Source organism: Ixodes scapularis, unplaced genomic scaffold (assembly GCF_016920785.2).
Source record: "Ixodes scapularis isolate PalLabHiFi unplaced genomic scaffold, ASM1692078v2 PGA_scaffold13__105_contigs__length_92229423, whole genome shotgun sequence".
NCBI lineage: Eukaryota > Metazoa > Arthropoda > Arachnida > Ixodida > Ixodidae > Ixodes > Ixodes scapularis.
In genome coordinates this window covers 7,838,762-7,910,850 of record NW_024609839.1, presented here as the reverse complement: position 1 = coordinate 7,910,850, position 72,089 = coordinate 7,838,762, and the positions used below count along the sequence as shown (strand labels likewise).

The 72,089-nt window shown below is 45.5% G+C and overlaps 2 protein-coding genes and 1 pseudogene across 2 annotated transcripts; 2 read left to right on the top strand and 1 right to left on the bottom strand.

The window, feature by feature from the left end:
- Nucleotides 1-41,390: 41,390 nt before the first annotated feature.
- LOC115308825 (juvenile hormone acid O-methyltransferase-like) lies at nt 41,391-45,625 on the top strand. Its single transcript, XM_040211860.3, has 4 exons — nt 41,391-41,924; nt 44,391-44,550; nt 45,316-45,461; nt 45,593-45,625. The coding sequence occupies exons 1-4, from the start codon at nt 41,391-41,393 to the stop codon at nt 45,623-45,625; spliced, it is 873 nt and encodes a 290-aa protein (XP_040067794.3).
- Nucleotides 45,626-47,057: 1,432 nt separating this feature from the next.
- LOC120841029 lies at nt 47,058-47,891 on the top strand. The gene has a single exon (XM_040211861.1). The coding sequence runs from the start codon at nt 47,058-47,060 to the stop codon at nt 47,889-47,891; it is 834 nt and encodes a 277-aa protein (XP_040067795.1).
- Nucleotides 47,892-68,824: 20,933 nt separating this feature from the next.
- LOC115308828 lies at nt 68,825-70,516 on the bottom strand (annotated as a pseudogene).
- Between the last annotated feature and the right edge of the window lie 1,573 nt (nt 70,517-72,089).

The following is a 72,089-nucleotide window of genomic DNA, read 5'->3' as shown; positions in this document are numbered from 1 at the left end:
TCGGGCAGGTTCTACAACTTGCGGACTAGTCCGGGCCGGGTACACAGATGTTGCTAGGGCTCCAGGCGGGCCTGAGACTCGGCTTCGAACCCCCGGGTTGGGCTCGGGTGCGTAACTTACCAAGATGCCGGGCCCGGGCCGGGCCGGGCCTGGGTTCAGAAGAGCGGCCCGTCCAGTACCCTAACGCGTCCAACCAACCCACATAGGGCGAAGATCATGTTTGGCATTCATGCCGTCGTTATCTGGAGCGCTGATACGACGTCGCGAGATTGTGGCTGGCCCACCAAAGACTAAGCTCTGTAACAACGCCTTTTCCATCACACATCAAACAGCAAACCAAAGAAACAGGGGCACGGAGCAAAGTGGAATTGGTTGGGCGATTACAACGCTACACAACTAGACGACGCCGCGGGGGCCGCGGGATGTGCGAGTTGCCAGCGCGTCTATAACACCGCTGTATTTGGTTACACTGAGATTGCTGACAAAGTGGGCGAAGTTCTAAAAGAGCGGAATAACGTGTTTTTTTTTAATATTACGTGATTTCCTATATTTTAAGTTTAGTGGTAATTATTTCGTGCTGAAGCAGATATGTGTCTTCTCCCCAAACAAATACGTACCGTCGTGTCGTCGTACGTCTTGTCACAGGGATCGGGGTGTAATAAATTGTTGTGGTACGAGCGGGGGAACAGTCCTGACGATCCCCCGGGACCCTCAGGACCCGTTCAATGCTTTGAAGAGAAGGACCCGAATAGTCCATGAAGAAGGCTTCCGTAGAAGCAACATCCCAGTGTATGAAGTGAAATATACCGGTGCTTTTAGCAAAGGGTGGTTTTTTGCGGATATATCTTCATGTGTGAATCGTGAAACGTGGTAGTGTGCTCTTTCAGAGGTGTAGAAAGGTAGTTCGCGGGTGTGCCAGCTAGTTATTCTGAATGGTTTGGCGGTTGTCTAGCATTTCAAGCGCGCGAAGCTGCGTGTACTGTGTCCCGTACCAACGGCCGTACACACTTGCACTTTCGATCAATGTTAATGTGTTCGCAACGCAGAACGTTTGTGTTCCCTGTGTATTCACCTCCTTTATCTTCTCTCTCGTATTGCCGTATGGTAACTCCTGCTGTTTTACGATATAATTTGCGCGATGTCGTATATGTGGGCATACCGATATCCACATGTTGCTTCACGAACGCTCAATATCGTGCTACGTTTCCTATTAGTCCGCGGTATAATGCCGAAGTAATTCATATTGGTAACTTTGCATCCGTTCGGAGATATATGCACGCGATATCATATTGTATTTTCCTTGGGGCCCGTGATTGACAACCCATATTTATATATCGTGTGGCCGTGCAGCATGTCCGTGTCGGTCACCAATATGCACGCGATGTCGTATTCTGTTCCAATAACCACGTATTATATCGGGGAATTGTGCTTCGATATCGTGTTTTATACCAATAACCGCATGTTCTATCGGGATATTGTGCTCCAATATCCTGTTCTATAGCAATAACCCCCTACTATATCGGGATATTGTGCTCCAATATGAACTCCCGTCGTGTGTATTGGGTTAATCGGGTAGCAATAAGTTTTATTGGTTTCCTTCAACTTCATTGGAAAACAGTATTTCCAATAAGCCGAGTTCATATTGGCCTTTTCCAATAGGGCCTGTATATAAACCAAGAAACAAAACAATCCTGGAGTTGAGGCAATATTACAGATATGACAAACCAATCCCACTTGCCACGAGCATCCTACTGCAGTCACTTTTTAAAACTATACAAAAAGGTTTATGGAAGACCACGGACATTCCTTTTCTGTTTAAGGTTTTATTTATCTAGAAATTTAGTCTATATCGCCCATAGTTAGTCCTTGTGGTCGGCATCTTTCGCGTTGGATTTCGAATAGTGCACGTGCTCAGATCATCTGTTGGTGTAGTGTAGAGTTTGCCTCTGTGTATCAATTGTAAGAGTCTGAAATAAAATACTCGGTCTGTCTTGAGTGTATTATATTTATTTAAAAGAGGCTGCGTGCTTAAATATATTTTGTCTCATTTATAATTTTCATACGTACGCAAGATTTCCTTCTGCAGGAAAAATATTTTATTGTAGTTAGTTGCTATCGTTCTTCTCCTAACCAAGATGCCACAGCTCATTTTAGAACAAAAAAGGGGGCAGTATAGTATTCGTTTAAGCTAGGTAGGTATTAAAGTTCGGATTTTATAAATGCTTCCAGTAGCTCGGGATATATCAGCTTTTAGCATATTAACATGAGTGGACCATGAAAGGTCCTCAGTAAACCAAGCCCCCAACAATACTTACTCTTTCCCTTGCTCCAGGAATGTGCCTTCGAATGATATGTTGAAGATGCTATGATCGCGTTCATTTAACGGCTTAAAACTAACATACTTAGTTTTACTCGTGTTTTGAGTTAAACGATTCGTTTCTAACAACCCTGAGAGTTCTAAAAGGTAATCATTGGCTACTTTTTTCCCAACTGTTTTATCTCACAAGCAAAAAAGGCATTTGTATCGTCGGCGCACATTATTATCTGAGGAGAGTCTGGTATTTTCGTTATATCGTTTAAGTACAGAAGGAATAGCAGAGGCCCTAATGTAGAACCTCGGGGGAACGTCATGTTTTATTTTCATTTCTATTAGATGACTAATCATTTAAGCATACATATTGGTAGCGTTCAGCTAGATAGCTTTTAATTAACTTTAGCCCCATTCCACGTAAACCGTATGTATTAAGACTTTTAAGTAAACTATTATGTTCTACAGTGTCAAATGATTTTTTTAATAAAAAAAAAAACCAAGTGTGAAAAATAAACTAAGTGTTTTGCTAGTATATTCTACTAGCAAATCGAGCTGTGTAGTTTTGGGTGTGCAGAAGTTGGTTGCAGGTGTGCATATAATAAATGCTTTGCTAAAGTACGAACATTTCGCCTAATACCTTTGCTAATGATACACAATGCGAATTGAGGGGACAGCGTTCCTCTCTAGATTCGCGTGAGGACATTACGCGAACTACGCACATTCTAGTCCACCGTATACAAACTAAAATAAATATGTTTCTAAAATAGATAATGTTAGTCTTGTTTTTACAGGCGAGTAAGAAGGTCCTAACCAATTATTTTCATTTTCAGCGAAAGTTCCCCTTCGAACATTGTCCAATATTGGCGAAGCTTTATTTCAACCCGGCTCGTAACTGCGCCACCCCAAGAATGCAAACCTTTATTATTCTTTTTTTTTTTTATCATTCGCGCTTTCTCTCTCTTTTCTTTCTCTCTTCCTTTTTTTATCCCTCTTTATTTTTCGTGTTGCCGGAATACGGCATACAGGAGTCTCTATTTACACCAAATAATCTCTCGGCTATGCAGCGCGCAGACCCCTGTGGGCTCTGGAATTCATTCAATACGCCTGACAGATGCATTTTCTCCAGATGCCTTGTTGCAAAACGCAAACGCTCGCGCGCTCTTTCCTCTCTCCATACTTCCCTAGCCAGTTATCAATTTCCCTAATACTTTTCGTTTCCCCATTTTTTGTCCCTCTTTCATTTTCTGTCCCGTTCGCGACGCTCGAGTGGAGGCTTGGGGTGTTGCAATGTGTGAAGGTTTCGAAGCGCTACTTATTCATCGAGATGCTCGCTCGGTCGGATCAATGTATGTACCTGGAATTTTAATGAAAACATTCGTGATTTTTTTCGTTATGCAACCAACTATTTCAACGAGTTTCGATGTTACGTAAACAGCTCCTTGCAAACTTGTGTTTCGACACTCTTCTAAGTTTTTGGGGTTGTTCTTAGCGCATATCTAGAACGTGCGTCAAGGTATCCTTCAGCTTCCGTCACTCATACGAGTACGAGAAAGTGGTTGAACGAGAAAGTGGTTGCGGAATAAAAACATGTCACAATGAAACAATATTTTTTGTATGCAATTCGCGAACCTCTTTAAGCTAGACCGTAACCTTCCCTCCGGATTCGGAGGGCAAAATGGAAGGGAAAAACAACAAAAAAGATAAAAAATGTGAATAAGAAAACCAATCTTCTGGAGACAGGCACTCTCTTGAGGCCGTTTTCCGAAACACACTTTTCTTGTTTTGTTTCCAGCGAAGAAACAAACTTCAAGTACGCTTAAGAGTGGAGCGCGTTATCAAAACATATGAACATAAAAACTCGAGCTCGTACCCAGGGCCGTGCAAGCATGCCTTGCGTGGCCTAGATCTCTGTTAGAGCCGCATCAGACGTGCGGCATAAAGGGTGGTACTATATGCACACACATTCATAGCGCTCGAAGCATTTTAGAATGTTGCGACGCCTTCGAGGGTCGTGTTGCAATCCTGCAACTAGACCTAGAGAAGGCGCTTAATCGTGGTCTTATGATGCCCTTTTTTGCATTATGAAACACGCAAACGTCGGTTGTCTTAATTTAGATGGGTTAAGGATGGCTTACGCAGATTGTAAGACACCAATTATTGTAATAAGAAAGCCAGGAAAATATCAAAGTCCACTTTTCTGTGAGGCAAGGTTGCCCTCTATGCCCTATGCTGTTCGCCATTTATTTAGAACCCCTTTGGTTAAAGCTTCTTCATAACGAATCCATGCGTGGTTCTACAGGGTGCAACCGTAAAAGCTTTCACGTTTGACACGGAAAGCAAAAATCGAATTTCGAACATACATACCTGAAATCTGACACACGACCGTCGTTTATTGCAAAGTATTTTGCCTATTTTATTCAGACGTCAAGACGGGAGTAGCGAATTATTAGAAAGATAACAAAAATGGCATACGTGCATTTCCTATGGCCTATACCCGCCCGTTAGCCATTCTACAATCTGTTTCGCGACGCCGCCCCCAGGTGGCGCAATGAACGCAAAAACGCGGGAAACGCCACACGAAAGGCTTACGTCGGGCAAAGATAATCTTGATAAAAAGTGATTTTAACGAAATATATCAACGATTATGCCCTTTTACTTGAAATTTAGAAACTGGCAGACGCCCTCGTTTAATAAAAATATATTCTAAAGCAGACGAACGGGTGTCTTCCTTTGTCGTCTGCTTATCTGTTGAGAAGTCCGTTCCCGGTGAAAGCTCAACTTCGGAATCAAGAGTGCCGCTGCTGAGGTATCGTGATTTCTTCGACTTATTGTGTTTTTTTTTCCCCGCTATCTGCTACAGTTATTACCAAATATATTCCGCGCCACCCTGCGATGACGCAATACTTGGCAAATGAGTGTGCCCAGGCAGTGAAGTGGTACGTGGAGCGGAACTCGGTGGCCTCAGCAAAACGAACATTTCGCGCTGCATTTCATAAACGCCCGCCTTCACGCCCGACATATTTTTACTTGCGCGGATCATTTTGCGAGCAGAGAAGACTTTAAAAAGAAGAATTTATTCAATGAACGTGAGAGCCTGCTGAAAAATGAGGAGCTCATTGAAGCGGTGCTTGCAGTCTTTGAGAGCGACCCGCATTCGTCAACACGACGAGCAGGCAGGTTGTTTGGAATTTCGAAAAAAAAAAAAAACACGTATGACGGATTCTGCGGGAAAATAATTTGCGCCCGTCCAGGATGCAAGTTGTCCAAGCCCTGCATGACGTCGACAACATCCAACGTTTAGAATTTTGCAAGGCGGAGTTGTTGCGAATTAAGAGCAACCCGGGGCACCTGCAATTTCTTTTATTTAGTGACGAAGCAAACGTTCACCCTCATGGACGTGTGAACCGCCAGAACAGCGGGATATGGGCTCGCGATAACCCTCGTGCCGTGGACGAACGGCATCTCCATTCACCGAAGGTGATAGTGTGAAGTTGGCCCCTTTTTTTTTTCGATAGCACCGTTAACGCAGATGCCTACTTGGACCTGCTGAAAAAGGAAATGCTCCCTGAGCTTGAAAGGTACCACATGACAAAAGAAAACTGTACATTCATGCAGGATGGGGTGGCTCCCCATTACGCAAAGAGTGTGAGGGCATGGCTCAATAGCACGTTCCCTCGGCTGTAGATAGGTCGGCGGTCAGTCTATACAGACTGGCCTCCACGATCCCCCGGCTTAAATATGTGCGACTTTTTCGTATGGGGATTTATAAAAAGACTCGTCTACAAGAAGAGAATCCCCAGCATGGAAGAGTTGAAAGAAAAAATTGAGGGCGCGTTCCTCGAATGATGAAAAATGATCCCTGGAGAAGGGGAACAAGAGGGACAAAGGACAAACAGCTTTGTGTTTGTCCTTTGTCCCTCTTGTTCCCCTTCTCCAGGGATTATTTTTCATCATTCTTGTCCAGCTCGCTTGCCCCTTTGCATTTCATTGCGTTCCTCGAGATCGGCGATGGGATGCGCGAAAAGGCTTTCCTGGCAAACGAGACTCGACTTCGGCATTGCGTGTCTGTGAACGGCAGGCCCATCGAATCGGCCGAATCCTAGTTGTTTCAAGGGCCGCTGCAGCATCAAAATTATTTAAAATCACAACCGTGACAAAAGAGGCGTATTAGAAGATGTATTTTTCAAGAATAAACAATTGAATGAACGCACACCTTCCACTTCTTGACGGAATTTAAGCTATTAGTTTTCCTCTTACTTTTGTCTCTCGTGCAGCTTGTGGCACGCGGAGATAGAGGTACCATTCAGAAACCAGCAAAAAGACGACTATCTCTTCTCAAATACCAGTCATTTTATTACCGGCCCGCCGAAATGACTCTAGCGCCGTAAATATTTCTCTTATTAATATTATTTCTTTCTTTTTTTACAAATACGTCTTGCGACATGTGTGTTAATAATACACAAGCTTTATGAAAAAGAATATTACTTTATGAGTTACAGCAGCCCAGTAAAAATAAGAATGAAATAATAACTCAAAACGAACGTGTCTGCAACGGTAGCAGCACCACTTGCTATCCCAGGTTTTTAATATATGATCTCGTCACATCATGGTATCTTCTTGCTTACATGACGATCTGTCAAAACTTGAAGCAAGTGATTTCAACAATCGCTCATATATTTCGTTAAAATCACTTTTCATCGCGATTATCTTGCCCGACGCCACCTTTCGTGCGGCGCGTTTCCCGCGTTTTTGCGTTGAGTGTGCCACCTGGCAGCGGCGTCGCGAACCAGATTGGAGACGACGAACGGGCGGGTATAGGCAATAAGCGCACATGAAGGCACCCTAGGCAATACCACCTAGAATACAAGGCCTGCGCGTTTCCTCCTCTAAACGTCATTACTAGTAGATCCCCTCAGCGCCCCCTAGCTAGCCCGGATGAGCAACATCGTCTGCTACATCGTCTGCAACATCGTCTGCTCCATTGACTGCTTCAGTGGTTTGTGTAGCAGATAATGAAACAGATGCTCATTTCGAGTGTCTTTTGCTATAGCATACGATGAAGTTAGACGTTCACGTGGAGCGTCAAATGCATGAGTGAAAGTGCCTTACCGCTGTGCGAAGGGCCGCGAAGCCCTCCGCTGGGCGCTGGACGCTGGCACTGGACGCCATTTTTGAGGGCGCTGTTCATACTCCGTTCATTCCTAAGCAGAGAACGCAGCCAATGCCAGAAGCACGAGAGCTCGAGGTGGCTGCTTTGAAGCGTTCTTCGGCAGAACGAGCGCGCGCTCGAGAACTGCTCGTCCCAAAGCCAGGAGCGCGTGCTAGCCGGCGCTTCTGGCCGAGGGAGTGTTCGCATGCACGTTACAAATGATCTGCAAGCTCGCTATCAGCTCGCGCTCAGCAGACGCCCACGCAGCTGTGGCCACAAGTGAATGCGACGTGGTTGGCCGTGTTCCAAAATTTACTCGATATTACTCCAGGATGAGGTGTTTATACCTTGGCGTTCTAAAACCTACCCGCGTCCAGCGTTTTTCAATATCTGTCTTACCACGTGACACGACCCGTCGGAGTAACTCGGATCCGTTTGGGTAAGATTTGGAACGCAGCCGTAGTTGTGAAGCGGCCCATGTATACTCTCGTCAAGCTTCGGGGTGTTTGCCGCTTGGGGCCGGTCGGGGATCTACTAACCATGACGTCATGCGCAGGCCTTGTCTTCTAGGTGGTATTGGTATAGGCCATAGGAAATGTACGCCTGCCATTTTTGTTATCTTTCTAATAATTCTCTACACCCGAGTTAACGCCTGAAAAAAAAAATGGGCAAGAAAACTTTGGAATAAACGACGTTCGTGTGCCCAAGTTCAGCTATGTACGTTTGAAATTCAATTTTTGTTAGGCGTGCCAAATGTGAAGGTTTTTACGGCCGCACCCTCCAGGTTACACTCATCTGAAGTTAAAGGTGCGATGCAACGATTTTTTTTTAATTTGCGCAAATACCGCTTAGAACGAATCCCTGACGTTAATGACCTGTGAAATACCCGTTCGTTTTTCAAGACACGCAATTGAAATCGCAGAAAAAAATAAAGAAAAACGAGCAGAGTTCACCCCCTCAACTCGCAGCCAGAACAAGCGGCCACGTGATCTGGAGCCGATTATATGCCGCCAATGTTGATCATAGTCATGCGCTGGGATTGGCAAGGCACAGGACACGCGCTGCGTTCCAGACATTGTTATGGTTCGGCCGTTGTCGTCATTGCAGCGATTGGACACAGGACACCACCCGAATGATTCTCGAGCTATAGATTATCACGAGCCCAAATCGAATGTCCACGCCATGCTCGGGTCCAATCTATGAGCCGCGTTCAAATATCGTCACTGGGCGGTACTGCTACCGCCCAGCTACGTCATCAGGTTTTGCGAAGGAGAGATTGAATGAAAACGCTCGGTTTTGTCCTCAAAATTGCAGCGCAACAAAGGAGTTTCTTGGTCAGTGGCGTTGCGGGCGAGTATCCTTGAGTCCCGCTAGTGCCAGTAAGCTCGTGTAAAGTGAAAAACATTCCAATTGAATATCGTTGCACCGCCCCTTTAAGGTCCTTTTTACGCGGATAATATAGCAGTTTTTTTTGTACTGACCATGACAGTTTGCGCGAAATTTTCAGAGTCGCGACTTCTTTGGCAGGCAAACTGGTAGTGTCGTAAACTGGGGAAAATGTGCAGGTTTCTGGCACAGCAACCGGGCCACCGCAGAACGTGTGCGTGTTTATCGGTAAATTTTGAAATGGCAGAAACACCAGGAAGCGCCTTGACCAGGAATCCCACGGACGAACGCTCATTCTGTACAACGAGTTTTTATCAGTATGATCAAGCTTGTATAAATTTTTCTGTTTCCCATTCCAAGTTTTTATATAACCAGATCTACCCATCCATGTCGTTGACTATTGTCATCTAGCTCAAAACCTTGGAAGGTTGGAAGCAATGGTGTGCTTTCCGGCCGAAAGTGCAGGGCTCCTTGGCGTGCCGGTGTTCCATTAGTGTTAGGCCCTGGTTATCGATAATGACGTTGGAGGGAAGAGGTGATGACAGGGTCTGAGGTTACACCAATTTCCAGTCTTGTGAGCCCCACACGGCCCAAGTCTGGGCTTATCACGATTGCCCGGGTTTTTGTCGAATCCCTCAGTTGGCCGACGTTTCCCAAGTGTCGTGACGAAAATGATGGTTCAAGAGACGAGCGAGGTGATAATAATAATAATTATAATAGTATTATTATTATATTATAATAAAAACGTAAAAATATGAGGAGAAGACAGATAGTGGTCAGTAAAGCAGTGGTTTAAAAAGCGATGAACTGCTTCCAGAGGAGGAGCAGGATTCAGAACACATGGCAAAGGTTGCAACATTTTTGCCTTCCATTTCATGTTTATTCTGAACGAGCAATTTCGTACAGCAACACTTTCCAAAATCCTGACAGTATGTTTTTTTGTTTTTTTTTTCAATCAAGCAAATGATTATGTGGTCAAAACACCATGCACTCAGTTATATGTTTCACTTTAGAATTTCTTATGGCTGGCACCACACACCGAACCCAGCTTTTCTGAGGTCATGTTTCGTCACATCCACACGGGGTTTCGGTGCGACCATTATTTTCATAAAAACAGCTACACCACTTTCCTGTGAAAAGTTAATTGGTAATTATCTTGAAACCAACATTCAATCGCCTCGTACAAAAAAAAAAAAACTATCAATATTTGGTCTACGAGATGTTCCAACGACTGTTCTCGCGAGGCAATATTTGCCTCAATGACGCAAACGTTTTGTTTTTATTGCCTCCCTAAACACAAAAACGCGACTCTAGAATAAGAGCAAGCTGGCCTGCCACGTGTTGGGCGAACAATGTATTCGCACGACAGCGTTTCTATCCGAAAACAGGAATAATCGTCATCAAGTCTTCAGGTCACGTGCTCCGAGTCACGGATGTTCCACAATGTTCCGCGGGGAGCCGAGGAGAATTCGAAACCGGCCTACAAAATATCCGTGGTCCCGTCGGCGCGAGCGGGCCCCTTCCTTTGTTCCCCAACATTTGGGGAACTGTGACAACAGCTTTGAAGTGTGGGGTGCCTTTTTAACAACAACAGGGCAAAGCAACAACAAACACACAAGACCTAAAAGTGGGGTATTGCCGGCTCGTAAAAATCAGCATGAAACTAAAAGCGTAAGAGATAAGACGTGCAAAAGGAAGGGGAGAGGAAAATAAGAAACGGTTCGGGGGCAGACGCCTGAAACGTCGGAACACACCCAAGAGACGCAGCGCTGTGTTTCCCTAGGCATGTATCTAGTGAGTGTATTGTCTTGCACTGTTGTTGTTGTGACGATTTACCAACTGACCCAAGCTGCCATCCTCACAAGGTGCCTTGTTTTTGCCTTTGCTCGGTGACTCCCTGAAGGTGGCCAGCAGGCTCGCAAAGTCTACGGTGACTTAACAACATGCGACCCCGTCGTGCGAACGCTCGCTTGGACTTTCTGCACCGCCTCCTCCTTCTCGTGACTTTTCCTTCTCACAGCTTAATGACGTGGCAGATTTCTCCGGCGATAAAATCTCTCGTGCGAGTACACCAGCCTCACCATTGCGCAGCTCGGCAATGACAGCGGATCAGACCCCGAAAGAAACCACGGGCAAGCATGCAAATGAATCAGTGCCACGATGGGGTCTTCGAATTGCGAGGGGAAAAAAGGCAAGCGGCCATCCGTACCGCCATGTTTCTCTTTTCTTCGTTAGAGCGCAGCTCTTAGGCGCCCATTCTCGGGTTGAGCGGTGTCGCTATCGGCATCGGCGTAACCGCGCTCGTTGCCATTATGGGACGTTTCCCCACTAAATTTACTTTTCATCAAAAATTTTCTTGCGAAGTATGTAAGGGGGGATGCCAAGGTATCCGGTTCCTCGAAGTCGTCTGGCATCTTGGTAAAGTTGTCGAGGTGCTATTCCTTCCATTGGAACAGTGAAGCTTTCTCTTCTTCGCACTTCAGCGGGGCGTCAGTCGCGCGCTCACATCGTCAGTTTCCTAGCTACAGGAATCGCCGTCTTCAGGAATTGAAGTAAAGGTGTTGAGTATACTCGCCTTCCCAACAACTGGTGGAATGTAGTCTGGGTCATTATCAGCGTACGAAATGCTGTCGTCTGATGAACCGATGTCGGACAAGTTCCCACTTGCAGGAAACAAAGTACTATTTTCCTTCGGCCTTCTTCCGTAGAACCGTGATGCATTGAACTGCATGCCAGTAGACTTCGCAGCCTTCAGGAGCAAAAGACATACGTAAATATTATTGACTGCGTTAGAAAACTGAACGTAAATATTATTGATCGCGTAAGAAAAGTGAATGTTTCCCTTAACAAGCACACCCAGTATGGCGGCCACTCACGCGTCCCCAAACAGACGCTGTATCCCACGAGATACGTAGAGAAACGCTTGCACGTCAGACCCATCCACGGGTGGCTATTCACGTCCGAAATAGTACAAATCAGTTCTATGCCGCATTGCCAGTACAAAAAGTGCATTAAGCGGGAAGAAATAAACTTGTACAGCACTTTCAGAGACAAATTCCTACTGACCTGACAAACGCCGGCATTCAGGTCAGCCATCATGGAACTCGTGCTCTCTCAGAGCCCCCTGGTGAATGAGATACGCTAGCAAGGGAATTGGTTACGGTTTCGGTTGGCTGCTTTGCTTTTGTATCTATGGGAATACATTGTCAAGTAGTGGGAAATTGTATTGTCAGGGTGCTACAGTTCGCCCAAATATTTTGTATCCCGCTAGATACACAGTCCGTTAAAGTTTATTAAGAAGGGCAATTCGACACTGCTTAATAATTACCGTCCAGTGTTATTGTCATGTAGTTTCACAAAATTTCTTGAAAAAGTAATACATAAGCTTGTTTACTTTTACTTCAGCACAACGATATCTGCATCTCAACACTGTTTTTTGAAGGGTAGTTCAGTTGAGTCAAATTTACGCTCGTTTTTACGTTGCACAGCAGCAGTGGTGTCATGGTGTCAGGTACAACTTGGAACAGTCTCGATAGATGTTCGTGAAATGCGGCAAAAGAGCAACGGTGTCTTCATGATAGCATACGCGAGTGGTTCATTTTATGCCCCCGTAAAGCAGTATCAATTATCCTTTCGAATGTAGCTGGTACATAAGAGAGACCAAAAGGCACGGCGTTAAATTTATACAAACCATCTGATGTAGAGAGTGCAGTTTTTTTGAAGCGAAAGCCGTATTATTAGCAAGTTCACTCCGGTACCACACCTATAAAAAAGTGGCTTGACTCTGGAAGTATAGGAATGTACGAAGTAATAATTGTACAGTTTGCTAAGTATCCGAAACATGCACCAATACTTTTGTTCTCTGTATTGACGCTGTATTTTTTTGGGATATTTTTTAGAAGGCAATGAAAACGAAATTTTAGTGAAACAGGAAAGAAAACCAACTTTATCCAGCGTTTTAGCAACGACTGCAGTGCTGCGCCGCCTTGAATATTCAAAGCGGACGTTTATGGCGCCTCGTGTACTGAGGCACCGGATGCTGCCTGCCCTTGCGTGGGAGTCAACAACACTCCGGCGCATGCGCAGTGAATGAACGCATACGTCCTTGGCACGGCGCTCGGCTACACGTTTCAAGCTCGGCTGTTAATCGTGCACTGCAGCTGGTTCCAGCAGACATCACTGACGCTGATAGCTCTTATGATTCTGTTAATTTTGGTTGTTGTATCACGTTCGCAATGATGATTGCTAGTAGATGGCAACAACTATTGTGACACGGAGGCAACTAATGTTTGCCATACAAAAGTAGCACTTAGGCTATATTCTGTACATGTAGATTCCTTTCCAAAACAAATAGGGTTGTGTTTATGTTTATAGAGCCTGAACATAGCCTGCCTCAACGAGCGACTTGTCTCTCAGCTGTACATGATCAATTTAGCCAGCGCAATGCTACCGCTAGCCTGTGGTCTTTAACGTGCACCGCGCAGTAGTGATACACGACCGCACGCCGGTACGATGCTCATCCAGACCGAAACAGGCAGGGGTGGGGACTGAACACGGGATCCCTGGTTTCTGCACCGCGAACTTTCGCTCCACGTGCTCCAAACTGTTTAGGGGTAGCCCACTCGGCCACTGATCCCCCAATTCCTTTCACTTTACAGCAAGAATGTCTAACGAATAGTAATATGTAAATACAGTTTGGTTGAAACAAACAGCGAACTTAGCAGCCACTTAAAGAGCGTTTCTTGTATTTTATAACTTTATTTTTACTTTTACTTACGTTATGGGGGAGGCAGATCCCATCACTGGCACTGCATGAAAAGAAGGAGCTATGGAAAGTGACATTCCTTGATATCGGGCATCTCAGCTATAGCCCTCATGCATGATGATGGCGGCGTTCTGTAAGCACGCTGTATAATAACCGAAGGTATGCGCTGGAGAATTCGTTGGTGAAACAGATATATCATGGGATGTTTTCGACGCTCTAAGAGGAGGGGGTGGGATACGAAGAAATCTGACGCTAGTGAAAGAACAATAATCTGCGTAAAATAAAGGTAACGTTGACTGCTGAACTGATTTAATATTATTAATGAGATCGGCTTCATGTGGGCCCCAGGCGGCATATGTGTATTTAAGCTTTGGAAAATAATAGATCAGCAGTTATGCCGTTTTAATCGAGAAGGTGTCAATTTCAAGTTCAGCTTTAAAAACTCTAATGTGCGATTAGCAGAGGATAGTGTCTGACTGATGTCAGTGACCCAAGAAAGATCAGATAAAACGTAGACTCCAAGAGATTTTTAAGAATTATTTTTCCAAATAAACACAGTTAAGCGAGTAAAAAAACAATATAAGATATAAAACGACAAGTTAACGAGGCGAGCTAGCACATTAAATGTTGCGGGAAATCTGACTTTTTTACATGGGGACGATGTTACGTTCGACCGCCCATACAAAAATTGGTGTATGGTCGGCTTCAGAGAATCCTTTGTATAGAAAATTGTCCCAATTAGCTATAGTTGCTTTTATGGCTGTCCATAGCTTTTCCAATGGTCTCCCCTATGGCTGTCTATAGCTTATTTAATTGAACGCTATATAAGTTTGTATGGTTTACTCTCGGGGTCTCTTTAGAAAGGATGCTATAGCCTCTAATGGCTCTTCTTTTGGTTCCTTTGGCTGTCTATAGCTTTTTGTATTTTGTGCTATAGAAATCTCTATGGCTTACTTCACAAATCTTTTTAGACACCGTGTTATAGCTGCCTATAACATTCCTTATGGTTTCTTTTGCCCCCTATTGCTCTCAGTATGATTTGCTAGAGCTTTTTCTATAGCTCGTCCTATGGGTCCCTTTACCATTGTGCTATAGCTGCCTGCAGTTTTTATTTTTATTGCAATTGTATAAAATTTGAAACAAATTTTTTGTTTTCACTGTACATCGTAACAAACAACCTTGTATTTAGATATAAAAGAAGGTTGCCCATCTCAAACTCATTTAAGTTGTTTCAAACTTTATAAATCCCTTTAAAACACAGAGCAAGACCTTAGAAAGAAATCACTCACCCAGGTGTTTGTAAAAAGTCCGGTGAACAGACCCAAGGAATTGTTTTCAAATCTCCTAGAGGTTTTTTACACAACCCATTCTTAAGACAAGCACAAGCGAAGCAATCTGTAATATGCGAAGATGTATCATTAAGCTTCTGAGAACACAACACAACTGAGAAGATTGAAAAGCAAACAAGAAAGGTAATTCCTGGGTAGTGTCTAGTCTGCTGGCGCGTGGACGAATTTTTTTCCCAAAGTTTTTCTGGCAGTCGCCACTTTTTGGCGCTGCAATCAATTTATCGAACGACGTTTCATCGACAGATCGTTTCATCAACACGTGATGTTTATAAACAACTCAAAAAAGGTTGCTTTTTTTTTGTAATGGGTTGCTGCAGACTTGCCAAGAAGTGCGTGAACGGGTGGGCTGGGTCGGTAAGCACGCGCCTCAGGAATACAAGCACGACGAAGGTCCCTGCAGCATGCAATTCGCGTAACGAGTGTCGATGAAACGTTAGTGTCGACTAAACGTGTGTCCAGTAAACGTGTAGCCACGAAAAGGTGTTCATGAAACGTGTTTTCACAAAACGCAGGACGATAAGAAAGTCAGTATTCTGCCTCCAGTTTTCACATGGTTTCAGATAGCCAATGGCAGGCGACTGTGGTAGAATTTCGGGTAAATTATTCTCCCAGCTGTCAGAAGATGGACGCTGCCAGAAGGTAGACTCTACAGAACAGTCAATTGTCGCCGAGTAGGTTGCAGCGCACTTACGTTAAAAATACTGGACTTGTACGATGTAATCCGAGATACATTGCCACGCACGCTAGCGAGCAAGCGCGTGCGTGGCCGAGCGGTTACCGCGCTTTACTGTTGCGCGAAAGGTGTAAGTTGGATTCCAGTCAGCGGATTTTCGTTTTATTTATTTTTTCAACTTGGCCTTCTCGTGACTTCGAGAACATTCTCGCCTGATCGTGTTTCAATTATTCTACGCACCGAAAGTTCTATGCCGAATGATCCAGAAACCAACGAGGGTACATAAGGGACTAAGCAAGGCGAGCGGAGTCAGTCTCGCCCCAACGCTTGGTCCTGTGGTTTCGCCGACATCGACGCCCGCGACGCTCTCCTGCTTTGTTTTGTTTCCTTTTTTTTTATTAATTTGGGCACAAGTTCGCCCCATTAAACGTTTAGTTTACTTCAGTTTTCGTCGCCTCATCACTTGTCATTCGTGAAATTTTGGTGGAGGTACTAGGTTGTGCATTCTATGCTCGTTGAGCGTACACCTACGAAGACACCCCGCCCGAGTGAGGTGCTCAGCCCCGGAAGGCTACTCTTCGCCGAAGACGCCGAAGCCCGAAAAAGCCGTCGGACCAGAGGTCAGTCCCCCGAATCGGGTCTCTTGCCCGACAGCCGGAGGAAGCAAATACCGACCATGGCCACCGCATCCGTTGTCATCCTGCCCGTCACTCACCGCACTCCGACGTCCTTTTACGGCGAAGCCCACGAGGATGTCGAAGACTGGCTGCAGCATTACGAACGTGTAGCTCGCCACAACGGATAGACGGCTGAGACGACTGAGCCAGAACCTGTACTTCTCGCTGGAGGGCACCTCGAGGCGCTGGTTTGAAAACCACAAAGCTTCCTTCACTACATGGGAGTCCTGCGTCGCCGAACTGAAGCGGACGTTCCTTAACCACCACTGTCGTCAGCGAGCAGAGGACCTACTTCAAAGAAGGGCGCCGGGCCCCAACGAAAGCGTGACCAGCTTTGTTGAGGATGTGCTGCGGCTAAGTGCCCGTGCCGATCCGGAGGCCGCCAAGGAAAAGAAACTTCGAGTCCTCATGCGTGGTGTCAAGACAGAAATTTTCGGAGGCCTGGTCCGCAACCCCCCGACGACCGTCGGTGCTTTTGTGAGTGAAGCCACCAACATCGAGCGCGCACTGACGGCCCGAGCAAGCCAATACCGAAAAACGAAAGACCCTGGGTACGGTTCATGGTGTTTCTTTTGCCTTTTTACTGTTTTATCATTTGGGAGCTATCTTAGGGTTCAGCTATCATTGAAAATAAGACAGCAAGCACTAAAGTTTAAAAAAAAAAAACAGCGCTATATTACGTTTTGTTTTTTCGGTTCGCGTCGGCAAATTTGAAAACAGAAACCTATCCGAGATTAGACATGTGAAAGCCGCATATCTATACATGGCTTGCACAGCACGTCTTCTATGCTGGTGAAGCCTGCATGGAACGCAGTGAAAGGTGCGGTGTCGCGCGTCAACGAGTGTCCCCACTTCCTCTCCGTTTAGGATGGAGCAACTGGAAAGGCTCTGCAAGTGTGAGCGGATAGCCTTGACTGCCTTGACAGCACTCGCTGCACGAGTACTCGTGCAGCCGCCGAGGCTTCATTCAAAGCGAATAGCTTGCGCTTTTAGTATGCTGTGCTAACAATAGTCCATGCTAAGGTGAGACGAAGTATGGTGACTTATAATAATACACTAAAGGTTACGCTTTCACGCGCCCAGGCCACATTTTTACACAAAACGTAGTATTTTGATTGTAGTGTGGAATGTAATACACATTCCACACTAACAGTGCTGAAAGGGTCTTAATCATACGTTTGTTTTATTATTATTTTAAGGTCGTTCTATGCGTTGGAAATCTGACAGATGTTCCTTTAAGCAGCTTTGATATACAACTTAAAGCATTAAAATTATTCTCAACGTTGCGCTTGTCGCATAAAAAAGGTAATTTTCTCCTAGCACTGAGCACACCTCGTTTCATATTCTTAAAAGACGCAAAACGGTCGATGCAGTTTAAATATTTTAGTTATGCTGGGCCTTTCTGAATGATTGCAGTCATATTTCTTAAACCAAGACAAAGCTATCAAATGTTTATGCGCAAGCATTGTTTCATATTTTTGCAGCTGCGGTGCATTGTTCATTAAGGTCTCCAGAAGATTTCTGGCGGTACCATTTTCTTCTGGTAAAAGAGAAAGCTACAGTTAATTTTTTTTATAAAGAATATACGCCACTTCACGATGTTTTGGTCTTCCTCGCATAAATAGCCATGTTCATAAAAATGTCTTCTCCCCGGTTATGCCTAATTTCTTTCTCAAGAAGTCCAGTCGGCTTTTACGTGCTTGGTTTTCGCCGTTATTGTACCTCAGACGGTAGAACAGATCTAATGGCGCCTCGTGCAGTCAACCCGAAGGCATAGAGCATGCCTTCTGGGCGTCACCGACCTATGAGGACCACAGAAAAGCACTAATGGATACCATCGGCAAGGTTGACATCAATGGCAACGCAATGCAAACACTCACGTTCCAGAGAACTCTATGAACCAATCGGTCCGTGAGACTCTAACCGGGTCTGGACCTGATGAATGCGGCGGAACTATCTTCTAAACTTAAAAAAACAAACAAAGTTAAAACCTAATCAGTGCACATAGCAACATAGAGAACGTTTGCCCTAATTACTCTATGTGTCCCGCATGAGAAGCTATGCACAGTTTTCAATCTTTTTTTTGTCTTTTTCTGCAGCTCTTAATTAAAGCGCAGCACTTAGGCTCCCGTTTCCTGCTTGAGCGGCGTTGCCGTTGGCGTAAGCGCGCTATGCATTATGGGAACTTTCCCAAACTGCAACGCGCGAACGCGCGGGACTCGCGACGTCACTTGTGACGTCAAGAGGGTCGCATGACGTCACGAATGTCACGTGACATGTCGTCACGCGGCGCAACGCGGTATGTTATAGGAAATGTCCCATAATGCAACGCAAGGGGAAAAGTGACATCACAAGTGACGTCACGAGGGTCAGTGAAGTGACGTCACGGGACGCCGCTTGGCGCATTATGGGAATTAAATAGAAAAGGTGAACATTTCTGCCGAAATGTACACCTTCAACTTCCATCATGGGAAATGTCCCGTAATGCAAAGCGCGGGATACGTGACGTCACGAGCAACGTCACAAAGGTGACGTTACGTCACGAGGGTCACGAGACGTCGCGAGGGTCACCTAACGTCACGTCACGCGTTTCATTGCGGCAAACGTCCAATGATGCAACGCGCGGGGAGAAGGAGGGAAGGAGGAAGGGAAGGGGAGGAGGAGAGGCGGGAGGAGGAGATGTGGAGGGAGGAGGAAAGGAGAAAGAGAGGGTATGGATGAGAAGGAGGGGCGTCCTTCCCCTCATCCTCCTCAATAGCTGCGCTCTAATTTGGCGTTACAGGAAGTTTTAAACGTCTTATTGTTTTTTTATACGTGCTACCTGTCTAATTGACCTTCCTGTGGTGAGCAATATGCACTGATCTCCACAAATATCACATAACTGCAAGAAATGATTTCCGATTAAATATCTGGCACCCAATGAAGCCGGCACGTATTCTTGGAAGGAGGAGGGGGGCAGGGGCCCATGGTGCCCCCCCCCCCCCCACCCCTCCGAATTTTTCCATTTTGCTGGGGCCTCCTCTCCGCCTCCCCCTCATACAGCATTTTCTCATGTGCTGCCCACCTCCCCCCAAATCAAAATCCCGGCTACGTGCCTGCCATGAAGAGTGTGCACACTTCATAAGAGAAATTTGTATGCATTAAAAGTAGTTACATGCTGCATTAGTCCACAAAAATCAGCTGCAATACTGGAAACTTTGTGTTACATGCTCTTGTTAATATTAGTTACATATGCCTACTATACGTGATCCTCAAAATTTGTCTGTTTGTTATGTCCAGCTTTGTCAATCCACAGGCTTTCAGAATTTAAAATATAATAATTAAAACGTCTATTATTTTGGAATTGATACCTCTTTTGCAATACCGTATTCAGATGTTAAATAAGATATGTTCAGTACCTGCGAAATATGAACAATAAAAAAACCGGCGAAGATTAGGCAGACAATGCGGAGACCTGTGATTTTTCTACCCACTCCCTTTGGGGAGTGGGGGTATTACATCCCCCCCCCCTTTTCTTTTTTTTTTTTGTTTGAGGGCCTTACTATAAAAAATCTTCCAACTGAATACAAAAAAAAAGAAAATAATATTTATTTCGTGCGAAATAGTCATTACGAACGTGCTGGCTCAAAAGCAGCTCCTATGTGGAGCTAACGTCATCGTGACCTCGAAACACGAGCCGATTGATCGCTTCTCCTACGCACTGCTTAGCTCCTTGGCTCCTCGTCCGAATGACGCGAAGAACAGGGGAGAGGTTTGCATGTTCTCGCATACCGCATTGGTACAACTAGAAAAAAGCTTCCGTGCGTGCACTAGAAAAAAACGCCCCATGGATCGATCGCCGTACAGAGTCTCCGTAAAAGAAAGGCAGGTCATCCAGGAGAAAGTGTAAGAAATGCTGAACGGCGACATAATCCAGCCTTCAACCAATACTTGGGCCTCTCCAGACGTACTGGTTAAGAAGAAGGACGGAACGTTTAGGTTCTGCGTGGACTACCGGCAGTTGGACGCGGTGACGAAGAAAGACGTCTACACGCTTCCCCTCATAGACGACACGCTTGACCGGCTGCGCCACTCTCGATACGTTCCATCGATGGACCTGAAGAGCGGCTGCTGGCAGATCGAAGTCGACTAACGGGACCGAAAGATAACAGCTTTTTATCACGCCGGATGGACTGTACGAGCTCAAGGTGATCCCCTTTGGACTATGCACGGCGCCAGCAACTTTCCAGCGTGTCATGGACACCGTACTGGAAGGACTGAAGTGGCAGAGCTGTCTTGTTTACCTCCACGACATCGTATAGTGTTTTCCGGCGACTTCGACGAGCACTTGCAACGAGTCCGAGCTATTCTCCAAGCCATACAGACCGCCGGACTCACCCACAAGCCTTCAATGTGTCGGTTCGCCTATCACGAACTGAAGTTCTTCGGTCATGCGGTTAGTAACGAAGGCCTTCACCCGGACGGAGAGAAAACTCGCGCCGTCGCAGCATTTCCTGCGCTGACAGACAAGAAGGCTGCGCGAAGGTTCTTTGGACTATATGCCTACTATCGGCGCTTCGTTCGGGATTTCGCAAGCATTTCCGCACCGGTCACACACCTCACGAAGAACTCCGAGAAGTTCAAATTGGCTGAGGAGTAGCAGCAGGCATTCGACGAGCTGAAGCGAAGACTCCAGATTCCTCCTGTTCTTGGATATTTCAATCAGGATTCAGAAACCCAGATACAGACGGACACAAGTAACGCAGGACTTGGTGCGGTACTGGTCCAAGTGCAAGGAGGCACAGAGAGAATCATTGCCTACGCAAGTCGGATTCTGTCCAAGGCGAAGAAAATTTACTCCACAACTGAGAAAGAATGTCTTGCGATCGTCTGGACAGTCACTAAGTTTCGCCCGGATATTTACAGAAACCCGTTCCGCGTAGTCAGAGACCACCACTCGCTCTACTGGCTTGCGAACCTCAAGGACCCGCCAGGACGTCTCGCTCAATGCAGTTTCCAACTACAAGAGTTTAACATGAGTGTGCTTTACAAGTCAGTCCGCAAGCACAGCGACGTCGACTGACTGTCCAAAGCCCCCGTTGTAACACCTTCCAGCAGGAGCGACGACAATGACGAGGAGTGCTCCCTAGGCGCAGTGAACGCCGACGACACGGCACGACGTCGACGAGACGATGCTGAGCTGCGCGCAATAAGAGAGCACCTGGAAGGGCGCAGGAGTACGATGCCGTGTGTCTTCTTACGAGCCCTGCCGACCTTCGCCATTTGACAAGGTGTACTCTGCAAAGAGAACTTCGGGGACAACAACTCCCTGTGGCTGCTGGTAATCCCAAGCGACCTTCCAGACGAGATCTTTCAAGCCTGCAACGACACCCCTATATCCGGACACCTTGGTTAAAGCCGGACACTGGTCCTTATTCGTGAAAAGTACTACTGGCTCAAACTCCCCGAAACTGTCCGCCTATACACAATATCATGCCATGAGTGCCAGCCACGTTAGAAACCTCCGACGAGGGCAGCCTGTCTCCTGCAGTCGATTATTCCGCCAATTGCACCATTCCAGCAGATCTGAATAAATCTACTTTACGCTTTTCCTTCGTCAACGTCGAAAACCACTGGATAATCGTCGCCACAGATTATCTCACTGGGTTCGCCAAAACGAAAGCTCTTTCTTCAGGGACTGCTCGGGTGTCGCCAAGTTTTTCATCGAGTCAATCGTCCTCCGGCACGGCACTGCCGAAGTTCTGATCTCAGATCGTAGATCATCTTTCATGGCTCAGCTATCGTGAAACATCCTTGGTCTCAGCCACACCAGGCATCGTCACCCCACGGCGTACACCCCGCAGACCAACTGGCTGACGGAGAGACTCAACAAGACCATCGCCGACTTGATCTCCATATTTTTAATGAGCATGGTGCAAATAAATGCGAAGGTGAAAGCGAGCTAGACAAGAATCCCGAAAATAATCCCTGGAGAGGAGAACGAAGGACAAACACAGATCTCCAACACAGCTAGGTGCCGGGCCGAAAAAATCCTCCTGGTTCGGGTATCGAACCCGGGAGCTCCCCATATCCAGTGGAGCGGTATACCAACGGAGCAACTGTTTGTCCTTTGTTCCTCTTGTCCTCCTTCTCCAGGGATTATTTTCGTCATGATCTCGTCATGAGATGGGCTCGGCAACAATCGTGTAGTGATGACCACTAAACTGTTACTCTCTGTTATACAAATACTGTGCTTCTCGGAACATGGCCCCTCCCAACCGGTTCAACTGCCCGAGCCAGCTCCCGCAACTATCTTCAGGAAGAATACGCCCTTTCGTGACAATGAAGATTTCGACTCATCACGCAAGGCTGATTTCCGTGGTCTCCCCCTGGTGGATCCTCGGCACTCCAGCACGGTGGCACTTCCGTCGACAACAGCCTCAGCAATCACTACAAAAGACCGCACGTTTTGGCAGTTCGCCCATGGGCTCGGCAACAATTGTGGAGCGATGACCACTAAACTGTTACTCTTCGTTATACTGGTTGGTGAACCGAAATCGTTTCCCTCTCTGAAGTGTACCTATATCTACGTTCTGCCGAGCCGACGGTCATGCCTAGTTGCTATTTTGAAATGGCTGCTCTTGTGTACATGTGGTGACATTGAATCCAATCCGGGACCCCTCACTAAGGCACAAAGCGAAGAACTTTTGTTAAGTATTCCCATGATTGTACAGAAACTTGACACCGGACAGACTGCTCTGGTAGACCAAGTAAAAGTACTCGGAGAAAAGCAGACGCAAACTGACATACTCGTAGCTAGTCTATCCTCCCGAGTCACGAACCTCGAAGCGGAGCTGGCTTCATTGACGTTAAATCCTGCGCCGGTTCGTGCTGAGGATACTAGAACCAGTGTCACAGAATCTCAACTGAGGCAGCTAGAAGCAAGCTGTGACGACGCAGAAAGTCGCTCGCGCAGGTGTAACTTGCTGTTTTACGGTCTTCTGACAAGGCAATAGAAACCTGGGCCGATTCAGAGCATCTCGTCCGCTCAGTGTGCGCCGAAAAACTTGGTATTGAGTTGGATGATCTTGCCATGGACAGAGCACATCGCCTTGGCTCCTTCAGCCCCGAGAAACAAAGACCAATCATTGTAAAGTTTGTTTCTTCAAAAACATACAAACCATTATTTCGGCCGGTTTCAAAATGAAGGGCACTACTACATGTATTGACGAAGACTTTCCGGCAAACGCGCGTGTTGCCAGAGTGGAACTGCTTGCATTTGTGAAACCAAAAAAGTGTCGTTTTAGGCTGCGATTTGATAAGCTATACACGGATGAAAATTGCTTTGTTCATGATTATACTAACCAATGTGTCATTCCCCAGAGCGAATAGCAACCCAAGGAAAAAAAGCACGTCTCTTCTGCTCCTTCTTCTTCGTCAATAAAGCGAGCTGACGAACCATTCTGCTGTTACTCGGTTTTGTTTACTAACATAAGGAACTTGCTTCCTAAACGTGACAATTTGTATTTTCTTATCGATTCATTGCAAGCCGATTTCGTTCTTCTAACCGAAACGTGGCTGACCCCCGAGGTTCATGACTTTTAAATATTTCCTTCCAATATGAATTATGCAATATACAGATGCAATAGGATTAACAGAAAGGGCGGGGGAGTACTGATAGTGATAAACAACCGCTTGTCATCATCCTTAGTGGTTACAGCTAAAGTCCCTAGATAAGACCTTCCTACAAGTAGCGACATTCTTTGAAGCGCCGACTGCGTGACGGTGCAGGTTTTAGGAAGCGAATGGCGGCGCACAGCAGAGGTTTGAACTGAATGCCGCCATTCGCTTCCAGTGGAATCTGCTTTGTCATTTGTATGGGTTGTCGTTACTTGTATAAGAAGTATCAAGGGACTTTAGTTACAGCGACTGACTTGGAGATGGTTTGATTTATATTTCATCACCTTCATTCAACGCAGATACTGCTTGGCCTTTGCTACAGACCACCTGACATGAGTAGAGATTTTGGTCCTTTATTACACTAGTGTCTTAGCAACTTATGCTAAAAATTTCCCAAAGCAAATCCTGTACTTCTCGGTGATTTTAACTATCCCGCCATTAATTGGGATACCTTATCTACCAGCAATAATGAATCAAAACGATTTATGGATATGTGTTTAGATTTCAACCTCCAACACCTTAATAATCAACCAACAAGAATAGCTGCTCAGAGCAGCAACATACTGGACCTTTGTCTTTCTACAGATCCTAGTTTTATTAATAACCTTTGATCACTTCCTGGGATCAATAATCACCTCATAGCTCATTTTTTTGTTTTTCCTTTCCTATTAAACGCAAATGCCCTCACCAGGAACAAATTAGAGATTATAATAAAGCTGACTACACTTCAATGAACACAGAATTAGAAATATTTTATGAACAATTTCGTGAAACATTTTGCTTGCGCACAGTTGAACAAAATTGGATTCAATTTAAAAATAAGTTATCCTTTTTAGCCCGGAAATACGTACCCCTGGTTAATATTAAAACCGACGGACACAATTCATGGTTTACTAAAGCAACTAGGAGAATAGGCATCAATATGAAGAGGTTATTTAAAAGAGTTAAGCTATCACCCGCCAATAAGGAGGCACGGAATAAATATGAAGAATGTGAAAAATTATACAGGCAAGAAATAGAAAAAGCTAAATCAAAACTTTATGAAAACGACCTATTAAAAATATTGTCTGATAATCCCAAACAATTCTGGAATATGATCAATCCTAAACCTCTAACCCCTCTCGCTTTCACTAACATCGAAGGACTGGCTTTAACTGACAAGCAGTGTGCGCTGATTGCCTAAATAAATATTTTTTTCAGTATTTATCAACAAAACCTTAACACTGTTCCGAAGCTTATTATTCCTAATCATCCACAAATGGAAGCGATTACTATCAACCCGTTCGGTGTCTTAAAAACCATCGAAAATCAGAAACTTAGCTCAAGTACAGGTGATGACCTCATCAATTCCAAGATTCTACTCAACACCAAACACATATCATCTCTCTTCCTGTCTGACATTTTCCGTGAATCCCTTGCTCCTGGTTACATTCCCTTTGACTGGAAAATATCCCGTGTCATCACTATTCACAAGTCCGGAGACCGAAATTCACCTCTTAATTGTCGCCCCATATCGCTCATTAGTATCCCATCCAAAATAATTGATAACAAAAATAAACAGCGCGCAAAAAAAAAATTCGCAAGGACGAAAGGAAGGTGCGAACGACACAACCACGTTCGCACGCACAACCACCTTCGCACCTTCCTTTTGTCCTTGTGTATTTTTTTTTGCGCGCTGTTTATTTCTGTTACCATGAACCAACTCACCTACATCACGACACTAAAATTATTGAACACATCACATTTTCAAACGTCATAAAATATATTGGGTCCAATATTCTTCTCAACGTTAATCAACATGGATTTAGGACAGGACTATCATGTGAAACGCAACTCCAAGGATTCGTACATAACATTCGCTCTAACCTTGAACATAAAAAAACAAGTCGATGCCATCTTTCTTGACTTTGCAAAAGCCTACGATAGGGTACCTCATAATCGTCTTTTGACCAAACTTCATTATTTTAAAATTGATCCCCTTATCATCGCCTAGATATCACAATTTCTTTCTGGTCGCTCTCAATACACCGTCGCAAATACCTCCGAGTCATCTCGAACTAACGTAACATCAGGCGTCCCTCAAGGAAGTGTACTCGGACCACTTATTTTTTTAATCTCCATTAATGAACTCCCTCTCTGTGTCTCTTCCACCATCCGCCTTTTTGCAGATGACTGCGTAATGGGCCTTTCCCGGGGTTTCCACGGCGCATGCGCGGCAGCAGCAGACAGGAGTCCGCCATTTTTGGTGGCGTGGTACGTCCGGCTCGGGGCTGCCGGAGGCAGCGGTGGTCGCGCGTTTCAAAGCTCTCCGACAGGCCCTAGTGCTGTTTTGTTGTTGGCTGCAGCAACGACAGCAAGAGTTGTCACGGTTTAAGCTTCTTTGGGTTTCCTTCTACTAGCCTGCACTGGACGAAGAGGCAGCTCTAGATTCGGGTGATCCAGCGAAGCAATGCGGAGGGCTCGTAAAGGCAGCCTTAAAGCACTCTCGCGTTTGCAGTTGCCACTTCAAGGAAGGTTCATGTTTTTGTTCCTTCATTTTTTTATTTGTGTGTGATACAAGTCAGCAGCTTGGTTAGGTATGCTGTCGTGTCGCTTATGTGCCACTCAGAGCGAGCGCCTCGGAGTTGGCGTTTCTAGGATAGTGCGTTTCATTGGCACACTTTTTTGTTTACCGATGTGACGGTCTCGCGTTGCTACGCAAACTGCCTGTCTGCTTTTTGGATGGTTTAAACATTGGAATAATCCACAGTTTTCAAATATTTATAAATCATTGAGGTAAAGTGGCTATGCTGCACAGTTTGTTGCTACGTGCACACACAGAAAGTGAAATGGGACCAGACAGCAGATGCGGTCGCTACCACGACCGCATCTGCTGGTCTTGTGGTTAAATAAGAGGAAACTATCATCCTGATGTGTTTTCCTCGTGTATGTATCGAGTAAACAAAAAAAAAGGGGGTTTGAAACATTGACTACAAGCGCTAAACTAAAAATAAAGAAAAAAAGCAGACATGTGTGGCCGATTTTTTTTTTTTTTTATAGCACCGACAGTCACACACAGCTGTAGACTGAAATGGGGTGACATCAATAATGAGGCTCGCTCAGAAATCGGTGGCTGCACGTATTAATCTTAGATATTTATTAAACATGTATTTTATTGGTGAATTTAATCTTGTGAAATTTCAAAGTGGTGCTTTTCTTCAGTAAAAAACGAGATCAACAGACTCGCCAGGGCCAGCGGCGCTCGCAAACGGCATTTAGTATAGTCGCTGAACAAGTCCGCCGTTGACCCGGCCAAGTTTGTTAGTCTCATTTAATAATAGAAATGGAGCTAAGCGTTGAAATTTCACAAGGTGAAATCCACCACTAAAAATACACCTTTGATGAGAATTACATTGGTGCGTTCAGGCGCCGGTGTTTTTCGGACGCTTTAGAGTCAGCTTCCACATTTATGAGAATACATCTTGTCAATTACAATTTTCAATCAAATTAAACAAATAGCCTGCAATTAAAAAAAAAGGCTTTCCTTAGCTGTAACTTGGTCTCGAATATTTTCTGAATTTATTGCCGGTACTGCATATGACATGAATCCTAGTTTAATGTAACCGTTTGTAACTTCTCGTAGGTCGAAGAGAGCTTCAACGGTGTCGTCAGTCACAACGGGCGCCACGGCGAAGTCAGTCGTTCATTCATTCAGGAAAAAAAAAATGTACAAACGGAGGAGTCGTCCGTAGTTAACGCATTAATTGGAAACAAATCTGCTCGTCGATTGTGTTGGATAGACGAAAAACAAACGCTGAGCAGTGACCGAATTTCCCGACCGCATTCAGACAGCGAACATAGCTTGGAGAGGGCATAACCGGAAGCAAGGCAGGCCATCAAAAACGCCTCTCCTGCTTGCCGATAGATGGCGCCCAACATTTGCGGAAAAGGCCCATTTATCGCACAATCACGAATACGGACGATCATTCATCCCTGCAAACCGACTTATCATCTGTTGCTCATTGGTGTGACATGTGGCAGATGTCGTTGAACTTGGGTAAATGCAAAGTGCTAACCTTTTCTCGTATTTTGTCACTATCTTCTTATACCTACAATATTAACGACACTGTACTCAGTAGTGCTTCAACCTACAAATATCTTGGTCTTCATATCACAAGCGATTTAACATGGGCCACTCATATTAATCCCATGATCGCTAAGGCAAATAGCACACTGGGTTTTCTACGAAGGAACTTAAGACTCCCCCGCCCCCCCTAAAGTTAAACAGATCGCATACCTAAATTTAGTCCGCCCCAAGCTAGAGTACGCTGCATCCGTAGGGTCCCCGTGCCAGAACTACCTTAAACGAGAACTAGAAAGTGTGCAAAACAGAGGTTTGAGATTTATTTATTCTGTTTATTTTTTTTACACTAGTGTTTCAGGTTTGCGGGAGCGAGCGAATCTTCCTGATCTCGCTTTAAGAAGGAAAATATCTCGATTGACGCAGTTTTTCAAGATATACCACCACAACCCTACGCTTAGAAAATTTTACTCCCACGTCCAATTTCGTTTTCCCAAGACTAGACAACAGCTGTAAAATAGAGCCTATATTTGCCTCCGCTACCACCAACGCCAATTCCTTTCTTTCTTTGACAATATGAGAGTGGAATGCTTTACCTGATAACAGAGATGGGCAGTATTTCAAATACAAGTATTTGAAATACGTATTTCAAATACTTTGTGTATTTTGCATTTGTATTTAATTACAAATTGGGTAACGTATTTGACGTGTGTATTTAAATACTTAAACGTACGTATTTTAAATACAATTGTAATTAAATACAATTTTGTGGGCGAAAATACATCTCTGAAATTTATTATCACTGTCCAGAGCAGGAAGAAAACTACGTTCTGCACAGAGTGCATTGTCTCTCAATCAAGCACAAGCGCTTAGTGACCTTGTGATTACGGTGCTAGTCCAGGGCTAGAATTGTGACGAAATCGACGTTCACAGACAGATTGGCTAAATAAGTGTCTGTGACAACTTGTGATGCTTTTCTGCTCGATTTCCATCCATATATTTTCCTGGAACATCCTAAATGTGCGGGTCGTCCGGATTTTCGTAACTGGTGCGAGTTGCAACCATTAAAAATTCTCTAGCTAGTGCTGCGCGTCTTGGTCGTCTCGGTTCTTTGTTGGTTTATGCCAAAATTTAATCGACAAAAAAGCTACTTGAAGCTCTGTACTTTCTTCACCTACAGCTGATTACATTTTTTTTGTGATTATATCTCTATTACGTTACTAGAGCCTCGCACACTAACTCCCGAGTGTGCGATGCAAAATTAAAATGAGATGCCCAGAAACCCGTCGCAGGTGCCCTAAAGTTGCTGACGCAAATTTTGAAGAATGTATTTGGAGAAGTATTTGGAGGAGACCAAATACATTTGGTTGTATTTGTATCTTGTAATTAAATGCTTTTTTGGAAATGTAATTAGATTTGTAATTAAATACATTTTTGACGAAGTATTTTGTATTTGTATTTTGATACATATTTGCATGTATTTTGCCCATCCCTGCCTGATAACATAGTTACAACCAGGGATGGGCAAAATACATGCAAATATGTATCGAAATACAAATACAAAATACTTCGTCAAAAATGTATTTAATTACAAATCTAATTACATTTCCAAAAAAGCATTTAATTACAAAATACAAATACAACCAAATGTATTTGGTCTCCTCTAAATACTTTTCCAAATACATTCCTCAAAATTTGCGTCAGCGACTTCAGGGCACCTGCAACGGGTTTCTGGGTATCTCATTTTAATTTTGCATCGCACACTCGGGAGTCAGTGTGCGAGGCTCTAGTAACGTAATAGAAATATAATTACAAAAAAAAATGAAATCAGCTTGGACGTAATAGGTGAAAAAAGTACAGAGCTTCAAGCAGCTTTTTTTATCGATTACATTTTGGTATAGACCAACAAAGAACCGAGATGACCAAGACGCGCAGCACTAGCTAGAAAATTTTTTATTGTTGCAACTCGCACTAGTTACGAAAATCTGGACGACCCGTGCATTTAGAATGTTCCAGGCAAAGTTATGGATGGAAATCAGGCTGGAAAGCATCACAAGTTGTCACAGGCACTTATTTAGCCAGTCTGTCTGTGAGCGTCGGTTTCGTCACTATTCTTGCTCTGGAGTAGCACCGTAATCACAAAGTCACTAAACGCTTGTGCTTGATTGAGAGACACTGCATTCGATGCAGAACGTAGTTTTCTTCCTACTCTGAATAGTGACAATAAATATGAGGGATGTATTTTCGCCCACAAAATTGTATTTAATTACAATTGTATTTGAAATACCCACGTTTCAGTATTTAAATACGCACGTCAAATACATTACCCAATTTGTAATTAAATACAAATGCAAAATACACAAAGTATTTGAAATACGTATTTCAAATACTTGTATTTGAAATACCGCCCATCCCTGGTTACAACTAACAATGTGGACGTATTTAAAAAGCTACTAGGTGAACATTTAGATCTCTGTGCAAATAATGCTGAGTCTTAACATGTTAATATCGTGCCCTTCATTTACTTATTTTTTGTGTTTATTTGTATTTTATTGCTGCTCACGGGGGTTTGTATTACTATGTTCTATACTGAAATGTTCAGTTTGTCATTCATTGTGTTGCTGCTCACGAGCTTGTATTACTGTTTTTACATTGAAACGTTTAGTGTCCCATCCCTTATGTAATGCCCTGTAACGGGGCCTTCAAGGTACTATGAAATAAATAAATAAAATAAATAATCTCTATATACGTCAACGTGGAGCACAAGACATGAAACGAGGTGCTGCCGTACATCCATTTGCCTACAGCACGGCCGTGCAAGAGATCACCGGTGTGATACCATTTAAACTTGTTAATAGTTGCAAAGTAACGGGCAATGCTGGAAGCAATGTTGCCCCACGAACCGGCAGTCGACGGAAGCGACGACGCCCAGGTGGTTGCCCAACGGGCAGAAGAAGTCCGTCAGCTAGCCACACTCTGGATTAAAGACCAGCAACGTGTCGACACTTGCCGCTACAACCTTCGTCGTCGGGACGTCCATTTCCAGCCCGGCGACAGGGTGTGGGTGTGCACATCGATTCACCGCCGTGGTCTCAGCGGAAAGCTCCTGAAAGGGTATTTGGGATCCTACAAGGTACTTTGTCGACTTGGAGATCTGAACTACGAGGAGATGCCCGAGGGAACAAGAACATCATCACGCCGCCCACCACGACCTGAAGTCGTCCACGTCGTGCGCCTCAAGCCGTACTAGGCTCGATAGGACTCTGTTATGCCAGCCTACGTATTTTCCCATTCTTTTGTTTGTCCTGCTCGGTTTTGTTTTCTTTCACGTTGCATTGAGACGCTTCTATTTTAAAGGGGGGATTAATGCCACGCGCGACTGCAAGCAAGCGCGCCCGTGGCCGAATGGTTATTGTCCTTAGCTCCTACGCAAACGGCTCGAGGTTCGATGCCTGGGTGCGGACGCGTCATCTTATTATTTCTGTAAATGTCCTGTTCTGCTGAATTCGAGAACATTGTTGCTTATTCTAGGTAAAAATATTGTACGCGTCGAACCATCTACGCCGATTTCGCCAGAAACGCACGCGTGTACATAAGGGGCTCTGAGTGGCGAGCCAAAGTTAGTCTCGCCTTAGCGCTCGATCTTGCTGTCTCGACGACATCGACGCCTGCGACTCTAGCCTTTCTCTCTTTTGTTTTGGACACAAGTTCGCCCCATTCAACGTTATACTTTCTCCAGTTATTCGCCACCTCATCATTTGTCACTAGTGACTTTATTTCTAATCGCGTATTTGATAACGACCGGCATTCTGCAATATGTCATCTTTTTTCATCTTTTTGTTCGGGCTCAGGGGACCGCGACTTTCAATCCAACCGTGGGTTGAGCTCTTCATCCGGCTAGAGTGCACCGAAGCCGGATGTGCGCACCTGCACTGAGGTCGCAGTAGAACACAATTGCAATAAAGTATCATGTATCAACAGCGGGAGTGCACTTGCAGAAAGAAGAGATAACGCACAGGTTTATATATTGTTTAAACGAAATATCTGTCCTACAAAACTCTATGCGTTAAAGAAAAAAACAAAAAAAAATGTCGTTCCGACATCATCAACACAGTTCATCAGCCAGATAGTTAACGACTGCAGTAGAATTTTTCATTTTTATATTTACAAAAGGACTCCGCTTTTATGTGTCATTTCTTCTATGTGGCATGATTTGAAAAGGGTTTACTCGAACCACATCAGTAAACCATCGATACGCAACAAATTTGCTTCCAGCCAGCCGATGACGCCTATTAAGGATGCACGAGTTAGAAATTTGAAAATCTGGATCCCAGTCATCGTACTTCTTCTCAGTCTGTAACGCAACTAAGTAGGATATTTCTGATAGGGCTAGGCGGTTGTTTTTTATGTCACCATACACCAAGAAAAAAGACAAACAGGTGGAGGTTGAAGTGGACAACATATAGAGCAACCGTAATTTAAAATATTTGTACCGGAAGAAAAACTAAAAACTGAAGACATGCTTAGAAAGCACAATAAAGCTAAGGCCATCTAACTTGATATACAGATTCTATGAATGTTTTCTTTTTCACCGGAAACTGCGTGGAGGTCCAGAGAGGGAAAGAGAGAGACAAATACTTGGGAGTGTGGGGTATTGAGCATTCTACACATCAGTTGAAGTTTTTTTTCGCAGCTAAACACTACCCCTACGTCAAAGCGAGAGGCGAGTCCCTTAAAGGGATGCTGAACCGAAATCTGGATTCCCCAAAACACGCGGCAAAAGCGTGCAACGGGATGCTACAAACGCTAAAACATCACTCCTACAGCGATATCTCGAATGGATGACCGTAATTTTCAAAAAAAGAGGCGCATTTGGCAGGAATGTTGACGTCATGTTTCTCCGAGAAGGAGAGGGAACAGCCTCGCGTCTTCTCCGCCTCGCGGCCTTGAGGGAGCGAAGCGAAGAGAGGAGGAAACTCGGTATCTTGACGGTCACCCGCCTCGTCGGCTTGGTTCAATCTCGACTTCTTTTTCTAAAAATACGGTCGTCCATTTGAGATATCAAGTTACTAGTAGTGTTGTAGGGATTGTAGCGTCCCGCCTACATCTCTAGCATTGTTTTTTTGAAATCCAAATTTTGGTTCACCATCCCTTTAAGGCGATGCGCGGTGTTTTGCGAAAAGGGAATAACTGCAAAATGTTGTTGTTTTTTTTTGCAAGGAACAGGAGCGGCTGGCGGTGCCCGAAAGGCGGTGATCAGCCTATTTAGTGTATTTGCCACTAGGTCTTCAGGCTGAGAGCAAAACTTCCACAGGTGTGTAGAATGGTCAATACCCCATTTACCGGAACAAAAAACAACGGACAGCAGTTTGTCAACTGTAGGAGGGACGTAGTGTATTCCATCCCTCTTTGGTGTGTGTGTGTGTGTGTGTGTGTGTGTGTGTGTGTGTGTGTGTGTGTGTGTGTGTGTGTGTGTGTGGTGGGGGGGGATATATAAGGCAGACCGACATATGCCTAAATGACCACCTGAGGGTACACTCGTGGGAGGTGTACGAACCCCCGACGACTCCATGCATCCAATAGCCACCCAGATACGAAGGTACGCTCGTATTAGAAGGACAACGACAGAGATTTACCGCAGGGAAGTCGCCGAGTCATTCGCCATTAAATGCTCGGTGACTAATGTTGCTTCGGCTTTTCAAACCCTTTCCGACAGATATGATATTCCTCCGTCCCAAACTGAGCGGATGGGCGTTGAGGGAAGGCCGAGATTAACCCATTTTTCTCTCTTTTCCTCTTTCAACCCCCCCCCCCCCTTTTTCCTTCTCTGCTCTCTCCCCTTAACCTGCTAGAAGGCCGTCGTTTGAACGCAGCCGAAATAAATGTTGTTGAGAGTTGAAAGAGTTGTATCCGTCAGGTTTCGTCCCGTTTTCGTTGTTATTCTTTCTGTTTTTCAAGTTGGGAGCTACTTAGGCTGTTTTATTCGCCTTTTGTTCGAGACCCATAAAAAAGTATGCCAAAAATAAAATAAACAAACACAGGTCTCCCGTCTTCACACCGGACGTCCTGTGGAAGTTTGTAACTTGGCCAGACGGAGGTACATGAATGATAAAAAGAAAAGCGTGGATTCATTGGAAATTATAAACTTGTGTTGACATGGTCATTTTGATTTTCCTCAAAAAAAGATATGAACAATCACATCTCAAATTGCCCAAAAAAGCGGTGTTTCAAAACTTCTAAAAAAATAACTGCTGGTCTAATTCTTCACCGTAACGACAGTGGAAGCAGTATTTGTGCGAGATTTTTAGTTCACAAGCTTCTTTTATACTTCGCAAGGGAAAACGATAAAATTTTACATTTAAGCGAAAGTCATTGGTTGCTCATTCGGGTATTTCGCAAAGCTCAGGTGATTTTTCCAGAAGGAAACTGTATACATTGTGTTTATAGCTAGAGTGAAATGACAAATCGGCCGTAAAACGTCTTTTGACAATAATTAGTTTTGATTGGATACCTATTTCTTTTGACTTTAATTGATCTCGAATCAATTTTACAATCATACGAGATCATATATTCAACGCTATGCCATCAACGTATGTGTGAAATGAAAGCTTAAACATTGAGCTCTCTGAGGGGTAAAATGTATCGAAGTAAAAGTATCAAATACTTCGATAAAAATTATTTTATTTAGAAATATAACTATAATTTTTAACAACATGTTTAAAAACAAAAATGCGAATGCGTCGGGAAGTTTTTGATTATTTTCAGATACTTAGATGAAAGCTGGTTGATACAGCTCAGTGGCTTTCTTGGAAATAAAGCGCATGTAAAAAACATTGCTTCAAATGAAGAGATGAGCGAATGAATAGCTACGAAAATCAAGTGGATAAAAGTGAAAATTGAAGATTCAAGAAAAATATTTATTTCACGAAAAGTAGCAGATATATGTTTATGGACACTTGGGCAGGAAACATTGCCGTCTTGCATTGTACTGAACCACGCAAAACAAAAGTTGCCAACGCCACCTGGATTTTTCTATCATTCGCCTTTTTTAGGGAATAACGGTGAGAAAAAAAATATGGTTCGCACAAATAAAACAATCCACTTTTGATCTGAAATTCTTGCCTTCCCGCATTGAAGCAGTTTTAAAGGGGAAAACAATTGCAACACAAAACAGTACTTAAAAACTCATGTCACCGTAACCATTCACCTTTCCTTTATCATGCCGTCATGATGGCGCTTAAGACGAGGACAAAAGGGAGACTAGACAACACGGAGCACTCCGCGTTGTCTAGTCTCCCCTTTGTCCTCGTCTTAAGCGCCATCATGGCGTCACATTCCCAGTACCAACTCGCCAAACAATCTGCATTGATTCTTTATAATGCGTTAAGACGTGTGCCCACATGTGAGGGGGAAAAGCGGACGGCCTCCGTGTGTGGACAAAACAGTGGAAAGAGAAGCGCTCTGCTTAAAAATGTTTGAGAATAGTGAAGAGTGAATGCGAGAAGGAGGCGACGCCACGGGGCGGTAGCCAACGCACGCGAGAATGATGGGACCATTCTGAAATCGCCGGTTGCCGAGTGTGTACTCAACACACCTGCACCTTGCCTGTGCTCCGAAATGAAGTGGGAACCAAGTACTAGCGTTGGTACAAGTAGGCGGCAAGATGCGACTGATTCGGACCGAAGGAGACGGACTGCCGAAATCAGCGAACAGCGAAAGCAGCGTCAGGCAGCCGATGTCGCTGCCAAGCGTGCGAATCGGGCGAACGAGAACGCCTAAGGCCGGAAAAAAGTAAAGGAAGATCCGTCGGGGAACTCTTAGGGAAAGCGTTATCATGATACTAGGGAAACGCGGCCCACATCCCTTTTTGGCAGACGCTGACGTTGACTCCGTAACGAAAAAGAAAAGAGACAGCAAAAAATAGAGCAAGCAAAAGAGAAGGCCTGAAAAGAAAACTGAAGGGGGTCAGCGTCAGCTTTTTCAAAGGGGGACTGGTGTGGTGTTTCCCAAGGGACAGGCAAACCCATTCTTATTGTGTGATTTTTTTGTGATTGTACGTGTATGTTTGTGCTCTTGGCATCACACCGTCAATGTAGAATCTGCCGCCGGAGTGGGTTAGGTAGTATTAGTGCGCAACAGGCGGAGCACGTAGAAAGAAGTCAACACTGCAGCACTAAGTTGTCAGATCTCCTGACAGTTTTAATTTTCATGACCACCGCACCAGCATGTCGTTTTGTGCTTATAACTCTCTGACCTTCGTTGAAAATAAGATATTTTCAAGGAAAATAGCACGGCATTTGCCAAGTTCTTGTTTACGGAAAAAAAATACACACACAAAAAAAAAAAAAACGAGCCCTAACAAATCTCAAGGCCAGACCAGCTTCTGGCTGCCAAACTACAGGCGTCTTATCTGCTTTGGCTGGGGAGTTATAGTTTTATTATATTTAATTTTAGATATGTTCGAAATAAAAAATTACGGTATTTAAAACAATCGACCAGTATATTTTGCACTATGTAACTAATCATAAAATTTAAAATACTAAAATAATTCAGTTCAGTAATTAAAATATTTGTACTTAAAATACTGGGCACTGCCAATATACATTCATAACAATAACAATAATGTTATTGTAAGTTAATTTTAAAATTGCGAGAAAAAATTTTAAAACGAAAAGAAAGCTCTAAAAGTGCAAATGTAACCGATCAATTTCCTATGAATCGACGAGTTTTATTTTGTTCGTTCTTTTTTTCTGTTGATCTCAGTTGGCAAAGTTCTTTGGGTCAATATTTTGTCTTTGTCTGGTAATTAAGACCCTTGAAATCCTGAAAAAGCCAAGGTAAACCCAATCTTGACCTTTTTTAGCCAGAGTCTGGATATATCGGCCCTAGCGCACTAAAGAAGTGCCATATTTAGGCCTCACAGCTATTTATTCAGTTCATACCTGGCATCTTCGGCAAACGTTTGGCACTTTGGCAGTTATCTGTCGAGTCAAAGAAAAGCAATAGAATGGCCAGCTAAAAGTACTGTGGCGCAAACTCGCCTTATAGAGCAAATCCGTATCATGTCCAAGTTAGGGCGCAAAGGGCTGCCAAGGTAGTGCCAAGATCGGCGTTCCTCTGGCGTCCTACCTAGGCTTGATGCAGATTTCGATATATAATAAAAATTAGACGTCCTATGGGGCGTTTACAAGTTACCTCCTTCTGACCCGACCAGTCGGCGTCCAAAATAGCCCCGTAATTGGCGCCCAGGCTGCAAAATTGAAAAATAAGCCAGAGAAAGCACTTTTATAAAATTCACATACGTCCCCGCTTACACGTATTGATCTCGGCGGTTGCTGTTGTCCCTCCCCAAGATTGTGCCTCTCAGCAACACCGAAAACGACGCTTGTAACTAAGCGTTTTCCTTCGAACCTACGGGAACAGTGTCGGACGCTGTTCGCCAACGCGGAAGTGAAAAAGCGTTTCCTGTATCAGCCCTGTATGGTTTCGGCTATAACGCACTACGTTTGAAGATACAATATATTCGTAGCTCGTAGTCATTTTTTGGCCTAATAATATTTATTTCTTGAAATCTTACCGAAATAATCGTTGGCTTCTTTTAAACGTATAATTACAAAAGTAAACCTGGTGCGTACATGGGATGTTATGTTGAATTATTATTATCAGCCGTTTGCACATTACTAAAAAAACGCTATCGATTGCATTTTTAATTAGTATTGAATAAAAATGTAACTAATTAGAAAAAGTAATTTGCCAACTTTTTTAAACTGTAACTATTCCTTTTCTGAATTATTCCGATTTTGAAAACGACGCATTCTTTTGCCGGGATAAAAACGGACTTATTTCTATTCTTTCTTTGATTTGAGTTCTCGGATCAAACACTACTAATCTTCTGAGTCAACCACTTCTGATAGACCATCCCTCTGTTTGAGGCTTTGGTCGAGGACTCCTTGGTAAAAAAAATCTTGTGGAAACAAATGCGCCATTCCGCATAAAAAGGGAATGTCATCTTTGTACGAACTTGGGGGTGACAGATAATTCACAATAGAAAAAATGAGCAAGTTTTCGGAGGTTGAAAAACACTCCAATTTGTGATTTTTTTTTATTTTCATTAAACCAGTTCAAGGGTGTTCTTCCGTAGCTACTCGGTACGTACCGAATGCACGAAACCCTGTTTACAGCATCAACGGCGCAAGGGAAGACATAATGTTCCGGCATTTTTTAGCCTCAGAGCTATAAATGCACCGTAAAAAAAAAAAAATTATTTGATTAGATTGGTTTACTCATCAAAACACAAAATTTTCGTCGCAATGTTCTTGGAGATATTTCTTAAAATTGAGACTTCACAGGAAGCTCAATTCACACAAATGAAACGTGACGTTGGGCTTTCTTTCGGTAAACTGATGCTTCTTAGGGGTTCATATAATTCCAATTTATCTAATAATTCGTACACTTTGTGTAATTATAAGGCGTCATGTTTTCGGGTGTCTCATCTTGCGACGCCAAAAGCGCGCGCTTATTCAGTAGAAACATTTCGTCTCTGAATTCGTTTAGCGCATTTTTGCTTTCACACATTAACGCTGTCAGGAACTCTCTAGTATTATTCATCGGTGTGCATGGCGTGAGCACAATCTTCTTGCTTAAAAGAAACTTGCCAAACGTGATTTCTTGTGAAAAAAAAAACGACTGAACATTGACATTATACTGCGCCTCATCTTCTTGTGCAACCAAGAGAGCGATGATCAAGGTTTTCTTCCAAATAATCGGTACATATACATATTTGTTTTCACAAGTGTGATAAATATATTAAGGTATTTGTATTAACATTCTCTAAAGGGAAATTTCAGGAAGAGTCTATTATGATAATAGATTAGCCGTGTGCATGTTACAGTCGTCAACATCTCCATTTACTATATTTTTTTAGACATAAATAAATAAAACAATCTGTCTTGTATGAATTAAAAATAGTCACAGCAAGAAATGAGATACATTATCATACCGTAATATATCCTTGTGTACCGCGCACTCACTCAAAAGTTTGGCGAAAGTCTGGACTACATTATTATAATTCGCTTTTTCGCATCGCCAGCCTTGAGCCTGCTTCACAAGAGGTAAGTTTAGCGAACCTCTGGGCTTTCCACGTGGTACAAGTCATCAATACTTTATTATTTAGGGCTTTTTATTACGCTCAGACGTTTTATATTTGGAACGATATGTTATTTTCTAGTAATTAAGAAGGGTAATAATATATTTTAGTTATATAATCATTATTTAAAAATTTTTCGCAATCTATGGCGTCTGCCGTACCTGCCAGTTTGTTCACGACAAGAAACCGTTACGTTCCCCTTCCAAACAACTTTTTTTACGTGTGATACTTTCTGCAGATACACCTTGTAGAGAAAGCAAACATTAAGATACCTCTTAAGGAACAAGACTCCGAATGTGCCACCAGAACACCAAAAGTGTCAGATGTCTGACTCTTTTTTTTTTGTTGTTACCTTTGGCATTAAAAGTTTAAAAAAGTTGAATAATTAAATTAATAATAGTACGCACAACATGCATGTGGAAGAAGAAATACTGAGGGTTTCACTATTGAAAAAAAATAGCTTAAGCTGGTCCCAGCTTCAAGCTTGGTTATTGCTGCAGCATTCCCAGTTTGGCATGCTGGTCATGCTGGTTGATCTGGTCCCAGCTTCAAGCTGGTTATTGTCCCAGCATGCCCAGTTTGGCATGCTGGTCATGCTGGTGGACTTCCCAACCAGTTTAACCTGTTAAAGTTAATACTCAGGATAAACAGGCCAAGCTCTTCGGAAAAGCCAACTCGGCATCCAATTTATTATTTTCGTACTTCAGGCCTGCTCACAAGAGCTCAGATGCTACACATCCTCGGCGCTGACACATTCCCGGCGCACAGACAGTGGTTTTCGGTGGAAACAAAAACAACGCTATTAAAACTAGATTGCTTATCTCTCAATGCGAAAAATACTAGACATGCGGTAAAACAGGCAGAACAACAAAAAAACTACTCGGATGAGAGAAGCGAACCTGGGTCTCGCCAGTGATGGGGGCGAAGCGGCCTCTTGCGTAGTCGGCAGAGGCGAGGAAATCCCTGCGGCTTGGATTAAGTGCATTGACGATACTCCTCGGCACCACCGTCATTTACGAGCACGCACACGTTCGAAGACACGAAGGAACGCCTCAGTCGGGGCGTCCGACTTGTTCCCGCGCTGGACGGACTGCCGCTCGCTGTCTCCTTAAATCCCGCTTCGCTTGCACCGCCGTTCAAGTAGTCTCCAAACAACGCGCACACAGCCGTCCCTTTGAAAATTTGTCCAAGATAGCCAAACCTGTCCTCAAATTCTCCGTTCCTACCACTCTCTCACTCTCGCTTTTCTCGCCCACAAAGGAAGCTCGCAGCGCGTCTGAAGCGCCCGGTAGTCTACCGAAAACGAGAAGACAAATGACAGGACCTGGCCTCGTCCTCGCCCCAAACGACCATGGCGCGCGCGCTCCCAGCAATGCCAGTTCGACAAACTCTAGTCGACATTGGCGTGCGCGCTCCCAGCAAGATCAGCATGACCAGCTCCAACCAGCTTGGGCCAGATTCAGAACCAGACCGAACCAACTTGACAAGCTTGAACCAGCTTCACTACTAGCTCAAACCTGCTTAAGTACCAGCTTGCCCAGGTGCAGTGCCAGCTTGCCCAGCTGCAGTGCCAGCTCGAACCAGCATGACCAGCTCTAACCAGCTTGACAAGCTTGTACCAGATCGAACCAGTAGCAGATCGAACCAGCTCAAGTACCAGCTTGCACAGCTGCAGTGCCAGCTTGAACCAGCTTGAAGCAGCTTAACCAGCTCGAACCACCTTGATTGCCACGTAGACCAGCTTGAACAAGCTTGAAAACCAGCTAAACCAGGTTGACTAGCTTGATTTGTTTTTGCTGGTTTCTTTCAGTAGGGTCTCGTTTTACCTTATTCTTAATAACCGACAGAACCTGACACATTAATCCGTGCTCTTCCTCATAACTCTTCCGGAGATAAAAGAAAGTTCAAACCTTTTAATGGCGTTGTTTTTTTTAATGAGAAAGCTGGGATTCTAGATATGTATATAAAGCGAATGATTATAGCTACCACGACACGTGCTTGATTTTCAATGAAACCACATAGTGTAGGCCGATTCCGCTTGCACACCTGTCGCTACTGAGCCTTTAGGAGACAAGCATGTGGTCTGACGTTGCATCGCATCCTGTGTACGTACCTAAAGCCCGTGATATTACACAGCTTTCAGTTCCTTTCAGGCTCTCTGGCCGTAACGCAGCAATTAAGCATCTCTCGTCGTTCCTGCTTTGAGTGTGTCGCGATGGCAAACACCGAAGCCACTGAACACACGCTGGTTCCAGAGCTCTACATAAACGTATCTGCGGCGAAATGGTATTCCGCATCTGCCGATCTGCTGCGCTCCGTTCAAGGGTCGTTCCCGAGCGGCCCGGCCGATGACCAGCAGTTCCTGGACCTTGGCTGCGGCCCAGGAAACATCACGCGCGACGTGCTGCTGCCTCAATGTCTACCGTGCCGGAGAATCGTCGCCGTCGACTCGTCCGAGGACATGCTGAAATATGCCAGGGAGCGTTTTTCCCACCCCAAGATCTGCTACGACACCCTCGACATCATGTCGGATGATCTGTCTGAATTCGTGGGGCGGTACGGGCTCTTCGACCGCGTCTACGCGCTCTCACTCCTCAACTGGCTGAAGGACCAGGAGCAGGCGCTCAAGAACATTTCCAAGCTGATGAAGCCGGGAGGAGAGGCTTTCTTTATTTTCAGCGCCAGCAACCCGCACATAAGATTTCGTAGGAAGTTGGCCGGAATGCCGCACTGGAGCAAGTACGCAAAGGTAAATCTTGATTTAAAAAAAAAGGATGGGGATATCTTCCTTCGGTGCTTCACTTTAAACTGCTTCAAAATGCGGAAAAATTTTGGTGTTTCTTGTGTGAAGGCCATATTCCGCTGATTAAATTGGGACAAAGATCGGCCCCTCACTCAGCGCTTGGTCATAGCAGAACTGGCCCATCTAGCTTCCCTTTCCTTAGTCAAACGCAGTTCTCTCTTTCCCGGCACCTCATTGGCCGACTCCCACTATGAGCCTTAGCGGACCGGCGCTTCGGTTCAACGATGTCTTTTTCGGACCTCTCTTTTTGCTTTAGAGGCATTGTCAAAACCAGGGAAAAAAATAAAGGTGAAACGTAATCCTAGCAAGTGTTATACTGGCGGTGAGTAGCGGCGAAAACCATGCAGTTTTTACGATTTCCCTAGCTGTTCCCCAAAAATACTTTTTTCTTCAGGCGTATTGTTTTTTTTAAACTTGCACTCATCAAAAATTTGGTGTGATAAATGCACCACCTAAAACACCTTTGTGAAAATGTTAAATGCACTTTGTTTATTGGTTTATTTCTGCGAATACCTCTACGCACGAGTTGAGCTCAGAACCACCATGCAGGTGGTAGTTGATTGTGATGTTTGTCAGCACCTACGCGGCTGAGATTAACGGTGATGTCGAGCGAGATGAGCAAGCGCCTCTGAGGCGATCAACTTGAATTAAGCGAAAGATGGAAGACGGAGAGTAGCATATTAACTTAAGTACAAAGAAATAAAATAATTTTCCATCGATATAATAATGTCTTTTTTTTACGAAACTCCCAAGCAAAACACGACCAAGATTTTTATGTGCAGCATTTCAAGAGTATTTCTTGATTAGTGTTGTGACGTATTTACCTACTTATATATTTCTTTATTTGTGTACTGACATCTTTACTTATTCCTGTTTTTTGTGCATTTATATATGTACTGACTAATTTATTTATTTAATAATTTATTGATTTATGGCATGATATTCTAGAAGTTGTGGCAGGATATGGTTAGTAGATTTCACTGTACACGAAGTTATACACAAATTGGTAATTAAACAGAATGCGCACAAGAACTATATATAATGCATAAGTATTCACAAGCCTTATTGTATTGCTTTTCTCAAGGGTACAGTTGTTTCGGGAACTTCGCTTATCGAGGTTCTGCGAAATAGAGTAATCACGATACTTCAGCTTTAACGAATTAATTGCGAGTTGAGAATAATCAATGGAAGAGTGACCCCTTTAGAACAATGAAATTAGATTATACTGGAGTAGCAATTCAATTATGGTAATTTAATTGGTGTAACTTGACTGTATCTGTGAATTTATTTGTACATAATTTCCACAATACATAATTTATTTGCTACTGTATATTAAATAAAAACTTGCTGAAACAAAGGTTACCTCTTTAAATTTTCCGAAATAAAATGAACTTGCGAAAACAAACGTTTCACTTTCTTCTGTTTTTATTGAAGCAGGTGGTACCGAAATGAACCATATTCTACAAATTTGAGTAAAACAAAGCTCCAGCAGTTTTTTTTTGTTTTTTTCAGCTATCCGAACTAAAGAACTTTCTTTTTTTAAATTTTCCGGACATGCTAATATTTACTCCCAAACCCCAGCATGCTATTATTTACCCCCAAATCGGTACTGACTCTTAATGAAACGAAAAATCAGGGTGCTGCAAAAATCAGAAATCAAACCTCTCTACGCTTTCTAGTGGGTTGACGCCACATCTAAAACTTGCACTCCGTGCAGGAATTTTAAAAATAAATAGAATACGACCCGCAAAGTTTACCTTCTGCTGGAGTAAGGTTCTACGCTAATTTTTCATAATTTCAAAATAATTGTAGCCTTACGAGAAAAAGTTCTACTATTCAATTTACAACGTCTTTCCTTACATATTTTGTGGTGTTAGCTAGGTTCAGATCGAAAAATATGGTAAAAAGAAAGCAGAAAAGAAAGCTGTTTCCATTTATTACAGCATATATAGGAATTGCAACTGTAAATAAAAACAGAATTTAATCGCTAAAAACTCTACCACCAAGCAGTCAAATTGCTTTAAGAAAAGTAACTAGGACATAACGACATTACCTTCTGAAAATAATACATATTTATATAGTGTCAATAAACATACCACTGCCTTATCATAATGGGCTTCTGTGAAAGGGAAACAAGTGTATTTTTTATATTACCTCTTTAAATCAACATACCAAACTGGGTTAACGAAAACTGTAAATAACTTGACTAAGAATTTAGCAAAATTAGAGAACAGAATTTTGTGACTAATAATCAGCACTTTATTGCTCTCCTGCAAGTGCTTGTTTACTTTATTTTTGTGTCTGGTGATAAGGCACCTTGAGCAAAAATGTGATAAATTCTAGTTCCACATAAAATAGAAACGAAAAGTACCTGCTTCTATATATTCGTCTTTTTTGTTCTTTCCTTTCCAGATCTGCGAAAATTGCACTCCTCCAACCGTGGACATTGCTGGGAAAGAGGCCCTCGTCTCTTACATAAGTGGCATTCTAAAAAACGCCAACTGGACATTGTCCATGTGTGATGTCCTAAGTGGCTCATTCGAGTCCCACATTGACCTGGAATTCTTAATCAGTAAACAATCATTTCATACCTAATTTTGGCTAGCCTGCTGTTAAGCCAGTTAAAAGCACAAATATGAAATACAAAAAAGGATGAACAGTCTATGTCTCTCGACAGATTCCTTTTGGGGTCTCCCTTTCTGCTTCTATATTTTGCACCATTGAACGGATTTTTCTTACTTGCTTCGTCACTCGCATTCTCGCATTTATGTATCTATGGATATGCGGCGAGTGTGTGTGCGTTAAGGCGGGTTCAAAATTAACTTTTATACATGAACTTGACTTTCATTTAGAAGTTAGGCTGGAAGTAGGCTAAGAAATACTCTTGAAGTTTGATTGTTAGAGAACAAACGTAAACTCTAACAAACCGAAACAAACTTCACATAACAGTTCTTTTTTTTTTTAAGTCTAGCTTAGAATTGAAAAACCAAAAGTTAAATTTACATTATTTGTTGGAGGCTTATAAAGTGGCAAGTGTTTTAAAATGAGTGATGTTTTGACGAGGAAAGCCAATGTGTCTAATATACGGTGCAACCACTTACCTGGGGTATTTACCGCGTATCACCTAGTAGTCACGCAATCGCACACAAGTAAAATTCTCATCTAGATCTTAAAGGGGCAGGGGCGGAGACTGAGCCCAGAATTTTTTAGCTCTGTAACGCGAGCGCGAGCTTCCGCCACACTTGCCCCGGGCTACGGTGCCCTGAGAGGGTTGTGTATAGTACTCCTAACTAAACTTTTTTTTTCCTTATCTGTTTGAATTCTGCTTTATCTGCAGAGGACTTGATGGCCACAAACCCCATAAGGGCGTTAGTGACAAAGGAAGAAGAGATGCTCCTTCTCCAAGACGCCACCGAAGAAGCAAAGCGACTGTGGGCCGGTAAAGAAGCCGACGCTTCTCTCTTGTCTTTCAGTATTTTTGTGGTACGAGCCTCCAAACCTGAACTCTGAGCGCTGACACAAATCGAATGTCGATGGCGCCAATCCTATCGGCTCCAGGTGGATTCAAGGTTTAGACATATCGGAAGTTTCAATTGCTCTTGACTTTTTTGCAGATCTACGCTCAGATTCATGGTGTTTTGACATAAATACAGTACCGTTCAAATAATATCGTGGAAGTTGTTCTTTTACTCAATTTCAAATCTTCATTACAATAAAAATAAATTTGGGCTAAGTCTAAACTCATGGGCTTTGGTAATCTACGTCTTTCACGAAGTTAGCTCTCTAAGAGTAGGTTTTACTCAGTAATTTGATTAATGCAATTAAGTCTATGGGTCCCGTGATTTTACGATGACATACACTAAACATCGTAACACCCTTGTGGGTGTAAATGGCTTGTCCTATAACTAACACCCATTTGGGTGTAACAAAACGCCCTAAAAAGGGCGTTATTCTTAAGACCCTTAAAATAGGCTGTTTCTCCCTAACAGCTTCAAAGGACGGCGTTATTTTGAACACCCATAAATTAGGGTGTGATACCACTGTACACCTTCTTATTAGGGTGTTATGACTGCGCAGTACGCCCTCTAAATTGGGTGTATCACCACCAGAAAAGGAAATAAAAGAGGCGCGATTACCAACACCGATAAAGTAGGGCGTAATAACCCAAAAGAGTGCACGAAAAAATGACTGCAAATGCCTGGTTCACTTTTTATTTTTAATCAAGGTTCTAACAGGTTCTACAAAATTTTCTATGGACGATTGCAAGCAGCTCACCTGGCCGCAGCCATGTCTCTGCTTATGCGGGCAAGTGCGTGCAATCACAAGCGTGCCAAAGGGCAAAGCTACGTTCCCGCGCACGTCATCAAACTTGGCGAAGGCAAGACTGAAAGAAATAGTTCTCTTTTATCCTCGCAATTCCACCTCGACCAAGAGGCTTCTAAACCAGTGGCGGTCCGTGCTTGTAAGGTCATTGTGGTGATTTCGGGGTCAGCAAGGTGAGAGCAAGACAATGAAGAAGAGAAATAGACAAGAGCGAGCAGTTTCCACGAGAAAAGAGACTGAGACGAGAGACGAAGACGAAGTACAAAACGTTCTTGGGACCGACAGGGCAATCATCAAGCTCACGGGGGCTAAGGCTTGCAGCTATACGCAATACGCAAGACCTTCGCCCCACGTCGAAGTCATGCAGCTTTACGCAGGACCTCGTTCCTCCAAGACGGCACAACCAAACCCGGACTCCGCCGCTGCACCACCAACGAGAAAATGAACTCTCATGAAGCTCGCCGCGTCCGTGAACTGTAAGACTTCCATTAATATCGTTTGTTTTTTCCTTTTCTTTCTGCACTTATGTCATTCGCACTTTAATCTTGTACTTTTTGTTTTAATCGTTGTATTATCTGCCCAAATCTAAAGTTTATTTTTCTTTCTATCTATCAAACTGGTCTCGATATCCTTTCTCTCCACGTTGCATACCTGCGAGAGTGAAAGAGTCTACTACATTTCTGGCGTCCGCGACAGGACTGCTCTTAATTTCCACCTCAAAGAGCTCCACCTCGCTAGTGTCCGCGTCGGTTGAGAATGGATCTTGACAGGTTAACGGTAATCGGTAAAGAATTGGGCTTCTCAGGGGCTTCGCTAAAACAATGGATAGACGAAGAACGCACACTCGAAAGAGAGGAGCGTCGAACAGAACAAGAAAGGGCTCGAGAAGTAGAAGCTCAAACGAGTGCTCGTTTAGAAGCAGAACGCACTGTGCTAGAACTGAAGTTGCGGTTACAAGAGCAACAAGGAGGATCGATCACTCGGGTTCCAGATGCATCTGATGAGGGTACGACTCCTAGTGCCGCGCAGGGGTATCGGAGTCCACATAAGCTTATACCCCCCTTTAACGAAGGGGGAGATGAATTGGATGCATACATTCAGCGTTTTGAGCGGGTGGCAACAAGTCAAGAATGGCCTCGGGAAAAATGGGCCTTGTCCTTGAGCCTATGTTTGAAAGGGGAAGCGTTAAGGGTAGTAGGACGCATGGCTGCCGACGATGCCATGGACTATGCTAAACTGAAGCAGACCCTTCTCCAACGATTTCGATATACTGAGGAAGGATATCGTGTCAAGTTCAGAGAGGTGAAACCAGAGAACTCCGAAACGGGAAGACAATTTTCTGGTCGTCTATTAGGTTATTTTGACCACTGGCAGGAGATGGCAAGGACGGAGCGCACTTATGACGCACTTCGGGACAAAATTGTCTCCGAAGAATTTCTGAACAAATGCCGCGAGAAACTTGCAATATTTATAAAGGAAAGGGGCTGCCAAGGTCTCGACAAGCTAGCAGAAGCAGCAGACCACTACCTCGAGGCCCAGGGGTTGGTCAACCTCGGCAAAAAGAAAGAAGAGACTGACAAGCCGACATAACAAGTTAGGATGTCTGATCCTCAAGGTGCAAAAAGAAATCTGCAGTGCTTCCTTTGTAATAAACAAGGTCATCGGGCAGCAGACTGTTGGGCCAAATTAAGAGGACCCAATCAGAAGGCGAATTTCTGCAGTAAATGTCGCAAGAATGGGCATAAAGCTGAGGCTTGTCCGAAGAGGACAGACGGTGGTGGACAGGCGTCATGTTCTCTGACACGTCAGAAGGATCGTAACGTCTACGGATCTGGAAGTCGTCCATCTGAACGCCTTGCTGGGAAAGCTGAAGAGGACAAAACGGGAACTTACGTTCAAGCAGACGGCATGCCCACGGCTACAGGACTACTCGAAGGTCATCAGGTCACCGTCCTGCGAGATTCTGGGTGTAACTCGGTCATAGTCAAGCGGTCCCTGGTTCCTGACGTCAAATTTACAGGACGAAACCGCGTTATCTTCCTGCTTGACCGGACAGAATCGTGTCTGCCTGAAGCGGTGGTTGACATTGATTCCCCCTATTTCCAAGGCAAGGTGACAGCGACCTGTATGAAAAATCCTCTCTATGATGTTGTGCTAGGGAACGTGGATGCTGTGCGGGATGCCTCCGATCCTAACGTTATATGGAGTAGTCAGCAAGACACGCCTCTTCAAGGAGAGAGGACAGCTCCAGTTACTGAGGCAAGCGACTGTGGCAGTTCAATAACTGAAACAGTTCTCATTGAGACGGGCCTTTCATCGGCTGCCACAGAGCCAAACGAGTCACAGGCCGGGGCCGCAGCTAAGCTGGCCTCTCGAAACTCTGGTCCATTACCTGTGGCGGTAGTGAATCCATTGGCCATCAACTCGACGGAGCTGAGCGCCAAGCAGAGAGAAGACAGTATTCTCCAAAGATGTTTTGAAGCAGTTGGGAACAAAGTTGCTACAAGATCAGCTGACATTGAGTTCACACTGACCAACGGAATTCTGTTTCGACGGTACAAATTGCCATCAAAGAAGGAAAAGGAACAGCTCGTTGTTCCAAGTGATCTCAGAAACTTGTGCTAAAAATAGCACACGATGGAATTCTCGCTGGACATCAGGGAATTAAACGCACGACAGATAGAATGCTCGAGGAGTTCTACTGTCCAGGAGTTCAAGGAGACGTTACTCGATTTGTAAAGTCATGCGACACCTGCCAGAAACTGTCCCAAAGCACATAGTAGGCCGCGTACCTTTGGGCAACATGCCGGTCATCGAAACACCATTCCAGCGGATTGCCATCGACATTGTGGGGCCCCTATCTCCAACATCTGAAAAGGGAAACCGCTATGTACTCACCATGGTTGACTTCGCGACGCGCTACCCTGATACGGTTGCGTTACCACGCATTGAAACGAAGAAAGTCGCCGAGGCTTTACTAGAGATGTTCTCACGTGTGGGATTTCCCAGGGAAATCATTAGCGATCGCGGCAGATCGTTCATGTCTGGGCTCATGAGGGAGTTCAGCCGGTTGCTTTCGCTTAAACATATGCCAACCACGCCGTATCATCCTATGGCAAACGGCCCTGTGGAACGTTTTAACGGCACGCTGAAACAAATGATCCGACGAATGTGTCAGGAAAGCCCCAAGAGCTGGGACAGATACTTGGCACCACTGTTATTTGCATATCGTGAAATGCCACAGACCTCCCTCGGGTTTGCACCTTTTGACTTGCTGTACGGTAGATACGTCAGAGGACCCATGGCCATATTAAAAGAGCTCTGGTCAGGAGAGAGTATCGACGAAGAGACAAAGACTTCATATGGCTACATGGTCGAGCTTCGGAAGAGCTTAGACGACACGTGCCGAATAGCCCAAGAGCAGCTCAAGAAAGCGAAGATGACACAGAAAACCTATTATGACAAGAAGACAAGGAGGCGCCAGCTCACTGTTGGAGACAGGGTCCTGCTCCTTTTGCTATCTGACACCAACAAGCTGATCCTGACCTGGAAAGGCCCCTTCACTGTCTTAGAGAGTCGAAAAGACGTTGACTACGTCATCGACCTTGGAACAAGAACCAGCTTGTTCCATATCAACATGCTGAAAAAGTACGAAGAGAGGGCAATCGTTGATCAGACACCTCAACGAGCTTCGGTCGCATTCCAGGATAGGAATGTTGAGGAAGAAGACCTCCCGTGTGCAACACTGCAACAAAACGAAACTTACCGAGACGTGAAAATGTCAAGGGAGCTGACTGCCGATCAACAAGCACAAGTTTCCAGACTCCTGACAACATACCAAGAAAGTCTGTCAGATGTCCCAGGAAGGACCCACCTGGTAGAGTGCAAGTTGAAAGTCACGACCGACACTCCTATTCAAGTCCATCAGTACCTCATACCATTCTCCATCCAAGAAACGGTACAGGAGGAAGTAAAAGAAATGCTACAGCGGGGCATCATTGAGCCCTCCGAGTCTCCCTATCAAGCACCCATCGTGATGGTAAAGAAAAAGGACGGGACAATGCGACTCTGCATTGACTTCAAACAACTGAACAAGGTCCTAATTCCCGACAGCGAACCCATCCCAAGAGTGGACATGATGTTTGCAAAGTTGGGAAAAAGCCGGTACTTCTCGAAGTTTGACTTCTCTAAAGGACACTGGCAGGTTCCGATGCACAAAGATTCAAAGCAGATGACAGCTTTTTCTTCCACGTCTGGATTTTATCAGTTTAGATTTATGCCCTTTGGCATCAAAACAGCACCAGCTGTATTCACCCGGCTTATGAGAAAAGTGGTCGAGGGGGTCTCGAACATCTACCACTACTTTGATGAGGTCCTCATTGCCACGGAGTGCTGGGAGGAGCATTTAACGAGTCTGGAGTTGTTCTTCCAGCGCGTGAAGCAGGCGGGTCTAACAATCCATCCCACAAAGAGCGAAATTGGTTTCGCATCTGTCAAATTTCTTGGCCACACCGTCGGACATGGTCTCCTGCGCCCTCAAGTCGAGACCCTGGAGAAAGTGCAGGCTACCAGTCGACCCGAGACAAAAAAGGAAGTGCGATCGTTCTTTGGCCTTATGGGCTACTATAGGGATTTCGTACCCCAGTACTCTGAAATCTCCCACCCACTTACGGAGTTGGCACGTAAAAGAGCACCAAACAAGGTGCATTGTGGGAAGAGCGAACAGGCGTCGTTTGATAGGCTAAAAGAACTACTGTCCAGCCAGCCCATCTTAAAAGCCCCAGAATTATCAGAACCTTTCGTGTTGCGTACCGACGCTTCGTCGAGAAGCATAGGAGCCGTACTCATGCAGCGCTATAATGATGTTCTTAATCCCGTATCATGCGCAAGTCGTCCACTGCTGCCACGTGAAGCCGCCGACTCGACAGTGGAACGAGAAGGACTAGCCATTACTTGGGCGGTTAAGAAGTTTCATGTGTTCTTATTTGGAAGACCATTCATTCTGCAAAGTGATCATCAGCCACTCGTTTACATCAGTTCTGTAAAGAATGTGAACAGCCGCGTATTACGTTGGAGCCTAATACTCATGGAATATGACTTTACTGTTGAGTACATTAAGGGTAGTAACAACGTGGGTGCTGATTACATGAGCCGCATGTCTGTTGCTGGATAAGATTTTTTTTGTTGTAATGAACAATCACGAATTTACTCAATTTTTTTAATTGTATATGTGCCCGGCGGTGCTTATTAAGTGACTTTTGTAAATGTATGTACTTTTGTGTCTGTCAAAAGTGATGTGTTTTTCAATGTGCATTGTGTTGTGATAGACTGCAAACAATATGACTTAAAACGTGCTAGAAGTTGTTTCAGCTGAACAACATTCTCAAGTGGGGGGTGATTGTGGTGATTTCGGGGTGATTTCGGGACAGCAAGAAAATGAAGAAGAGAAAGAGACAAGAGCGAGCAGTTTCCACAAGAAAAGAGCCTGAGACGAAAGACGAAGACGAAGTACAAAACGTTCTCGGGACCGACAGGGCAATCATCAAGCTCACGGGGGCTAAGGCTTGCAGCTATACGCAAGGTCTTCACCCCACGTCGAAGTCTTGCAGCTTTACGCAGGACCTCGTTCCTCCAAGACGGCACAACCAAACCCGGACTCCGCCGCTGCACCACCAACGAGAAAATGAACTCTGATGAAGCTCGCCGCGTCCGTGAACTGTAAGACTTCCATTAGTATCGTTTTTTTTTTTCCTTTTCTTTCTGTACTTATGTCATTCGCGCTCTAATTTTGTAGTTTCTGTTTTAATCATTGTATTATCTGTCCAAATCTAAATTAATTTTTTCATTCTATCTATCAAACTGGTCTCAATATCCTTTCTCTCCGCGTCGCATATACCTGCGAGAGTGAAATAGTCCACTTCAGTCATGAATATTTCAACCGGATATTGTTTCATAATCCCTTCAATTTGTACAGCCGAAGGCCCTAGTTGAATCTCCAACTGTACTTTTCTTGTGACGTTTACGCCTTCTTGCACTGTACGACCGGGAGTTGCTTGGTACATAAGCGGCAGTTCATGTTTGTAAACCGAAAAATGGTCTATTGAAACGGAAGCAGGGAGGCTATGTTCGACAAGTGTTTCGTTACTCCTACAAATAAAGGGAAGTGACGATATCGCGTTTGATTGGTTAGACGTTCAAATGACGAAAGTTACCTATTTTCGCCATCTGACCTTCTAACCAATTAAACGCGATATCGGCGCTTCCGTCACTTCCGTTTCTTGTAGGAGAAACGAAATATTTGTCGAACATAGCCCCCTTGGACTACTGTCAGAAGCATGCTTGCTGAGTACTTACAAATAAAACAGCGATCTCATGTAATCCGTGATAGATGCATAATTCGATTCGGGTAGCACAGAACTATCCACAAACACAATGTCGAGGATGAAGGCGGTCCCTCACATTCAGCAGAAGTTTCGCGGTCGCCGATGAGCACCTCTCTGTCGTGATAGATGCGTAATCCGATTCGGGCAGCACAAAACAACGCAAACACAATGCCGAGGTTGAAGGCGGTCGATCACATTCAACGGATGTCTCGCGGCCGCCGATGAGCAGCGTTTTGTGGAAACGCGTCCAACAAATACAGCACAATAATTCTATGGACTCCGACGAAATAAACGACCATTTCCGAAAAGTTGTCATGGAGGTATTCCGGCCGTTCACGACGAAAAACCACGGCCGCGACTGAAACGCACGAAAAACAGGAATACACTGACGGGCGCCCACCTTTTTGTAAACCGGACCTACGTGGCCCCTACAACTCACCATAACTGGGCATACCGCAAACACTACGGCACCGGTAGCCCATCAGCGCGTCAGAGCGAGTCACGTGACAAATTTTCGTCCAAGCGTTCTTGTCCTACGGAGAGCGGTCACGTGTTTCGCGCCACCCCTCTGATTTGCTAGAAGCGGCCTTCGCACTCGCTCACAGCAACACGAAGACACAAAAGAAGGTTTGGAGGCTTATCAGAAGACGAGGTCGAAGGGGGTTGGACAAAGCAACTAATCTCCCTCTGCTGCTTTGTATTGCCACCTGTCCTGCCCAGGGAAGGTCGCGAAATCGGACTTGTCAGGACTTGCTTTGCGTAGTACAACCTTGAGCGTCTCAAACTGCCACTCATGTAGACGCGCATGCTCTGGTGCGGAGCGCGAGATTACAGAATAAATACGAAAAACAATGTTGAACGCCGACGAAGACGCGGTTTCACGTGTACCAAAGGAAAACCGGAAAAAAAAAGCGTCGGGAAGCTAGATATTTTGGCGTCATTACAAGAGTCGTGCCCCTGGGGGTGTCATTAATTTGGCACTTTCGATTGTCTTGCGACATAGTTTCTTCAGAGCTACACTCCAAAGTAAAGTCTCAGTGAAGATGCTATAAGAAGTGCGAAACCCAGTCAGGTGAGTTTGTAATATCCAAAATGAGGGCGCCACAGTTTGTTCAAGTCTTCAGCTTAAAAGGTCTTTCTCGGGTTAAAAGTAAGCAGATTCTATTTCGCTTAATCTTGCTTTTTTTTAACGTCCGATTTTAGGCACTCAGGAAATAGAAATACCTCGCCGGCATAGCCGATTCACGCAGGACACTTGACAGTCAAACAAAAGCGGCGCCACGTACGGTATGTCAGGATAGCGTCGGCGCGACCCATCCCATTTTTCACAGATATTGGCTGGACCAAAATAATATCGGCACAATCTTTCCGATTTAATTCCATAACAGCGCAATACTGTGTGCTGCCTAGGTTGTATATTTACACGTCTTCGTTCATTTCTTTTTTTTTTTTTTTGCGAGCGGAGATGATTTTTTTTTTTTTATAATCAAGGTTGAACCGATAAAACTGATGCACGCGCGAAACGTAATTTTAGGCTCGTTTCGAACGAAGAGTTCAATAGGAGTTGCAAAAACTATTCTCTATCACTTCCTAATCATACGCGACTCCGTGTGGCGATTAATTATACTCGATGTTTGTACCGCCGTACATCAACAACAGTTTCCCCAAAGCAATAAATATGAACGGCTATGAAATCATGGGTGTATTTGACAGCATCACCATTACGCCCCTTTCACACCGTGTGGATGAAGGGCGTAAAATTCGCCCATACACCCTTTTTACACGATTTCAGACACCATCGCTGCAAGTGGGGCGTAAAGAGGGCGTGCAAAGGGTGTAAAACTTCAGCATACCCTTTTTACACCCACCGATATTCAGAAATCGTGTCAAAAGCGTGTAAAAAGGGTGTTTTTTTCTAACCTACACCCTTTTTACACCCCTTTTTACACGATTATGGGTGTTACAATGTTCAGTGTGCACCCGTCTCTCTGCCTCTGCCATGGTGCCCGCAGGGCGGATATCGAACCGCCCGGCAGACGCGATCAAATGTTGGTTCTTACACGAGCGATTCGGAGTAGGAATAATCCAAGGTCAAGTTACACAACGTCTCTGGAGGTGACGTCACAAATATGGCGTCACCTAATGGCGTCCCTTTTCTTTTGCTTGTTTTTGTTGCTTTTTGTGTAACGCCATGGTTTGTCGCAAAAAATATTTTTGTTATTTTTACTTTGATGACGTCAAATAGTTTCTGTCAGTTTTCAGAGCCAATAAGCGTTTGCAGTGCTCCTTAGTACTAATGTTTTTATTTTATTTATTGCTTTCTAAACTGCGTTTCGGCGCTACCGCCTGAGTTTTTCCGCTATCTTTGTTCGATATTGTCACGGGTGGTGACCAATAAACAATAAATAAACAGAAAGAAATAAACGTTTAATGTGGCGAACTTGTGCCGAAAATAAAAGGGTACAAAAGATAATAACGGAGCGTCGCGGGCGTCGAAGTCGGCGTAGCAGCAGAGTCGAACGCTGGGCGAAAACTGACTCAGCTCGCCTTGCGGAATCCCTTATGTACCCTCGTGGGTTTCTGGATCGTTCGGCTGAGAAGGTTCGGCGCGTGGAACATTCTAACCTCGAATCAGCAAGAAGGTTCTCGAATTCACCAGAACCTTACATTACCGTGTCAACAAAAATGCGTCTCCGCGGCCAGGAATCGAACCCTGGCTTTCAGCGTGGGAAGCAAGCGCGATAACCGTTAGGCCACGCCCGCGCTGCCTGCTTTACCAGCTGCGCGCGCGGCAATATCATGTTGTAGAGTCGCATGTTGGTATTTATTAGGAACGGCGAGCCCACGTTGTTGCGTCCATTACTTGGATATCGCTTCCGAATCGAATGTGGTCGATTCGAATCGTGTTTTACAAACCAAAACGTCGCCATCGTCGCCTGTAGGATCAAAAGATAAGTGGTTTGTGTTTTCCTGTAATGGTGATCTCTAAGTGTTCGTTCCACACGTCCGAGCTGTTTCTTCATTTCAAATTTGTTTTGCGCCACTGCCTACATCGTTTTAGCCCGCGCTCAGGATGAAAACAGGCATCGCAGAAAGCTGAAACCCTGCCAGAAGAAAACTACCGACTGATTTGCGAGCTAAGCCTAATTCAACAAAAAAACATTTGATCAGGAGGAATAATGTGTTTGATCTTACATTCCACATCAACAAAGAACGGCGCTGTCTGTCTTGGTCCCTATAATTTTTAATCTTTCGTGTTTTTTTGTGTTTTTTTCTAATTTTTACCAAACCCCCGTCTGATCGAATGCCCGAATCACAACCGTTGGTGGTACTCTGATGGCCCTTAACACCAGCCGGTAAGAAAATTACGTTCCTCGCTTCCATTGTTTGGCTCATATAATGTCATATTTTCAAACTTTTTTCATTCTAAAACTACCGCTAGTTTCACGTCCTGGTACACTTATAGCTTCCTGCACTCCTGCGAGGTTTCCTGCGATCATACCCTGTATATCATGGATTTATCGCCGGACGCAGCTGCTCTCGAATGCGTGCTATGCACTCTGTGCCAAAAGTTGTGTGCAGCAAAGTCACAGGCTAAAAAGTGATAAATCATTGCCAAATTTTACAATGACAAAGATGTGGAATTGGTGTTCGGTCAAGGCCTCAAACTAAACACACCATTTAGCATATCATGTGACTACTCTGAGGCCATCCGCAACAAACACCGTAAACTATTGCAGTTCTCAAAAACAATAAAGATGATGACCGCGTTCGCTTTGCTCTTAACAAACGTTTTGCGAACAATCCCCTTTACTTACGGGATATTCATATCAATGCCGCTGTGCTTGTTCCTCGGCCTACCAATGCACTTGTTGCTCGGCCTACTACAGCATGATACACGCTCCCCGCACGTGACTCAAGTATCTTCCTTGTCGTCGCGATCGAAGCCTTTTTTCCCCTAATAGTGTTTGTTTCTTGTACACCAATCTAAGAAGCATCCTCCACAAAAGTGTCGCCCTTTCTCCACTCGTCGATTCATGCTCGGCATCACTGATTGCGCTGACTGAAACGTGGCTCAACGACACCGTTCACGGCGTTTTGGTCAGTGGCTCCCCAAGCAGCACGGATTTCGCCCAAGCAATGGCCGATGTCTGGCGATGGTCTTTTGGCCAGTGGCCAGAGAGTGGCCATTCATTGGCAAATGCTTGGCCGATGGCTAACGGCCAGTGGCCATTGGCCAATGGCCAGATAAAGGCCAGTCACCGGCCAGTCTCTGGCCACTGTCTGGCCACTTGGCCAAGGACTATTGCCAGCCGTTGGCAAATGATTGGCCAGCTCTGTGCTGCTTGGTTCCGTTTACAACTTTTTTCGCTGTGATAGGCAGAATCGGAGAGGTGTTGGGGTCCTCATTGCGTTGAGGAAAGAGTTCCTTGCGGTGCTCATCCACATTAGGCCTTTCTCGAATCCGTATTCGTTTCTTTGAAGTGTGGTCCCGCCAACATAATTATTCGTGTTCTCTACCGCCCTCCTGATACGAGCGAGGCATTCTCGTGTAAATTCCATAGGATTTTGAGTGAAGTTTGAATTAGATTCCCTAACTTTGTGTTAATTATTTTTAGAGATTTCAATTTCCCTGTCATAAACTGGTCGACTCTATCTGTTGCGGCTACCAAAACTGAGGCCCATGCTTTCCTACGGTCTTCTCTAGACCTCATTATATCAACTCATTACGCTTCCCACGCGGCGCTCTAACACTTCTGCAAACGTTCTTGATTAAATTCTAACCAATGATCCCGACATCTGTTACAACATGGTTTACCTAGACGGGCTTTCTGATCATGATGTTATTACCGGTCGCATTGTTCGTTCGCCTAACAAAAGTACCACCGATAAGCGGATCAGATGTTACAACAGAGCCAATTTTGACGGACTTAACTCCGACTTATCACTTTTTTCCGAACAGTTTCTGGATAAGTTTATGTCGCGCAGTGTCGAAGAAAATTGGGTCTTGTTAAAAATACCTTTACTAATCTAATTGATGAGTTTATTCCTATGATATCAATAAAGTGAAAAAGGAGTGCTTCTTGGTTTAGTCAGCAGCTTCGACGACTAAACAAAAAAAAATGCTTGTTCAAACTAGCAGATAAGACCAAGCTATCAGTTTCTTGGCTCCGATACAAAAAGTGTGGCAGTGATTACCAGTCGCTTCTTAAAGTCAGCCGCCGTCATTTTATTTATTATGGCTTGTCGCCTTTACTACTACATAACGCTCGATGATTTTGGCGTGTAGTTAATCCAAGTAGTCATCCTGAAGTGTCTCTTATCTATAACAACGGCGTTTCAGTTCTACAGTCAGAGTTTGCTCAGATACTTAATGAATCATTTTCATTGGTGTGTACTTGTGAGGACACTACCTCATCTCCCACCTTAAACAGGCCTGATGATATGTCTATGTCCGAAATAGTCATTGAAGAGGCCGGCATTTCGTCTCTACTAAATATACTTAAATTACCATCTGCCTTTGATCACACCGGTATAAATAACAAGACACTTAAACGAACTGCGCAAGGCATTTGTGGCATCTTGACAGCCATTTCCTCGCAGGCATTTTCTACAGGTCTAATTGCCAAAAACTGGCGTGAATGTAAGGTAATTCCCATTTTCAAATCTGGGGATGGATCCTCCTCACTGAACTATTGATATATATTGCCGCGAGCGCAGCTGACCAAGAAGGCAGCGTGCTCGTGGTCTAACTGTTATCGCGCGTGCTTTCCACGCTGAAAGCCAGGGTTCGATTCCTGGCCGCGGAGGCGCATTTTTGTTTACTCTGTAAAGTAATGTTCTGGTAAATTCGAGAACCATGTTGCTTGTTCGAGCCACTGCCTCGCAGTATCCTCCAAGGAGAAGTAGAGGTTTTGGAGGCGGTGCTCAGTGGTCCATCCATTATGGCGTGCTACACGTTCGTAGTGCAGAAGCCAGTCCTCTACGTCTTCGTGGGTCTCGCCATGGAAGGTCGTCGGGGTTCGCTGGGCAACAGGCAGGTAGCTGACGGCGGCGGTGGTCGGGGACTGCGATTGCTGGTCGTTAATCGTCGGCCTCGTTGGCTGCTTGGTCCTGGGTGGCAGAGCTGCCTCGTCTAACAGGACGATGTCGTGGTATTCTCACGAAATATTGACGAACAGCTTAGACGACTTCGAGCCGTGCTTCAAGCCATCAAAACCGCCGGGCTGTCACTCAAGCCAACAAAGTGTCGGTTCGCCTATGGGGAACTAAAGTTTCTTGGCCACGTCGTGAACAACAGGGGTGTTCTACCCAGGGTATTGAACCGTACCTGAACCGTGAACCGAAAACCGGAAAAAAAAACATTATTTTCGCGCAAACCGGAGTTGACTCGGAACAAAATAATTTTTCTCGCTCCGGAGCGGAACCGATATGTTTTCCATGCGGTTTTCGGTTCATACGCGAAAGCAGTTACAACAGTTAAAACTACAGTTACAACTACAGAAAACAGCAAAGCAGTTTCGGTAGCAGAAACAGCAAAGACCAAAACGTTTTCTCATCAGAAACACAAACATCAAGCCGCGGCTTTCATTGGATGCTAACGTGTTACAGCTTTGGGAGCTGAAAAGGAAACGCCATCCAGAACTCTACGCGTTGGCGCAAATAGCCGTGGGAGTGCCTGCGACCCAGGTCCGCGTGCAGCGAGCCGTTCCTGCACTGAAGTTATCGTCTAAGGGCTCATTCACACTGGAAGCGGATCCGCGTTCGCAAAGCGGTTGCGAACGCGGTTGTATAAGGATTCAGTACAATTGCACGCGCACACGATGACATCAAATGCGCGTGCAATTGCACTGGATCTTTATACAACCGCTTTCGCAACCACTTCGCGAACGCGGATCCGCTTCCAGTGTGAATGGGGGGTAAGAGGTGCCGTCTTTCCCCGGATCTGCATTCTTCGGTCAGCTGCCTGACATTGAACTGCGCTTTCACCCACGTCCCGAGGTTCCCCAGCACTAGCTCGTTCGTTCCACACAGTAATGTGAGCCTTTGCTTCTATATGTAACACTTTTATAAAATATGCATAGTTTATATTTTGTTCTCGTCAATTGTTTTTGTAGCATATAAGTACGAACGGGTTCGAACCAGTTTGAACCTTTATTTTTTCACTCTGGAGTTGAACCGGAGCTGAACCGTTTTCCCTGAACCGGAACAGAAACCGGAACGAAAAACATTTCGGTTTGACACCCTGGTTCTACCTGACCCCGAGAAGACTCGCGCCGTAGCTGCATTTACGCCGCCGTCTGACAAGAAGGCCGTGAGAAGATTTCTCGGACGCTGTGCCTACTACAGGCGCTTTGTTCGAGACTTCGCCAAGCTATCCGCACCGCTGACGCACCTCATGAAGGACGCCGTATGATTCGAGTGGACAGAAGAACACCAGAGGTCATTCGACGAGCTCAAACGAAGACTCCAGACACCCCCGATTCTTGGCCATTTTGACCAGTTTGCTGAAACCGAGATCCACACCGACGCCAGCAACACCGGACTGGGTGCGGTACTAGTCAAAGTGCAGGACGGAGCAGAGCGAGTTATCGCATACGCAAGTCGGACGCTGTCTAACGCGGAGAGGAACTATTCAACGACTGAAAAGGAGTGCCTCGCTGTCGTATGGGCAATAACAAAGTTTCGCCCATATTTGTATGAAAGATCTTTTTGCGTGGTCACAGTCCACCACTCGCTCTGCTGGCTGGCGAATCTGAAGGAACCCTCCGGGCGCCTCGCTCGGTGGAGCCTACGACTGCAGGAGTTCGACATGACCGTGGTGTACGAGTCCGGCCGGAAGCACAATGACGCCGACTGCCTGTCAAGGGCCCCAGTCGAGGCCGGTCCTGCCTGCACCAAAGAGGACGACGATGAGTGTTTCTGCGGCGCTCTGGATGTCAGCGACATGGCAGCACACCAACGAGACGACCCTGAGCTGCGAGCACTCATCGAGCACCTAGAGGGACAAGGAAGCGGCGTTCCCCGCGGTTTTGTACGAACACTGCCAACCTTCTCAATCCGACAAGGCGTGCTGTACAAGGAGAACTTCAGCGACAACAACACGGCGTGGCTGTTGGTGATCCCTTCCAGTCTTCGAAAAGAAATTTTTCAAGCCTGCCACGATGACCCGACGGCGGTACACCTTGGTTAAAGCAGGACTCTTGCAAGGGTATGCGAAAAGTACTACTGGCCCAAGCTTGCCAAGACAGTACACCACTACACTCGATCTTGCCACGAGTGTCAACGACGGAAGAAGCCACCGACGAGACCGGCAGAACTTCTTCAGCCTATTGCGCCGCCATCTGCCCCATTCCAGCAAATTGGTATAGATTTACTCCAACCTTTCCCACCGTCGGCGCAAGGAAACCCTTGGGTAATCGTCGCAACCGATTATCTCACGCGGTACGCCGAGACAAAAGCCCTTCCATCAGGAACGGCTGTTGAGGCTTCCAAGTTTTAGAGCGCAGCTCTAAAACTTGGAAGCCTCAACAGCCGCTCAACGCCGCTCAACGCCGCTCAAGCCGGGAACGGGCCCCTAAGGCCCGTTCCCGGCTTGAGCGGCGTCGCCGTCGCCGTCGCCGTCGCCGTCGGCGTAACCAAGGTCATCCCAAGGTCACGTGACCCCCAAGGTCACGTGACCCCTCCAGGTCACGTGACCCCTCCCAAGGTCATCTCAAGGTCACGTGACCCCACGTGACTCCCAAGGTCACGTGATCCCTCGAGGTCACGTGACCCCTCCCAAGGTCATCTCAAGGTCACGTGACCCCAAGACCCCACGTGACCCTTTGAAGGTCACGTGACCCCCGTCACGTGACCCCTCTGAGGTCACGTGACCCCCGAGGTCACGTGGTCTCCTCCCCAAGGTCACGTGACCCCCAAGGTCACGTGACCCCTCCCAAGGTCATCTCGTCACGTGACCCCAAGGTGACCCCCACGTGACCCCCAGGTCACGTGACCCCTCTGAGGTCACGTGACCCCCCGAGGTCACGTGACCCCCCTCCCCGAAGTCACGTGACACCCCCCCCCCCCCCCCCGAGGTCACGTGACCGCCCCCCCGGAGCATATTAAAGAATGAGGGGAGGAGGAGGGGTCTACCCTCCCCTCAGTACCCTTCACTCCTCCTCCTCAAGAGCTGCGCTCCAATTCGGCGTTACAGGGATTTGTAAACGGCTTTCACTTTTTTGTATCTTTTTCATCGAGTACATCGTCCTTCGGCATGGCGCTCCCGAAGTCCTGATCTCAGATCGTGGGTCATCATTCATGGCCCAGCTGACGCAAGAAGTCCTTCGTCTAAGCCACACCAGCCATCGTCGCACCACGGCGTGCCACCCGCAGACCAACGGGCTGACGGAGAGACTCAACAAAACCATCGCCGACATGATATCCATGTGCGTCGACGTGGAGCACAAGACATGGGACGAGGTGTTGCCGTACGTCACATTCGCCTACAACACGGCCGTACAAGAGACCACCGGTGTGACACCCTTTCAACTAATGCAAGGGCGCAAGGTAACAACAATGCTGGACGCTATGTTGCCCCACGAACCGGCTGTCGATGCAAGCGACGACGCCCAGGTGGTTGCCCAAAGGGCAGAAGTCCGTCAGCTCGCCAGACTCCGGATTAAAGCCCAACAACGCGTCGACACTGGTCGCTACAACCTTCGTCGTCGGGACGTCCACTTCCAGCCCGGAGACAGGGTTTAGGTTTGGACTCCCATTCGTCGCCGTGGTCTCAGCGAGAAGCTTCTCAAACGCTACTTCGGACCCTACAAAATCATCCGAGGCCTCGGCGATCTGAACTACGAAGTTCTACCCGACGGAACGCGCCCATCTGCAAGATGCCAGCCACGACCCGAGGTGGTGCATGTCGTCCGGCTCAAGCCGTATTACGAACGATAGAACTCTGGACTTTCGTCAAAGAGTGAACTGTTAAGTGTGACTCGCGAGTCTGCTATCCTTTTGCTGTGGATCTGTGTTTTCGTTTTGTGCTGCATTGGTACGATGCGCTTTTTTAAAGGGGGGGATAATACCGCGAGCGCAGCTGACCAAGAAGGGAGCGCGCTCGTGGTCTAACGGTTATCGCGCGTGCTTTCCACGCTGAAAGCCAGGGTTCGATTCCTGGCCGCGGAGGCGCATTTTTGTTGACAAGTAATGTTCTGGTAAGTTCTACCCGACCATGTTGCTTGTTCGAGATAAGAATTTTCTACACGCCGAACCTTCTGCGCCGATTATTCCAGAAGCCCACACGTGTACATAAGGGGCTCTGCGTGGCGATCTGCATTCAGTCTCGCCCCAGCGTTCGACTCTGCTGCTACGCCGACTTTGACGCCCGCGACGCTCTGTTATTATCTTTTGTACCCTTTTATTTTTGGCACACGTTCGCCATATTAAACGTCTATGTTATCTTTTGGCTTTGGAGATCGAGAGGGTTCTGTGGTGAAGTTCGTGGAGTGTATATAAGATGGTGACCAAATAACCTTCTCTTTAGCTGTGTTAGAGACGTGTCCTCGACTGTTCATTTTTCTTCTACATTGAAACTTTCCTCTTTTCCTGCCTCAGTCTCGGGCTAAGAACAAAATGGTTATTTCTTCCTGCTTATTTATTGTTTTTTTTTTTTTGGTCACCACCCTTGAAAATATTACTAACCAGCACTATTTGTAAACTTCTGGAGTATATCACACACTCTCAAGTCATGCGCTATGTAGAAAACCATCACATTATTTTAAAGTATCAGCACTGTTTTCGCAGGGGTTATTCATGTTACACTCAACTTACAGGTTTCTTTCACGACTTACATACATCTCTCGGTGCTGGATAAGAAGTTGATGCGATTTTTTTCGACTTCTCGAAGGCTTTTGACGGCGTTCCCCATCAGAGGCTTTTATTAAAACTTGCTTTGCTTAACATTTATTCTAATATTCTCTCATGAATAAAAGACTTTCTCTCAAATAGACTTCAGTTCACTTCCCTTAACAACTCCAACTCCTCTGTTGCCCAAGCGGCATTTGGAGTTCCCCAGGGTAGCGTGCTGGGTCCATTACTCTTTCTCATCTATATTAATGACCTACCCAACTGCGTTTCATCTCATGTTGGCATTTTCGCTGACGACTGTTTCATCTACCGTAACATCTCTTCTAACATCGATCGCCAAGCTCTCCAATCAGACCTGGACCAGTTAACCACGTGATGTCCTTCGTGACTAATAACCTTCAACCACAACAAAGCAAAACATATGTAATTTATTGATTGCTCCTCTCAGACTCCAACTTCTTACCTTCTTAATAACAATACTGTCGAACTCACTTCTATCTATAAGTACCTGGGCGTCCACTTTCAGTCTTATTTGTCCTGGCACTGCAACATTGATGTCACCCTTGCTTCTGCTAACCGTTTTCTTGGATTCATAAAGCACAATCTTAAACAAGCACCCGCTCACTTACGTAAACCAGCTTATATCACCCTAATCCGCCCCAACATTCAGTATGCTTCTGCCTTATGGGATCCTAAACAAGCCTACATTATAAGTAACATCGAGTCCCTTCAAAACCGTGCTGCGCTTTTCATTTGCTCTGACTACTCTCCCTTTTCCATTGTCAGCGCACAGGAATGGGCAGTATTTGAGATAAAAGTATTTGAAATACGTATTTCAAATACTTTCTGTAATTTGCATTTGTATTTCATTACAAATTGGGTAACGCATTTGCCGTGTGTATTTAAATACTAAAACATGGGTATTTCAAATACAATTGTAATTAAATACAATTTTGTGGCGACAATGCATCCCTCAAATTTATTGTCACTACCCATTTTGCTCATCCGAAGAGGTGTCCAAAGCTGCTCTTTCTTCATCTCAACGCCAACGGCAACAACAAACCAAGAAACTCTTCACCTCTTCATGCACCAGTCCTGCGACAATTCGCGTCTCGCTCATCGCGGGCGCCCGGGCAGGCCGGACGCCCGCGGCACTTGCCTCTATTACGTTAAATAAATGTTGTTGCCAAAGTTACAATTCTTGCTAAAGTTGAAGCCTGGGCGAGTTGGTATGACATACTTAAAAGGTTAAAACAGCGCGAAAAACGACGGACAGGGTAAAGAAGGACACAGACACAGCAATTGTGCGTACATATTGCACCGTTGGGTCCAGTAAAAATTTAGTTGCGAGTCAGCGCTGTCTGTGTCCTTTACCCTGTCCGTCGTTTTTTGCGCTGTTTTAACCATTTAATTACAATTCTTATTTTTATGCATGTGGTTGTAAGATATAGTCTTCATCCTTTATTCAGCCATGGGGCTTTTTTTTTTTTTTTTTCCTCCGGCTTTATTTTAAAGGCACTGTCCAGAGCAGGAAGAAAACTGCTTTCAGCACCGAATGCTGTGTCTCTCAAAATCAAACACAAGTGTTTAGTGACTTCGTGATTACGGTGCTAGTCCAGGGCAAGAATAGTAACGAAATCGACGTTCACAGGCAGACTGGCTAAATAAGTGCCTGTGACAACTAGTGATGCTTTCCAGCCTGATTTACATCCATATTTTTGCCTGGAACATTCTAAATGCCGCGGGTCTTCCAGATTTTTGTAACTGGTGCGAGTTGCACCAATAAAAAATTCGCCAGCTCGTGCTGCGAGTCTTGGTCATCTTGGTTCTTTGTTGGTCTATACCAAAATGTAATGGACTAAAAAAGCTTATTGAAGCTCTGTACTTTTTTCACCTATTGCGTCCAAGCTGATTACATTTTTTTGTGATTATATTTCTATTACGTTACCAGAGTCTCGCACACTAACTCCCGAGTGTACGACGCAAAATTAAAATGAGATACCCAGAAACCCGTTGCAGGTGCACTGAAGTCGCTGACGCAAATTTTGAGGAATGTATTTGGAAAAGTATTTGGAGGAGACCAAATACATTTGGTTGTATTTGTATATTGTACTTAAATGTTTTTCTGGAAATGTATTTAGATTTGTAATTAAATACATTTTTGACCAATTATTTTGTATTTGTATTTCGATACATATTTGCATGTATTTTGCCCATCCCTGTCAGCGCATGAAAAAATTAAGCTGAGTTGCATGACTTATCACGCCGCCGTAAAGATGCCCGTCTGTCAATATTTCACAAGCTCTATCACCATGCATCACTTCACGACAATTTTTTTAAAACACCACCCATTATATTTCGACGTCTCGATCATTCATTCAAAGTAGCGCGCATCACATGCCACTCATCTAGTTACGCACGATCATTCATACCACGGACCATAATCTACTAGAATAACCTACCGGTTCACATTGCAACTGAAATAGATATGTCTAACTTTCAAGAGCTCGCGGGTTCTTTTTTTACTTCTTGTTCTCATATTGTCTTTGTATAATATTTTTGTGTTTTATCTCTGTACTATATACTTGCTCGCCCCCCCCCCCTACTATGTAATACCCTCATACAGGTATTTTGAATAAATAAATAAAACTGATTTCTCGCGGGACGCAAGTGCTCTTGAGTGCGTGCAATGCACTCTGTGCCATAAGTAGTCTGCAGCAAAGGTACAGGCCCGAGCCCTTGACATTAAAAGAGCCGTTTTTGCAGGAGCACTTGTACAAAAATAACATTCTGCGGAGCTGCGACCTCGCACTTACGTCTTTGCTGCAGACAATTTATGAGACAGTATAATAACCGAGTCGTTCTCGTTTCTTTTACATATTACTGAAAGCAAACCATGAAAGAAGTGTCGTTGCGGCTTTCTTCTCAACCAAAACTCAGACGTGAGATAGAAGAAATCAGATAGGAGACTGCACGTTCACATCATTTTCTTCCTTGTGAGACAGGTTTTAGGTGGCCGCGATTCATTATCGTCTTTTTATTAATTCATTATGGTCTTTCTGGCGCACGAGCGACATGGCCATGCTGCGCCAAACCTATATGTTCACACAAAGCAGAGGTAGAGTGTTATTTAGTGTGGAAGTAAAAGTGTGATACCCTGGTAGAGGGCAAAGTGCTGAAAAACATAATTATTTCTAGTGATTACATACTATAGAAACTGCATGTTGGAAAAGCCAGAACTTATAGAAAAAACTTGTTTTCTCCTGGAACTAGACAACACGTTAAAATGAAACAATCGGCTGCTCACAAAGCACTAGTGCAGGGGGAAATGGAATACAGCCCTATTAAAAAAACAGCAAGAAAATGAAGCTGGTGAAGCTGGTTTAGCTGGTTTTTAAGCTGGTTCGAGCTGGTTCGAGCCGGTCTACGTGGTAATCAGGCTGGTTCGAGCTGGATAAGCATGTTCAAGTTGGTTCGAGCTGGCACTACACCTGGGCAAGCTGGTACTTGAGCTGGTTCGAGCTGGCACTGAAGCTGATTCAAGCTGGTCAAGGTGGTTCAAGCTGGTTCGAGCTGGCACTGCAGCTGGGCAAGCTGGTACTTGAGCTGGTTCGAGCTAGCACTGAAGCTGGTTCAAGCTTGCCAAGCTGGTTTGAGCTGGTGCTGAAGCTGGCCCAAGCTGGTTCGAGCTTGTCAAGCCGGTCTTGCCGGGAGCGCGCCCGCCAAGGTCGGCTAGATGTGGTCGAGCCGCATTGCTGGGAGCGCGCGCGCCAAGGTCGGCTTAGGGTGGGGCGAGGCCACGTCCTGTTCTTTGTCCTCTTGTTTTTGGTAGACGACCGGGCGCTTCAGGCACGCTGCGAGCTCCCTTTGTGTGCGAGAAGAGAGAGTGATAGGAACGGAGAATTTGAGAGACGTTTGGCTACCCTGGGCAGGTTTTAGAAGGGACGGCTTTGTGCGCGTTGTTTGGAGACTACTTGAACGGCGGTGCAAGCGAAGTGGGATTTGAGGAGACAGCGAGCGGCACTCCGCTCAGAACGGGAAGAAGTGGGACACCCCGACTGAGGCGTCATTTTATGTCTTCGAACATGTGTGTGCTCCTGAATGACAGTGGTGCCGAGGAGTGTCGCCTATGCCATCCAAGCCACACGAATTTCCTCGTGTCTGCTGACTCCGCAAGAGGCCGCTTCTCCCCCATTACTGGCGGAATCCAAGTTCGCTTCTCTCATCTGTGTAGTATTTTTATTGCTATTGCCTGTTTTTGGCGTGTGTCTAGTATTTGTCGTGTTGAGAGATAAGCAATCTAGTTTTAATAACGTTGTTTCTTTTGCACCAAGAACCCATCTCTGCGTCGGTTAGTACTGTGTCAGCGCCAAGGATATGTTGATGTGAGCTCATGTCAGCAGGCCGTGAGTACAAAAATAATAAATTGGATGCCGACTTGACTTTTCTTAAGAGCTCGGCTTGTTTGTCCTGTGTATCAATTCAAACTGGTCCAACCGCTGGGGAAGTCCACCGGCTTAACCAGCATGCCAAACTGGGCATGCTGCGGCAATAACTCAGCTTGAAGCTGGGACCAGATCAACCAGCATGACCAGTATGATATCAACCAGCATGCCAAACTGGGTGTATTAATTCCTCAGTAAATCCTCGTCGCCAAAATGTTGTATTAAAATAAAATGCGGACACCCGAGAAAATAACGAAAATCAGTGCCTGCGTGGGCCTGCGGAAAAACGAGGGGTCTCACATGCTGAAGTGGTGACCGGCGGGCCGGGCGCGGGAGCCCCGGAAGGAGAGAGACACGTCCGATGCGGTCGGTGGTTGAATCGTAACTCCGTTTATTAATGGTATACAAATATGGAGGTAGAGCGCCACGAGGACGCAACCCTGACAACACGGCGAAATGGTGGAAAGTGGCGCCGTCTAAATACTGTGTAAAGAACTTGTGAAAAATTAAAATACTACATCTTTCCTTTCTTAAAAAAAATAATTCTATATTCTTTCCTTAGAAAAAATTTAATAAACTCTCTTCTTGAAAACAGTGGGGTAAGGAAAAACGGACACCAAACTGCAGGGCAGTTGGAGAGTATGAAATTGCACTGAATTGAAATCTGACAACACTGTCGATACTGGAAAATACGAAATGAATGAAAAGGAAAAGCACATCGCACTGAGATTTGCGGAAAGCACACACTGAAAAAGGCTGCGCTGGGGCAGTAAGATTGATAAAGAAAAATTCACAATGTTCACATATGCATTAAAATTATATGTCCTGCCCTGGTCCGTAATTACCTCAAAAGTTCCTTTACTGTCAGCACATAGTTTTTAAATTGTCCCGGCAGTCGTCGACTTGGACGCGGGCGACTCTCTTGTCGGGGGGTGGATGCATCTGAACCCAGGGGCTCTGGTGGCTCCGGGCTGGGTGTCGACGACACTGGTACCGGGAACGGAACTGGTACCGGTACTGGTGCACCTTCAAAGGAGGTGCTAGAGGCTGCACCCTCAGTAGGAGCTGCAGGGAGAGCTGAAGAGGAAGGGGCTGCGGCTGACGGGGCAGCGGCAGGAACTGGAGGCGGGGCTGCAGGCAGGGCTGCAGCAAGAACTGGGGGCTCCGGGGGCGAAGTACCTCCCCGGGAACGGGACTGTGGCGCTCGGGGCGCCGAAGAGTGACGCATCTTTCGACGCCTCCGGTTGCCGGACTTGAACACGGTGGGAGGGTTGCTAGGCCCCTCACGGTCGAGTCATAGACACCGGGGTCGACTCTCACAGACACGGTCTAGATGTCCGTGCTTCTGGCTGGAGAAGCAGCGACAGTGGGTGGCTGGACAAAACTTCCTCGGGTGGCAGGGACCACCACAGAAACGGCACCGCTCCGGAAAATCATCGGGCGGCGCGACGGCGTAGATTGTTGCTGGGAGCTCGTAGTCCGGGAATGTGACGCCTTGCACAGGAGTCCTTGTCGGCTCCGCTTGTCGACGGTAGTAGTCGTTGCGGACGGAGGCTCGCCGTCCCGCAGGAAAGGCCAGCTGCTGCTGGTAACGGTCGCCTCTTGGACGACTCCGGCAGACGTTGGTGAAGTGGCCCGTACGACCACACGAAAAGCACGTAGCTCCGGATGCCGGACAATCTTGCCGCGCGTGACTCTTGCGGCCACAAAAGAAACAAAAATCGCACGACGAGCGCGCGCGAGCTCCTCGATGAGGGACCGAACGACGCCGGATGAATAGCGGAGATCTCAACTCGCAACCCGACGGGGAAGGAGGAGAAGGAGGCGGAGAAGGACGCTCACGTCTTGTGGGAGACGGGAGGGGAGGATACTGGTTCCTCCGGGAAGATGATGCCTCGCCATCTTGGGCATGCTGATCGCTCAACGGTTGAAGATCGCGGCCATCTTGGACGCGCTGTACCACGTGCGACGCGTTTGGATCCTTGTCTACCAAAAGCCGAAAAATATCGCAATCTCGAGATGCCCGATCGAACTGCTGCGCTAGTTGGACAGCACGATCGAGGCAAGGTGCGTTAGCTCCGTCAGACTCTCGGATTAGACGATCCTGCACTTCTGTGCTGTGTATCCCCGAAATAAACATTTCCGCGACGCGGCTGTCTAAAGCCTCGCCGTAATCGCAAAGAAAAGCTAGGCGTCTGAGCGCCCCAAGGTACTCGAGAACGGTCTCTCCTGGACCTTGTACTCGGTTGACGAACTTCCGACGCTCAACAACGATATTTGGAGCGGAAGCGAAATGGGTGTCCAGAGCGGACAACAAAACTTGGAACTCATCCTGAGTCGCGCTAACGGACGGACCTGCCAAGTTGAACGCATCTACGGCGCGATTGCCTTCATCGCCGAGAAATGAAAATAAAATTGCCCCCTTTCGTTTCGGCGGAAAATCCTCGGCGTCGATCGCCTCGAAATAGTTGAGGAAGCCGCGCTTCCATGTTTGCCACGGCGTCGTCGGTTCGTCGGGCGTGTTGAGAAAATTGGCGGGAACTTTGCACGACGCCATTCCGAACGTCAAAGATGACGCGAAGAGGAAAAAAAATTACACGTCCAGTCCGTCGGACGGGGAGTACGACCAACCAACTGCTCGGACCCTCTCAAAAACGATGCTAAAAAGAGCAGAGCCGCGACGAAAAGCGGCGAAAACGAAGCCTCAGACTTCGTTTTCGAACTTCGGACAGGCTCGAGAGCAGGTGGGGTAGGCACCAGAGCAGTTGATACACTTGAGAAGTGCACGCTCGCATGTGTCGGCTTGATGGTCTGTACCTCAGCCTTAGGTTAGGTAAATAAGGGCGCACCTTGCAGTGGAGACAGTCTGCTTTAATGCTGTCAGGCAGTACGATGGATGCAAAAGTGAGGACCAGATCTCTGCGTATTGAGATTCGTCGCACGGCGACCCCTCCCTGCCCTGAACGGTCCTCCAAGATCTCGTCCTCGCTAGATTCTAGAACGTCACCCTCTTAAATGACGCCCTGGCAGCTGTTCAAGGTGCGATGTAGAGTGACAGATATTTTCTAATCCGAGATCCTGTTTAAATCTAAAAGAATCACACTCTGGACTCCGTTTTGTACTTCAACGATCAGGTCACCAGATGCTACATTCTTTGCTTCAAATCTTTGACCGATTAGATTTTTTAGTCTTTGAAATAAGAAAGAGAGAAAGCTTGGCAAGTGATTTTCCATTTTGTTCCGAATGCATTACCAGAAAGCGACGAAAGCTACTTTGAGTCTTTGGTAACTCCTACGGTCCGGACCCTTTCCAACGTCCGATCGGGAGAGGTTTTTTGCTTAGAACCTATATCAAGGGCATCCGTAGCGCACCACCCACCGCGGAGTCCTACAAGGGGATGGGTAACAACTCATAACAGGTCTGCCTTTTCTGAGCATGTTAATCGACCAATGCTACTAGAAAGCTATAACCAAGCGTGCATCAAAGAGAGAGTTCTGGCGCCACCCGAGGTTAGCCCTTGCCGCCAAAGAAGGTGAAAACGAAGAATAGGAAAAAGGAGGAAGGAGAAAAAAGTGAAAGCCGTTTACCACTCCCTGTAACGCCGAATTGGAGCGCAGCTCTTGAGGAAGAGGAGGGGAGGGTACTGGGGGCCACGTGTTCTCGGGGGGGGGGGGGGGTCACGTGACTCCCCCCGAGGGCACGTGACCTTGGTGGGGGCACATGGGGCAAACACGTGCCCCCCTCAGAGGTCACGTGACCTCGGGAGGGGGTCACGTGACCTCGGGGTGTCACGTGACGGTCACGTGACCCCCCGGGTCACGTGACCAAAATTTTTCCGCTAGATTTAGCGGGGAAATATTTTCCGCTAGATTTAGCGGGGAAGTTTTTTCCGCTAGATTTAGCGGGGAAATTTTTTCCGCTAGATTTAGCGTGGAAATTTTTTCAGCTAGATTTAGCGGGAAAATTTTTCCGCTAGATTTAGCGGGAAAATTTTCCGCTAGACAGCGGGGAAATTTTTTCCGCTAGATTTAGCGAGAAAATTTTTCCGCTAGATTTAGCGGGGAAATTTTCCGCTAGATTTGGCGGGGAAATTTTTCCGCTAGATT

Coding starts and splice junctions, on each gene's coding strand:
- LOC120841029 (XM_040211861.1), top strand. CDS start 47,058: ATGGATCTTGACAGGTTAACGGTAATCGGTAAAGAATTGGGCTTCTCA.
- LOC115308825 (XM_040211860.3), top strand. CDS start 41,391: ATGGCAAACACCGAAGCCACTGAACACACGCTGGTTCCAGAGCTCTAC. Junction 41,925..44,390: donor ACTGGAGCAAGTACGCAAAG/GTAAATCTTGAT, acceptor TTTCCTTTCCAG/ATCTGCGAAAATTGCACTCC. Junction 45,462..45,592: donor TGTCTTTCAGTATTTTTGTG/GTACGAGCCTCC, acceptor ACTTTTTTGCAG/ATCTACGCTCAGATTCATGG.